Raw genomic sequence first — 72089 nt, 5'->3', positions numbered from 1 at the left:
AGCCATGGTGAGATACCTTTCCATTCCACACTCCCTTACATTCATAGAAGTTGATGACACCTCTATAAGTCAGCCACGTAATGCACCCTTACACATTGAAGCCTTCCTACACAAACATCGAATAAAATGAGTCCTGGTAGATGGAGGAGCTGGTCTAAACATTTGTACATTGAGCACTATTAAACAATTGGGATATTTGGATAAAGCTATGAATTCTACAAACAAAATTACCATCAAGGCATATGATGATGAAGAGCATTCATCCAAAGGCATAGTCACCTTCCCTCTCAGAGTTGGGCCAGTTGGATGTGTTCTGTCAAGTCCTTGACCTTGATCTCACATACAACATACTCTTGGGATGCCCATGGATTCATGAAATGAGCGCAGTCCCATCTACATATCATCGATGCATCAAGTTTCCATGCAATGGAGTTGAAGTGACTGTTAAAGTTGATCCTAATCCATTCATATATTGCAACAATATGCGACCTAGATCAAAAATAACAATACCAGTCAATCAAGAGGCTATTCCATCTTCAGCATATGTGGATCTAGAATCCTTGAAAGCTTTTACATCAAAACAAGCAGAGATCAAAGAAAAGTTCAACTTTAAAGACCTGGGATGTGGTGAGTATATCTTTCATGTTGATCAATTCCCACTATCTTCTAAGGTATTCAGTCAACAGGAACAGTCTATAAGTAGTATGCAAGACCAAGGAATTGGGTATGAACCACCTAGTGTTGTGGCTACTAAGTCTAAATGTAAATCTCCTCTAGTGGTGCAAGCAACTCTTGATATCAATAGTCCTAAGATTGGTTCCAACGAAGAATCTATTGAGTGTATCGCCAGACCTCTCAAGAAATCACAAAGCTTTACCATTTCATCCACTCATTCCATTTCCACTCCACTTCCAGACTTGGATCAACAAGAATTACAAAAGCCCTTACTCATTGGGGATCAAGAATCAAGCTTTGAAAAGAAAAATCTAAAAGTCAAAAATAAAGAAAAGTCCTTTAGTCCAAATCAAAATCAAAAGCTATTGGACTCTACAAAAATCAAAGTCAAGGATAAAAAACCTATGAAGCAAAAAGAGAAAGAGTCGATCTCCCCTAATATCAAAATAACTGGGGGCAAAAGTTCTAAAATTTTAAGTCAAAAAGCATACTTGTTGATCCTAAGTCTCCATCATGCTATCCTACTCTCACTTCTTTTTGCAATCACAAGCCTTCATCACTCATCCACTTCTTCCATACATCTATTCCCTTCTGGCAATACAACATGGACCTTTAATGGAGCTTCCTCGAAGGACTTTGTTATCAAGGATGCCCAAAATTCTTTAGGTGACACGCATATGGGCCTGTGTAGTCCACACACTAGTAATTCTATCTCAATTCCTTCATCAAGGAAGATAGTCACTCGAGATACACATCATTCAGTCAAAGAACATTGCAGTTACAATCATAAGGTAAAGCCTCATACATTTGAGGTGTGTGACTTAGTTCTCAAGGAGAATCCTAAAAATCAGCAAGATAGAGAGAAGAAGGGCAAATTTGAACCAAACCGGCTTGGTCCTTACATCATCACAGCAGCATATGGATCTGGTGCATATCAGCTCTCAACCATAGAGGGTGAACCTTTGGAGGATCCTATCAATAGCATGCACCTTCGCAAGTTTTACACATAGCTCTTCATAGTATCCCAATTCAAAAAAAGCAAAAAAATCAAAAAAAATTCAAAAATACAAAAAAATCATAAACATAAAAAATCATTACTTGGTGAAAACCTGGCAAACACGCGCCATGTGACATAAAAAAATTGAAAAAATTAAAAAAAGTAAAGAGAAAACATTTCGTCCAAAGGTGAAAACCACTTTGGTGGCGCCCTGGGAAAGTACCATGGTGAAAACTGGGTCACTGGCGCCATGTGTAGAGACATTGCTCCTCCCTTCTTCAGGATTCCATCTCATCCTTCACTTTGCAAACACTCACAGCCTATACATCATCCACAATAAACTTACCCATTCCCATCATGGCTTGTTATTGATCTACCCAAGATTGGTTAGCCATTCATGATATAACCTCCCTTTTCACCCCTTCCCATCCATAATAAATCAGCTCCTATCTATGGCTAAGGAAAATCCTACATCTAGTGATGGGTGTGGAACTCAGAGAATCACATGTTTCAAGGAGTACATTTTCTTCCAATTTTTTTCAGTCTATCCATGCACAATCCGCAATAAAACAACATCTGCATCACCAATCCGCAATAAAGTTTCATCTTCTCCGCAATAAAGTATCAGTTTCATGGATTTAGTTAGTTTTAGATGAGACACAATAGCAACAATGGACTTCAACAAATCAAATCTTTCAACAGACTCAGACAACATATGGTTTAGTGCTATCTATCCTTTTTGTGAAAGTAAACATTGTGACCACAATCAAATAAGACTTATACAAGTGAAAAGAGACACTAAACTTGAGGACTACAGTGGATGTTGGTGTCGAGTCTTGGTGTTATTTTGATTTTATCTTTTGGTGACATGTCTTTTAGCTTTTCCAGGATGTCTCTGACTAGAGATTCTATCTCCAGGATGTCTTTGACTAGAAAGGCGAGGATGGGGTATCATCACCTATTTTTCTTTGTTGTCTATGGATTGTCTCTTAGTAATGCTATGACTTGTCCAAGGATATGAGGATACTATGAGTCTAGTGTGAACTGGGGCATTCCTTGTTTGTGACTGTCTTATCTCCATGCAAACAGGTACAATGACTTTCTGGGTCAATCATATATCTAGATTGTCATAACCTATTTGCCATAATAAAACTCAATGATGATAACGCACAAGAAGCTCTTTCACTCCCATATCTTCTACCTTCCATCCCCCTTTCTTGATTGACCTCCATAGTCCTTCTTGAGTCTGTGTAGCTTGCTATCACATGACTCAGTATAATGACACACCAAAAATATTTGCATTTCATGTAGTTGCACCTGCATTACCACATATTAAGCATTTCATACATACATATAGATATCACAAATGCATCGCATCCTGCACACAACACATGTTAGCACATTTTACATTTTCATCATGTAAATAGTTATTTGCATTATCATATTCATCTACATTTCATACATTCACATTCACATTGGCATAACATATAAAAACATAAAAGAACAAAAATATTGCATTTCCTCATGTACATATTTGCATCCATATCATAAACATCACATAGAAACATACATCATGAAACATCTCATCACATAGGTACGCATGTATATAGATGTTGCAAAGATGAATCATCTCATATATCAAAAATCAAGTGTCATGATACAATGATGTCAAAATACATATGGCTACATAGCCAATCCTCGTGTCGCCCTATCCAGACATAGGAACCCACTGATAACTCCTGCTAGTACCGTTGGTAATGCTAATCCAATCCATGTCATGGTGTCCCATGCCACATGTCCAGCCCTCATCTCTAGTCCAGGATCCTGAAACACTCGTCTCAATGCATCTCTATCTCCATCTCGATCGTAGGGTATCAACTCCCCATCGATCGGTATCCTCAGTATCTTGTATACATCCTCTAAGGTGATTGTCATCTCACCCATCAGCAAATGAAAACTACAAGTCTCTGAGTGCCATCTCTCAGCAAGCCCAGTCAGCAACCCCATGTTCGCCTGAAACTTAGGCACATATAGAATATATCACAAGCCAATAACCTCAATGGCAGCCCGGTCCTCAAATTTCAACTCCGGTCGTAACCTCTGAGTCGAGGGGAATCTCTCTCGTGACTCCAGCATAGGTAGGTACTCCTGCAGTCAAGCAAATCAATCATGTCAGTCATAGTGACACTCACTGTTCATCACAAAGTGTTTCCATTTATCCTAGTGATACTCCCTGTTCATCACAAAGTACTACGTGTTTTTGCACTCCCTGTTCATCACAAAGTACTGCTCATTTTTGCACTCCCTATTCATCACAAAGTGTTGCTCATATTAGTACTCCCTATTCATCACAAAGTACTATGTCTTGGTACTCCCTGTTCATCACAAAGTGCCTCAATCTATCTTATCCTAGGGCTATACTTGAGTGTATCCTCTTAAGTAGTTTCCTAATTGGCAACGTATGTTCTATCACAGAATTGTCAATCCTAGCCCTTAATCTATTTTGGTCTTCCCTAGAGAACCTGCTTGAGTGTATCCTCTCAGCAGCTTATCCAATCGATAGCATATGTTCATCAAAGAACTGTTGATTTGGCCTTGAAGACATAAACATGCTTACATATTACACAGACGCGCTTGGCACCAGCACAGATGTGCCTTAGCATTTTTTAAACCCCGCTTGACATTCCTAAAAGCGCATTTATTGCACTACCTAAGAAGCATTAATGACAACATTTATTACAACAAAGTACAAGGAGGTTTTGCGATACTTACTAGCTCTCCTGCATCTACTGGCCTCTGAAATCAGCAAACGCGATCAAATCTATGCGCCAATGCCATCGTTGCTAACTGTTACTGCTCTATTCTCTCTCTGCACTCTGATCTCTTGGATGTGTGGATGACAATGAGGATGTATTCCCCTCGTAGTCTATCTTATCCAGTCATTCCATTCTAGCCTTTCTTCCTTATCGAGAGATTGTCTGCGATCTTTTCAGACATTTTCATCCAATCTCTCGAGGGGGCATATCATTCCCATCTTGGGGCAACTTTGTATCAGTTCATCTTATCTTCTTTGAAACAACGCAACAAGCTGCATTGTCTCAAAGAGGGGCAAAATGTAGACACCTAAAATTGTCATGTCTAATTAAATAAATACTTTATTTATTTAATTATCTTTAGCCTAATTCATCTATTAATTAAATAAATCTTTGTTGATTTAATTAATTCATTTATCCTCTTCTAGCCTTATTTCTCATTTAAATAAATACATTTATTTATTTAAATTATCCTTTTCTTAAATTAAAGAAATATCTTATTTATTTAATTGATCCCAATTCCTCTATTAATTAAATAAATCTTTATTTAATTAATTAATTCATTAGCCTTTTCTACCCATGACACATGTCATTCATCTCTTAATTCATACACTACCTACCCTCTCATTATTTTCTTATTTTCTCTACCTACCCTCTAATCATAGCCGACCATTTATCTTTTACACCTCTCAATCTTATCCCTCCATTTCTTATAGTGTCTTCTATATAAGGAGATGTTTCCTTCATTATCAAACCCTCACTATGCGTCCCTAAATAACTCAATTACGCACCCGACTACGCTTTCAAACTTGCATATGCAATCAAGCCTACTTGCAACCACATTTTCATTCTTTGTTGAGCTCTTGTGCATATATAAAATCTGAGAGCAAATATATCAAGCAAGATCAATGGAGATAGGAAGAATGGAGATCCAAACCCTATTGGACATGTGATGGTATAATCTTTGTGATTTCATTTGACTTGCATTGTCTTAGATAATCTTCATATGTTATGGTGGATCTTTGTTGTTGTTAGGCTAGGGTTTTGTGGTTGAATTCATTTAGTCTTTCAATACTCAAACAACTTCCAAATCACGACGGAAGTACACTCCATTGGGAGAACCACTAGAATCAGTTTTCAAGAAGCTAGTGGCAAACAAAGTAATCACAGTTCCATATTTTCCTCCATATGAACCAAAGGTCAAACGAAATTGGTGGAATGACGATGAATATTGTGAATTTCATAAGAGCAAGGGTCATAAGACAGGAAATTGCCATACAAGATTGTTGTTAGGCTAGGGTTTTGTGGTTGAATTCATTTAGTCTTTCAATATTATTGTTATCCATTTTCACCATATACATTTTGGCTAAAATGTTTATGGTGAAAATGGATAACAACAATGTTGAAAGGATAAATGAATTCAATCAACATCATACAAGATTGTTGTTAGGCTAGGGTTTTGTGGTTGAATTCATTTAGTCTTTCAATATTATTGTGGCAAACAACATCATACAAGATTGTTGTTAGGCTAGGGTTTTGTGGTTGAATTCATTTAGCCTTTCAACATTGTTGTTATCCGTTTTCACCATAAACATTTTGGTTTTGTGGTTGAATTCATTTAGCCTTTCAACATTGTTGTTATCCGTTTTCACCATAAACATTTTAGCCAAAATGTTTATGGTGAAAACGGATAACAACAATGTTGAAAGGCTAAATGAATTCAACCACAAAACCCTAGCCTAACAACAACAAAGATCCACCATAACATATGAAGATTACCTAAGACAATGCAAATCAAATGAAATCACAAAGATTATACCATCACATGTCCAATAGGGTTTAGATCTCCATTCTTCCTATCTCCATTGATCTTGCTTGATATATTTGCTCTTAGATTTTATATGCACAAGAGCTCAACAAAGAACGGAAATGTGGTTGCAAGTAGGATCACCTATGAAAGTGCAAAGTGTAGTTGGGGCTGAATGCATAGTGAGGTAGTTAGTTTATTAGGATGCATAGATTGATTAGGGTTTGATAATGAAGGAAGCATCTCCTTATATAGAAGACACCATATGAAATGGAGGGATAAGATTGAGAGGTGTAAAAGAGGCTGGCTATGATTAGAGGGTAGGTAAAGAAAATAATAAAATAATGAGAGGGTAGGTAGTGTAGGAATTAAGAGATGAATGACATGTGTCATAGATGGAAAAGGATAATGAATTAATTAAATAAATAAAGATTTATTTAATTAATAGAAGAAGTGGGATCAATTAAATAAATAAAATATTTATTTAATTTAGGAAAAGGATAATTTAAATAAATAAATGTATTTATTTAAATGAGAAATAAGGCTAGAAGAAGATTGATGAATTAATTAAATAAATAAAGATTTATTTAATTAATAGAAGAATTAGGCTTAAATAATTAAATAAATAAAGATATTTATTTAATTAGAAAGGACAATATTAGGTGTCTACATTTTGCCCCTCTTTGAGACAATGCATCTTGTCGCGTTGTTTCAAAGAAGATAAGATGAACTGATACAAAGTTGCCCCAAGGTGGGAATGATATGCCCCCTCGAGAGATTGGATGAAAATGTCTGAAAAGATCACAGACAATCTCTCGATAAGAAAGAAAGGCTAGAAAGGATTGACCGGACAGAGTGACAAAGTCACGAGATAAATACATGAACTCTGATGTATGGAAATGGAATTCCGGTGCCCATCATACTAGGGAACTCAGTTGAAGTATGTCCTAATACTCAAGCCGCAGAAGATGCAGAGAAGGAATTATCTCTATACTCATTCACATCTTTTGCCTCGAGAGAGAATTTTGACCCTCATGGTCATATAGAAAAAACAGTTGGGAAGAAGTACAGGCATGAATCTCAGGTGGAGGACTTTTGGATGAATGTCCAAGATGATGTCAAGGTCAAAAGAATGATGGATTCCAAGTTGCCTTTGGATCTCATCAGGAAATGCAAAATTTATAGAGTAGAAGATCAAGCTCAAGATAATGGTAGATACCTCCAGTCATCCTATGAGAAGGAAGACAAAGAAGTGAAGATAGATTGGAATGAGCTCGAGGTTTTAGACTTGAGAGCTTTGATGGCTCCCGTTTTATCCTACACTCGCAGATGGGTGGATGTACAACATCAAAAGTTAAAGGAGCATAATGTATCTATGACATTCACCTTGGAAGCAAGACCAGAAGAAGGAGAAGCAAGTGTGAGTGAGAATACTTCTCATTCCAAAGGCTCAAAGAGGAAAGAAGGACCTGAGAAGAGAGAACCTTCCAGGAAGAAGCAGAAAATGAATCCTGATCGCCCACCAAGCAAGGCATGAAAAGGAAGCAAGTCAAGGCGAAGATCAGAGGCAGATAGTATATGAAATTGATGAGTCTATGGAATCCATGGTATAGAATGATAAACAAGAGAAAGGACAGACACCTGAGCATTCATCAAGTCAATCTCCCCAAGTTGGTGCTAATGAGCAACATGAAGAAAAGAATGATGATGAAGCAACATCTCCTTTCCGGGAAGATAGACCTCTATCTAAGGAAATACAAGTGAGGGAAACAAGATCTGCCATTCCTGATTTGCTGAAGAGAGACTGACAAGGGTAGTTGTGGTTGAAGAAGAAGAAGATGTGTTTGACTTGAAAAGCCTTATAGGAAATTCTCATGAAGTAATAGAGAAGAAGAAGGCCACAAAGATGTCTAAGGTAATTAGAGATGAGACAGGATCCAGAAAAGTGCAGATAGCTACACCAGTGGTGGACAAATATGAGGATGAGATTCTAGCAGAAGAATATGACGTAGAAACATTTGAGCTTGGTCCACTTACCTCCGAGCAAGCAATGGAAGAAGCAACTGATTCATTTGAAGCACTTAAAGACAAACTTAAAGAAGAAATGGAAAAGAATAAGAAGCTTGAGAGAGAGGTCAGTTCTTGGAGGAACTATTTTAGTCATCTTAATCAGCCCTTGAGACTTTAGGATCTAGCAGTATCTCCTTTACATGCACTCCCTCTTGAATCAGTAGGTGAGGTAGAAAGGGTGAAGAGCTTGGTTCAACTTATGAGTTCTTGGATTGATGAATCTCACAAAGTAGTCGTTGAATTTGCAACAAGAATGATGAAGACAGTTCATCAAGCTATCCAGGTCCTCGAGATTATCCATAATCTAATGATAACTATAGCTGCATTCACTCACACTAGATATGTTATCATCCTAGTCTTACAAGTGATAAGAGAAACACCAAGATGAATTCTGATGCAAGAAAAGATAATGGATGGAGGAACCCATAGCCTCCTATAGTGGTCAGCTCTGCTCCAGATGAAGGAAGTCCTTTTTGAAGATGTCAACACCAGATGCAGCCGAGTTGAAGGCATCATTCATCCAATTCAAGATAAGGTGTTTGAGGTGTTGTGTACCATCCTTGACAGGCGGATCGAGATCAAGATAGATGTGGACATCCAAGAGTTGGAGGATAGAATCAAGGTCATCTTTTGCAAGAAGGAGAACATCATCACAGAAAAGTAACGAGATCAAATGTATACTACTATATTCCTGATTGAGAAGACCAAAGAACTGGAACCTGGATGGGAGACAACTCTTCTCACTGCTTTTGATCAAGTACTCCACTTGGAAGAATGAATGAAGAATCTTCCTGAGATTCCCATTACTGAGATTGAGGGAATTGTGTCCAAATTCATTGAATATGCTAAGAAAGAGCATAGGAAAGGGAACAAAATTCTAGATGAAAAGTTGTTATAGGATGATGTGGCAACTTAATTCCTATTGGTCTATGTCTCCTCGGTATTTGTACTAATTTTTTATTGGCTATGGATTAGTAATGTTTATCTAAATGGGGACTTTTTTTTGTAACAAACCCTAATTAGGGTTTAGGTGTCAAAATCTCAGTCGTTGATCTTCTTTTGATCCGGGCCATTCATTGTATTTGAGGACGCTATATATGCCCTCACTCATTTCATTTTAAAGGGTTAGAAAAAGAGTTTAGAAGTTTAGAAAGTTAGAAAGTGAGAGAGAAATTAGTCATTGTTTGTAGCAAGATTGAGTAGTGAAGAAAGGATTTTGAACAATTATTGTCCATTTGGCTATGAGATCAATAAAATATTGAAGTTATGGTGTTTTATTGCAATACTTGTGGCTATCTTCATGATTGTTTATCTTCTTGAATCACTCTCAGTTGAAATAGCATTTAAATTTTAAGTTTGAAGGACGAATTGTTGTGCTTGATCTTTGATAAGATTCACATTCCAAACCACTAGCTTCTTACTGATTGTAAGAACGCCTTGTGTGGTCAATTGGAAACATTGAGATTGATTAAGAATTCAATCATCATTAGAAGTATTGATATGTATCTCCTTGATAGTATCTATATCCTTGATGATTTGAAAGTTATTGAATCCCCTTAGAAGATCGCATCAATTCGAGTAGAGTTGTAATTTCTTGGCGATACTGAAATTGGTAGAATCTTATCAAGTCTAGCCTTCATTGAGTCATTCTTAGAATCAATTTAAGTCTCTATTCCCTGAAACCCTTATCTTTTGACATTTTTTGAAAATCTATTAGTGTTAGGAAAATCTTGTTCCCTCATTTGAAAGGAAGTAACACGGACAAGCTTTCTCTGAAAGTGTGTAAGGCCCCTTGAAGAAACAGCAAACACAATGACCACTGGTGCTTATCCACACGTAGAGATCCTACAAAAAAGAACCTTGAAGTCATCTCGATTGATCCTTTTCACGACATCTTCAGCATTCAGAGACTTTAATCAAGAGAGGATAAGGTACCTTTAGGTATTTTATTCTGTGTTTGGTTGTGTATAAAATACACATCAACAGAATTGGTGCTAGAAGGAGGGTCGGGTTTGCTTTCTAGGTGTTTAGGGTTTGTCTGTTAGCCTTTGCATTTTGAGTGTCGCCAGGGGATCAATAGGATGGTAGACTTTGCTTGAGCCAGAGGAGTTAGCAGGTGCCCCAGAATTAGGGTTTCTTTGAGAGTCTTCTTTAGGGCCTAGTTTTGCTCTTGTTGCTAATTGTGTCTTGCTTTGTGAGTGGGTATCATTTTTGAAGGTCTGAGTTAGGTTGATTTGGTGAGTGATGAAGTCTGGAATGTCATCCTGATCTTAAAATGCCCTGAAATTTGGCTAAGTCTGGAATGCCCTGATCCTGAAATTTGGCTAAGTCTGGAATGTCCTGATCCTAAAATTTGGCTAAGTCTGGAATGTCTTGATCCTGAAATTTGACTAAGTCTGGAAAACTAAAGAATCCTCCAAAAACTAAATTTTGCAATATAACTCTTGGAGGTCCGAAACCACTCTCAAACATCCTGAAAGTATATATGGAATATAACTTATACTTAAATGTTATATTCCATAAAATAATCCTGACGGAGAGTTCAAAAAGTCAAATTTTGCTCCTGACCCTTCCAAAGGGTCCAAAGCGAATTTCGCTCCTAACCCTTCCAAAGGGTCCAGAGTGAAATTTTCCATAAGACATTCTACTTTGACCAAAACCTAGAACTAACGCATTCCCAGGCTTGAATGAAGGAAAAAATGCTTGTTTTAATGAAGAAATGTGAAAATGAAGTCAAGATCTTGGCCAAGATTAGGAATTTCGCTCCTGACCCTTCCAAAGGGTCTAGAGTGAAAATCTTTATAACTCTTGTTTTCCTTCTTATTTTGGCTAGGCGTTGGCTTGATGGGAGATGAATGGGTATGTTTTTCCTTGAGAGGGAGTTTGATTGATTTTGAAGAACAAGATTTTGGCCAAATGGAGAATTTTGCTCCTGACCCTTCCAAAGGGTCCAGAGCGAAATTCATCATAAACTTCATTTGCTACCTTGTTTGACCTTGAAACCTTCTTCCTCGGGTGGAAAATGATCTAAGTTTTCTTCTTGAAGTGGTTTTAAGTTCGAAAAGTGAGTAATCTAGCCTAGAATGAGATTTTCGCTCCTGACCCTTCCAAAGGGTCCAGAGCGAAAATCTTCTTAAAGCTCATTTCCTCCTAAGTTTGACTAATTTTTTATTTGCAGGGTATCTTGGAAGGAAGGATGGACATTCTTGTTTCCTTTGAAGTGTTTGAAAGCGTTGAGAAATGAAGGATTTTGGACCAAAAGGGAAATTTCGCTCATGACCCTTCCAAAGGGTCCAGAGCGAAATTCCTAAAAGCTCTTATTTTTGCAATGAAGAAGATCAAGTTTTGATTTGTTATGACGTGGATGGAAGATAAATAACTTGTCTTTGCCTCTTGAGGTCGTTTTGAAAGGGAGAAATGAAGAATCTAGCCCAAGTCAAGATTTTCACTCTTGACCCTTCCAAAGGGTCTAGAGTGAAAATCTCTCTAAGAGGCATTTCTTTCCTTGTTTAGCCAAATCTTGATGACCAAGACATGATGAGAAGAAGAATGAGCATGATTTAGCCTTTGAAAATGTTTGGAAGTTATGAAAATGAAGGATTCTAGCCAGGAAAGGAAATTTCGCTCCTGACCCTTCCAAAGGGTCCAGAGTGAAATTCCTTATAAACCTACTTTTTGACCTTTCTTGGACATGAAACCTTGTTTCTAGGGCAATGAAAGATGAAATCCTACCTTGCAAAGAAGTTTCAAGTTGAAAAAATGATGATTTTTGATCAAGAATGAGATTTTCGCTCCTGACCCTTCCAAAGGGTCTAGAGCGAATTTTCTCAAAACCTCTTTTTGCTATCAAGTTTTGGTAGATCAAGTGTGGGATAAGGTAAAATCAAGAGGAAGTTGCCCATAAGAGTGAATTTTAGTTGCTATAAACCATGAAAGATGAAGGAATTGAGCCTAAAAGTGATTTTCGCTCCTGACCCTTCCAAAGGGTCTAGAGCGAAAATCCTTAAAATCATCTTTTCTTCCAAATTTTGAGAAAATCCAAGCTTGGACAAGCATGAGAGAGGTCATTTGGATTTCTTTGGAGTGGATTTTGGTCACCAAGAATGCAAATTTTGAAGCCAAATGAGATTTTCGCTCCTGACCCTTCCAAAGGGTCCAGAGCGAAATTCCTAAAATCTCTTATTTTCCTAGCAAAGTCAAGTCAAACTTGGGTTTTTGTAGCTTGATGGGTGAGGAGAAGTGTTTTCTTGCCTTTTAAGGTGGATTCAAGTTGAAATGATGGAGGAATAAGCCTAAAACAAGATTTTCACTCCTGACCCTTCCAAAGGGTCCAGAGCGAAAATCCTAAAACCCATCATTATCTCCAAAATTTGTACGAAGCCATGCCTAGACCAAGGTGAGGGATGCCCTTGAGATTGTCCTTGAATTGATTGTTGTCTCAAAAAATTATGATTTTGGGCTAGAAAGGGAAATTCGCTCCTGACCCTTCCAGAGGGTCCAGGGCGAAATTCTTATAGGGCCTGTCCCTAGAAAGAGTCTTGAACTAACTTCATTTTAGTATCTTTTGTTGATGATTTAAGGTGTGAAATATTATGTTGAAATGAATTTATTATGTGTACTTAATCATCTTTTGATTTGTTTTGCAGATGAAAGAAGATCAAGCCAAGACAAGGATGACCTTCTCTAGTCCAGCATCATCAAGGACGACCTTCTCCAGTCCAGCATCATCAAGGATGGCCTTCTCCGGTTCAGCATCATCAGGGACGACCTCTTCCAGTCAAGCATTTGAAGGAAATGTACACCATCCATCCTACACATTGAGGACAAAGGAAGTTAAAGCAAGGGTTCGTTGAAGAAGCAGACAGTTTCAGAAGAGATAATTAAAGCTAGCTTCTCAACAACATCAAATTGAATATCTACCAAGTTACAAGTGTCAGACAAGGTGGCATCTCAGTCATCACTTCTCTAGTCAGATTGGTCCACCTCGGCGTGTCCAGATTCAATGTACCTGACCCATGGGAGATGGCACAAACTTCAATGTACCTACCCTGGCTATCCATTGGTCGAATATTCCAGAGAAGACATCTGTCCAAATAATGCAATTATTTCATTGGTCAAAATTAAGTTTGTTGTAACAAACCCTAATTAGGGTTTTCATTGTAAAATCTTGGCCATTGATCTCAAATTGATCTAAGCCATTGAATGTATTGTGGGCACTATATAAGCTCTGGCTCCTCATTTGTAAAGGCCAATAGCTAGTCAATAATAGCTCATAGTTAATAGTTAGTAATAGAGGCCAGAATAGTAGAATAGCAATTAGAGTAGATTAAGAAGAGAAGGCAAGACATTGTTGCCTTAATTGTAAAGACTTCTTTTCATTGAAGATATGGTGGAACATGTTGTTTCTTTGCAATGTGCATGGTCTCTTGTTGAGTCTTCATTTTTGATGATAGATGATTAAATTGAGTGAAGAAAATTGTTGAATGCACCTATGTGGAATCTGTCTAGTCCATACCACTATCCTCTTACTGATGGTAAGTGCGCCCTGCGTGGTCAACTGGCATAAAATGAGCTTAATCTTAAGTCATTACATGTCTATTGTTCATACATTATCTTGAATGGTGATCATTGTTAGATGGTGTACAATTTGAACATATTGGAAGCATCCCTTAGAAGATCGCGCTAAGTTGGCGTTGAATTGTTCAACCTAATGGTGAGACCCAGCCCAGTAGGACTCCACCTAGTCATTTATCCATTTTCTCACATTCTAGGTAGTAGAGTAGACATCTTGAACCCTACATCTTTTGTCATTTGTTTGTCTTCCAGTTAGTAAATAGGACTTGTGATTCCAGCAAATCAAACGTTTAGTCATCAAGTGTAAGTCCCCTTGTGATTCCAGCAAAATCACATCATACCACAAAGAGCTTATCCACGAGTAGAGAACCTACATACAAGAACCTTGGAGTTGCCTCGACTGATCCTTCGGCGAGATCTTCAGCAGTCAGAAAACTTTGCTCAAGAGAGGATAAGGTACTTTTAGGTATTTTATTCTGTGTTCGCATGTGCATGAAAAACACATCAACACCTACAACTTTTAGAAATATGAAAACTATTAAGCTTCACCAAACACTCCATTATGATCTTGCTTCATGAATTCCTCGTACTTTTGAAGAGCAATCTTTGTATGTGCTTCAACGGGTCCCTTGGTATGGCTTGTTATGACTTTGACCCGAGTGATTGAATCTTTGAGGCTCACATAACACTTTTTCTGCTTCTCCAAAAGAGAAGCCAAGTCATCCAGATTGACTTGAATGTCTATTAACTTATCAATTAAAGATATTCAGAAGATTTCTTTGTCCTTCTCTTCTCCAATGAGCAAGCTGAATTCTTTGATAATAACATCTTCATGAAGAGGCTTTTGATTCTCATCAAGGAATATACAAGGAAGTGTTGATATCTTCTCAATGACCTCCTTTCCTTTTTCATTACATTCCCTTTTGGCCTTTCTCATATCCTTGATAAGCATTTCCAGGATGTTCATTTGATGTTAGAGTGCTTCCCTTTGCTCAATGTACATGTCTCTTGAAGGAAGTACTCCATTATAAACTAGAACATCTAATTGAAAATCTTCTAACTTCAACCATGAGTCAAAGTCCATCTCTTGTTTTTCTAACTCCTTTGAGACTAGATCCAATGTTTTATCTATCTCACACTTCACGCCCTCTAGATTATTGATTAAAACAATTAAAAACTTAAGAGATGTGTTCCTTGATTGAGTATCCTATCCTAATCTTCATCATGAATTGACTTGCTCAACCTGCTTGATGATCTGTTCATCAATTAATGAGGTGACTGACTCAATTATCTCTAATGACTTTGTTATCTTGATCAATACATTTGTGAGTTGTTTCACCTATTTCTTCAGTCTACCTTTCTTGATCTTTTCCTCATTATACCTCGCCACAAGAATTCAAAAGATGATTGATCATCTTTTATTGTTCCTTCATAAGTTTTCTTACCCAAATCAATCTTGTTAATAGCATAATTTGTGGGTTGAATCTTGTCTATATCTAAATTAGGAGGAATCGCCATTTCTACATACTTATTATTTTACTTATCCACCTTTACCCTAGATAATTTTTTGGCTTTTTTTGTACCCTTGGGTTTAACAAGAACCAACTGGCTCAAGTTAAATTCATCTAGGGAGATGGCTTGCTTCTTCCTTTTAGGGGTATTGTAAACTAGCCAAGGTGGTAGAGGTGTATCATCTTCTACTCATGTGGTCAATACCTGAGATGCAAGCTCTTGATTTTGTATTTTTGTGGTCACAATAGGAGGAGTGGCAGTTACTACTGCAAGTGGATTCTCTACAACTAAAACCTTGGGAGGAATATTTGTTTCTAACGTGAACTTATCAAATTCTTCTAATCTGGAGGAAGTCACTTCAGACAAATCAGTAAGAAACACATCCTTAATGCTATCTTGTGGGGTATCTAGAGCCAACTCACTGGTCATTGTGGAAGGGATGGTGTGAATCACTACACTAGGAGTTTCAGATGCATATGAAATGGTAGAACCAAAAGGAATAGGATTATAAAATGAAACTAGAGGGGGAATTGTACATAGAGTACCATGAGACGTAGGATGAATTCTTTATTTTATCCCTTCAAACTAGGAAGTATTGGGAATTTTCAGTAACCCCTCCTCAACATACTCCTCTTTTTGTTCTTTTTCTAACTCCTCTTCTCCTTCTTGTTGAATCTCTTCCTCGAGAAACTATTCTTCAGCTTCATCCTATGTTTGAGTATCCTAAGCCAAGGATTCTTCTTGAATTTTATCCTTACCTTTTCTAACTATGAATTTGAACTTAGGGGCCTTTGGAGTTGTTGGGTCTTGTTTGTTCCTAGTTCTTAATTCAGAAGTCTTTCTAATTGTTCCCACAGTGTCATTATTTGATCTAGTTTGGAAAGATTTTAACTAAGTCCCCTCTGTGTAAGCCAAACATTGGTATTGGCAAGGATATTCTAAAATTTGGACCTAATTAAAATATTTTCTTTCTGGGAGAATTGAATAAGAGGCAAGGGTGAATATGCAACCTTATTCTTTTCATACATAGGATCTATAATATCTCCATCATCTTCAAGATCCTTAGGAATATCAGCAAGATTTAGGTTCTCAATTTGATCCACAGTAAGATGATAGTAGTCAAGCTTTCTGATATCCTCTTATATTCTACAATCAATCCAAATATCCTCTACCAGTGAACATGAGTGTAACTTTTCTTAAGTTTGTTCTTCATACCTCTGTAGTCAAAATGTTTCCTAGCCTTGAAGAACCTCAATGTCACTCTTCTCATCTCTTCATCCATGGCTCAGGCTTTGTAGATGGAATTGATTTATTATCTACCATAATGAGACAGAACTTGAAACCACTCTTATGCAAACCAGATTGGGGTTCATGCACTACTACCATCTGATGAGCTAGTTCCATAAGTACAGTTTTGTATAATGGGTAGCTAGGAAGCGTGAAAGGTTCACCATCAAAGCATCCTATTCTATGATATGTAAAAGTAGGGAATTGTAAGAATATACACCTATATTGGTAAACCACATTCCAAGATTCATCTAACACACTCTTTTTTTGAATATCTTTATCTAACATGCACATATAAAGACAAAATAAAGCAACATTTACTCTCCTAAAATGATGTAAACTATTCTTAAGAGTCAACTGTGAGTAATAGTGATATACAAGAATTTGACTCATGTCTCATGTGGTAGACAACCCTGGAAAATGTCTCATTAAGGCTTCTACATATACTAGATATGAAGTTATATAGAACTTCAAAGTGGTAGGAACTTTGGTTAACTAATCACACAAAGCATCACTTATCTGTTTACCCCAATATATATTCTTCTTATTTTTCCAAATAATAAAATCATTTACTTCTTCAATGAAGTCACTTCAATGAATAGTAGCAGGCCATCTTGCAACAGTGGGCCTTGCAGTCTTCAACTAGTTATCATTGATGTTTCTCCTGCACTTATTTGAGTTGTTGTCGTAATATTCTTGTGTTGATTACATATCAATATTACCATATTGATCAATGTTTGGACACTTGAAGATAGTTTCAAATAAATCCTCATCAAACTTGATAAGAGTTTTATTTCCCTCTACATCCTTAATAGATCTTCTTACCGGATCATATATGTTAGCTAAGGCTAACACAAAGTCAGGATTTTGTGGTAACATTGGGAAATATGTAACCAAATGAATGCCACCATTGATGATTGTCTCCATTTTGTAATATTGTGGCGGCTCTTTGACTCTCTTTAGGAAGTATTTGAGATCTGTGTGCCCTATCTCTATGTCTCTAATATTTTCAATATTAGATGACACATATGAAGACAAAAAGATTGGATGAGGATATTGCTTCTTTAACTTCATTGCTTTCTCTCTTTGTGATGGTTTTGTAATTTGGCTATGATCACAACTGCAACATTTGGAAAAGATCATCAATGTGCTTTAGCTCATTAGAATCACCTTATAGGATTCCAAAAACCCCAATTTGTTAATAGACCAAAAATTCCTTTGAGTGCAAAATTGGATTTGTATCTCCAATCTACATGTGTGTGTATATGGTGTAAACCAGACTTATAAGTCTGATTTACACCAAAAATTGGTGAAATAGAAAACAAAGTGCATTTTGGACTTTCAAACCCGATTTACACCTTATACCTAAAAGATGGTGTTAGTCAATTAAGAGCTAAGTGAACAAGCATACCAATCAAACAATACATATGAAGGATAAAACAAGTTAAACCAATATCCTCTCAAAACCGTTCTATTGTTCTCTATCTCATGGGATTTCTTGAGTCATGATTTCTCTCATATCATTGAACAATTGACTCTTGGAATGACAAACCCAAGAACAAGTGATGTGTGTGTTGGCATTTGGCATTATAACAGACAAGGAGAGATTGTTGGCATTCCAATAAGGATATTGAGAAGGTTGTTGATGATTATGGATAAAACTAATTAAGGATGCTTACTGTCTTAATATTATTATTTTGTCATTGATGTCAAGAAATTGATTTTCTAATTCAGTATGATGTTGCCATATCTTGAGAAGTATGATTTGATGAGTATAAAGATGTCGGTAAAAGACATAGAAATAATATGATGAATAAGGGGAGGAATAAGTTATTCAATGGGCAACTATTACCGAGTTAGAAAATGATGAGATCATGATGTTTAGATTGTTTTGATATCATACATATGTTATTGATTGTAAGGTTAATACTATACTATGTTACCGAGTAAGGAACCTAGTCGATAAACCCTAAGGTTATCGCTATCGGTTAATGAAGGCAAAATGTCTACCAAGTAAAATTTAGTATTTACCGAGTTGTAACCGAGTAATAATAGAATGCATTGAATGAATAAAAGCATTATTTAATGAAGGAAGCTGATGAGATAGCTATGATTAAATGATTGGTATGTCGTGAATGAAGTTTTTTAAAGAATCTATGGTAAAGGAAAATCGGCAAGAAGATCTACAGCTCAGATTGAACCACAATACCCTAGCACATGTTCCAAGAAATGTATGCAAGTTCCAAGGCGGGGTATAATGTTTTCAGATCGAAGGATACATTGAACCTGGTCAAAGTTTGAAGATCTGATGGCTATGATTGATCATGGGAAATGTGATCAAGGAGATTAAGCAGTTGGCGAATTGTTTATAAATAAGGAACTGTTGATAAAAAATGCATGCGGGCAAGTGTATGCACAGGGATGCTACATAGTGATTACCAAGCACAGAAGCTCGAAGACTTGTTTGAATAACAGAGTATAGAGCCCAGCAGATGGAAAATATTAGTCCTATTGTATTGAGAAAATAAGAATCTACTTTAGCATTTTAGATGTGAAGTTGCAGATAGATTTGTATTACTGTTATTTTGTAAAGTGACAGAAAATCTCTTAACCGAGTGGACTTAATAGTCTTATTTGTAAAACCCTCTAGCAAGGTGACATTCTGATTGAGTGTTTGAAATCCTTTAACAAGGTCACTTCTAACAAGGTGAAGATCCTAACAGATCTGAGGGAAATCCCTTAACCGGGTCACATCTAGCAATGTGTTTGTAATCTTTAACAGGATTTGATTTTAACCGAGCATACTCTAGAAGAGTATATTTCTTAGTGGGTCCGAAATCCCACAGTGGTTTTTCCCTATTTGGGTTTCCACGTTAAATCTAGTGTTATGAGTTGTTATGATGTTTATATGCTTTTGAGTTTGCATGTTTAGCAGTTTTGGTTATATTACTGAAGTATATGTTACCGAGGTTGAATCTGTTGTTTTTATGGAAGATTAAGTTTGTATGATTCACCCCCCCCCCCTCTCATATTATTAGCTTGGCATTTGTACTTACATTAAGTATCAGAACTATCTATTGGTATCAGAGCTTTGGACTCCAAAAGAAAAAGTTTAAAGGTATTTGAGGAAAAGATCCAAAGATGTATAAGAGGGATGCACCGAAGCTGAACAAGTCAAGTTTCTCTACATGGCAGAAAAGGATGAAGCTACACCTATCAACAGTTGGAGAATATCTTGTATATTATCTGGAGAATGATTTCATTACACCGAGCACCTATCCATTGACAATGGAAGAGATAAAGGCAAAGCAAGAACATATTCAAGCAATGATTGAAATAACATCTGCATTGACTGACTCAGAGTTTAATGATCTAGAAGGCTGCAATGATGCAAAGGCAATGTGGGACAAGCTCATATCTGTGTATGGCGGTGATGAAAATGTTCAAAGAGAAAAAGTGGATAGTCTAAGAGGACAACTTGAATCTATGAGGATGAATAAGGGTGAGAACATAACCCAGTACAGTACAAGACTAAAGGAGATTGTCAATCAAATCAAAGGAGCAGGTGGAACCATTGAAGAAAAGGATATAACAAGTAAGTTGTTAAGAACCCTTCTACCAGCTTATGCAATCCGAGTCTTTGCAGTCAATGAATTGAGGTCTGTACCCAATATGCCAATTTCTTTAGATGCTACTATTGGTAAGCTACATGCATTTGAGTTAAGTAACTTTGATAACAGTGGGTCATCGGTAAATAAAGTTGAATCTGCATTTAGTTCTTTTCATATTGGTGAAACTGATGATTACAATGATAGAATGAGTAAGTACAGTAAAGCAGATCACAGTGGAACAAGTGAAAGATTTCACAAGAACATGGAGGAAGTACACAAACTGTATGAGGAAATCAGAAAGCAAGAAGAGTTTGAAGCACTTTTAGCCAGAAGGTTACCGAGAGGCAAAGGTAAGTATAAAGGAAAACTACCTTTGAAATGTTTCAATTGTGATAAGATAAGACATATGGCTTCTAATTGTCCTGACAAAGATTCTATTGAAAAGAGAGATTATCGAGATGATAGACAGAAAGATAATCACTACAGAGGACACCGAGACTTCAGAAGAAGAGATAGAAAGTCATGCGTAATAGCCGATGAGGAATCCAATGATGATAAATCAGATGAAACTGATACAGAGGAAGTAGTTTATGTGGCTATCAAAGATGGATCAGATGAAGAAAGGTATGAAGAAAAAGCCCTAATATCTCACATAAATACTAATGATTCTTGGATCATAGATAGTGGATGCTCACATCACATGACAAGTGATAAACACAAATTTGTTATGTTAGAAGACTATGATGGAGGCTATGTAAGATTTGGTAATGATGCACCATGTCTGGTAAAAGGCAAAGGATCCATAACACTTCTTGACAATGCAAGATGCAATGATATTTATTGCGTTGAAGGTTTGAAATACAATTTGTTGAGTGTACAGCTAAACAATACAGGATATCGAATAGAATTTCATAAAGGAATTGTCAAAGTTCATGACAAGCATGGAAAGTTAGCTGCTACCGGGACACAAACAAAAGGTAACACATTTCACCATGACTCAACTTGGAATAAATATATGTATGCAAAGATAGATGATACCTGGTTATGGCATAAAAGGTTTTGTCATGTAAATTTTGATAATCTGATCAAATAAGCAAGAAACACTGAGTAAGAGGTCTACCAAGTCTTGAAAAACCTAAGAATGCTATGTGTCAAGGATGCCAGATGGGTAAAATGACAAGATCAAGCTTTACAAGTAAGTCTTACACTTCTAAGGGAATTTTAGATCTTGTGCACACTGATCTTTGTGGTCCTATGAAAGTTCAAAGTTATTATGGTGATAAATATTTCATATTATTTGTGGATGATTATTCAAGGATGATGTCAGTTATGTTTTTAAAAGAAAAATCAAAAGCTTTTCAAATGTTTAAATGGTACAAGGCAAGAGTTGAAAATGAAATAGGAAGACAACTAATATGTCTTAGATCAAATAGAGAAGGAGAGTTCACATCTAATGAGTTCAACTTATTTTGCAATGATCATGGTATAAAAAGACAAGTCTCTGCACTGAGAACTCCACAACAAAATGGAATTGCTGAGAGAAGAAACAGACCTATTGTGGATTGTGCCAGAACCCTGATGATTGAAAAGAAAGTGCCACAAACATTTTGGAGAGAAGCAATAAGCACAGCAGTTTACACCCTGAACCGAGTACAACTGAAGAAAGGAACTTTGAAGACACCATATGAAATCTGGTATGACAAGAAACCTAATGTAAGTTATTTCAAAATCTTTGGAAGTAGATGCTATGTACACAAAGATGATAGAAATGGAAAGTTTGATCAGAAAAGTGAAGAAGGAACATTTCTTGGTTATTCTTCTAGAAGTAAAGCATTTAAATGTTTGATCAAATAATCTAACAAAATAGTAGAAAGTGCAAATGTGAAAATTGATGAATTTGTAGAAAGAAATGATGAAGTAAATTCCAAAGAACTAGGAGATTATGATGAATTTGTCTATGTTCAACCGACAAGTCCTACCGAGAAAATTGCAGAAGGAAATGAAGAAAATATTCAGTTACCGAGTGATGAAGAAGATCATACAGAGCCTACCGAGCCTGTATTAGCCAAGTATGTCAGAAGACATCATGCATCAAGTCAAATTATAGGAGATAAGGATTATCCAGTAATGACAAGGAACAAACTGAGACAGAACACAAGTCTGATATTTGAATTTGAACCGAGAATAGTGAAAGAGGCATTTAACAGTGAAGATTGGATAAATGCTATGATAGAAGAGATTGATCAAATCAAGAAGAATAACACATGGACACTGGTCCCAAGACCGAAGGACAAAAATGTAATCAGTACAAAGTGGATTTTCAGAAACAAGCTGAATGAAAAAGGTGAGGTCATTCGAAATAAAGCAAGACTAGTTTGCAAAGGTTATGCCCAAGAAGAAGGAATTGATTATGGTGAGACTTTTGCACCTGTGGCAAGACTTGAAGGAGTAAGAACATTGTTGGCATATGATGCTTACAAGAATATCAAGGTATATCAAATGGATGTCAAATCTGCATTTCTGAATGGCATATTAGAAGAAGAAGTTTTTATTGAACAACCTGAAAAATTTGTTGAAGACAAAAATAAAGATCAGGTATGTAAATTGAACAAAGCTTTATATGGTTTGAAACAAGCACCTAGAGTATGGTATAAAAGATTGCACTCTTATTTAATCAAGATTGGTTTTATAAGAACAAGTGAAAACAACAATATGTACATGAAGAATGATGAAAATGGAATACTGATCTCAGCCATATTTGTTGATGATATTATCTTTTGTGGAAATGACTCTCTATGTAAGAACTTTGGAAATGAAATGAGCAAAGAATTTGAGATGTCATTAATTGGCGAGATAAAGTATTTTATAGGTTTACAGATACTGCAAATGAAAGATGAGATTTTCATTATTCAATCCAAGTACATAAAGGAAATCTTGAAGAAATTTGGAATGGAGGATTCAAAACCAGTAAGTACTCCTATGACTACCAACTGTAAACTATCAAAGAATGATGAATCTGCATCTGTTGATGAGACACTTTACCAATCCATGATTGGAAAGTTGCAATATGTTGTTCACAGCAGGCCAGACATAGCACATGTAGTAGGTATAGTTGCAAGATTCTCTGCAGATCCTAAGGAAACACACATGACAGTAATCAAGAGAATTTTCAGATACTTGAAAGGCACTAAAGATTATGGCTTAGTATATTAGAAAAGAAATGATTTTGATTTAAAAGTTTATACTGATGCTGATTGGCCAGGCAACATTGATGACAGGAAAAGCACAAGTGGAGGAGCTTTCTTTTTAGGAGAAAGACTAGTGAGTCGGCTTAGCAAGAAACAAGGATGTGTTTCACAGTCAACAGCAGAAGCTGAATACATTGTTGCATCATTGAATTGTACCAACATAGCATGGATCAAACAACTGTTGGAAGGTATAAATGAGAAAGTTATCGAGCTAGTAACTATATTCTATGACAATACTAGTGCCATTAGCATTTCAAAGAATCCTGTTATGCACTCTAAGACAAAGCACATCTCTATCAAATATCATTATCTTAGAGAAGAAGCTCAAGAGAAGAAAGTGGTATTGGAGTATGTTAGCACAAAGGAACAAATAGAAGATATCTTCACCAAGCCACTGCCAAGGGACACTATTGAGTATCTCAGAAGTAAGTTAGGGATCCTACCCCTATCTTCTACTCATTGACCGAGTTCAGTGAAAGCATCAATTCGATGACTCTACAGAATATCTTTTAGGAGTTGATGTTGATTTACACACTTTAGGATGTTTTCTAAAGGTGTGCAAGAAACAATACAGGGAATAGGAATTGAAGACAAAATGCTCTAACCGAGACTAAGTTGACACATAACAACATGAAATCACTTCATACAGGAAGAAATTATGTTTTAGTTCTTTACTTTTTGGCATTGTTGTCAAAGGCAAAGAAGACTGGAGAAAAGAGGAGAAGACTGGAGAAAAGGAGTGGATTCTAATGTATGGGGGAGAATTCTGATGATAGGGGGAGAGCATTTCAACATTTCAGAATCTCACAGCAATCTGAATCAATTAGGTCAAATCAATTGGTTTTGCCATCAATGCCAAAGGGGGAGATTGTTGGCATTTGGCATTATAACAGACAAGGAGAGATTGTTGGCACTCCAATAAGGACATTGAGAAGGTTGTTGATGATTATGGATAAAACTGATTAAGGATGTTTACTGTCTTAATATTATTATTTTGTAATTGATGTCAAGAAATTGATTTTCTAATTCAGTATGATGTTGCCATATCTTGAGAAGTATGATTTGATGAGTATAAAGATGTCGGTAAAAGACACAGAAAGAATATGTTGAATAAGGGGAGGAATAAGTTATTCAATGGGCAACTATTACCGAGTTAGACAATGATGAGATCATGATGTTTAGATTATTTTGATATCATACATATGTTATTGATTGTAAGGTTAATACTATACTATGTTACTGAGTAAGGAACCTAGTCGGTAAACCCTAAGGAACCTAGTCGGTAAACCCTAAGGTTATCGCTATCAGTTAATGAAGGAAGAATATCTACCGAGTAAAGTTTAGTATTTGTTGAGTTGTAACCGAGTAATAATAGAATGCATTGAATGAATAAAAGCATTATTTAATGAAGGAAGTTGATGAGCTGGCTATGATTAAATGATTGGTATGTCGTGAATGAAGTTTGTTAAAGAATCTATGGCAAAGGAAAATCAGCAGGAAAATCTACAGCTCAGATTGAACCGCAATACCCTAGCACAAGTTCCAAGAAATGTATGCAAGTTCCAAGGCGGGGTAAAACATTTTCAGATCGAAGGATACATTGAACCTGGTCAAAGTTTGAAGATCTGATGGCTATGATTGATCATGGGAAATGTGATCAAGGAGATTAAGCGGTTGGCGAATTGTTTATAAATAAGGAAGTGTTGATAAACAATGTATGCGGGCAAGTGTATGCACAGGGATGCTACATAGTGATTACCGAGCACAGAAGCTTGAAGACCTATTTGGATAACAGAGTATAGAGCCTAGCAGATGGACAAGATTAGTCCTATTGTATTAAGCAAATAAGAATCTGCTTTAGCATTTTAGATGTGAAGTTGCAGATAGATTTTTATTACTGTTATTTTGTGAAGTGACAGAAAATCTCTTAACCGAGTGGACTTAACAGTCTTATTTGTAAAACCCTCTAGCAAGGTGACATTCTGATTGAGTGTTTGAAATCCTTTAACAAGGTCACTTCTAACAAGGTGAAGATCCTAACAGATCTGAGGGAAATCCCTTAACCGGGTCACACCTAGCAATGTGTTTGTAATCTTTAACAGGATTTGCTTTTAGCCGAGCATACTCTAGAAGAGTATATTTCTTAGTGGGTCCGAAATCCCACTGTGGTTTTTCCCTATTTGGGTTTCCATGTTAAATTTGGTGTTATGAGTTGTTATGATGTTTATATGCTTTTGAGTTTGCATGTTTAGCAGTTTTGGTTATATTACTGAAGTATATGTTATCGAGGTTGAATCTGTTGTTTTTATGGAAGATTAAGTTTGTATGATTCACCCCCCCCCCCCCCCCTCTCATCTTATTAGCTTGGCATCTATACTTACATTAAGTATCAAAACTATCAGTGTGATAAGATGATCTATATGCAAAGAAACTAAAATCTATATGATGATTAATAAAGCTTGTTAAGATGAGATATTAGGCTATGATAATGAAACTAACTATGCTATGATGTGGATATTTAATCTATACTAACATGAATATGCTATGCTAATGATATTAAATGCTTCTAAATGTGAAAGATTATGATTAAAACAAAGAGAGGTAAAGCTAAGATTTGATGATCTTGATAGACTATAATTTGGATGCATAAAAATTGGATGATCCCTCACAATGAAGAAGTGAGTCCTATTTATAGAAGAAATAGGGAATTGGATGGTTAAGATTGAATTATCTTAACAAGGGATAGAATTATATGATCATCAATCCATGTGATATTTTCAACCCGATCACACATTGACAACTGTCAACATGAGAAGGCTTGAGAGGAGAGAGAAGGGCCATTAAATGCTTGAGGGGACATGATGGTTACCCTAGGGGGTTTGGTTAGGGTTGAGTTAGTGGATAATCCTTTTATCCAAGGGATAAATGGATGTGCGAGGGTTAAAGGATAACCATGGTCAAAGCAATGAATGCTTGAAGAGACATGTAGGTTAAAAGGTGGTTAAATTGGAGAGAAAGTCTATAACCAAGGGTCACAAGTGGGTTAGTTAGTTTTAAGCCTTTAATGGTTTATGAAGACTTTGAGGGTTAACTTGTTGAAGAAATAAAGCCTTTAATTTTTTGAGAAGTGACTCCTTCCTAATTCCTTTGTTTAGAATTGTGCAAATGTTTAGGAGAGGATTAGGCTTAATTAGAAGGGATTAGAAGAATCTAGAAGAAGGGTGAATGTGCAAGTGGATTTTGTAAGAGAATGCAAGTGGGGGAGATTTTTAGGATTTTAGTTGAAAATAATTAATTTCTTTCAATTTATGAGTGCAACTTGCATGAGATAGATATTTAAATAAATAATAATTTATTTAAATGTGAATGTGAATTTTGGATTTTATTTAAATAAAGCTTAGTTTATTTAAATGAGAAAAAGGGGGATAAAGCATTAAATGCTTGAAGACTTGAAGAAAGTCATTAAAGGCTTAAGAAGACTCTAGAAGGAAACCATTAAAGTCTTGAAGACTTTGAGGGAAACTATTAAAGGCTTAAGAAGACTCTAGAAAGAAACTATTAAAGGTTTGAAGACTTTAAAGGAAGCCATTAAAGGTTTGAGTTGATGGGTTTTGGGTTAACCTTTGGTTTAGGAATATGCAAACCATTAAAGGGTGATTAGACTAATAATAGTGGTTTAGACATGATTACGAGAAAGGTTAACTTGCAACTTGCATTTTCTAGAAAGTGCAAGTGTGTGAGGGATTTAGGATTTTAAATAAATATTAATTCATTTAAATATGAGGGAGGGATTTATTTATTTTTTTGAATAAAGGGGTAAACATTTTATTGAAAATTAGAGTCAAGAATTACAAAAGAAAACCAGAGCCTCAAAGCCCCAGAAAGGAACCACAAGCCCAACCAAAGATCAACCAACTTCATAACTATCCATGTCCTCAGCAAAGATCTTCTGCAAGTCCTGACAGTAATTTGAGGAGAGATGCTCCCAACCTTCAACTTTCCAATCATTACCATGTTTTGAGGCCCACTTAGCCAAACATTCAACTGCTCTATTCCATTCACAAGGAATGTGGATGAAAGACACCTTCTCCATCATAGTACTAATTTGTAGAATCTGGTGAACAATCCCTGCCAGCTGCCAATAAATCCTACTCACCTTCTGCTCAATCAACAAGTTAACAATAATTTGTGAATCTGATTCATAGATAACCTCCAGCCACCCCAACTCCAAGGCACGCTCCAGGGCATAGAAAATTGCTAATCCCTCCATAAAGTTATTAGACTGTCACCCTTTATGCATCAAAAAGAAGAAAACCACCTCCCCCTACTACTCCTACCAACACCATCAATCCCAACAAGGCCCGGATTACCCCTAGAGGAGCCATCAGTGTTAATCTTGATAAACTCATCCTGAGGGGGCATCCACCTTCCCACCCTTTGAACCTTCTTCCTATCATGTTTACCTCTCCTAACACAAGTTAAGGTGGAAGACATCTCCTGCAAACCCAACCTACTCACAATATCAACCTCACCTCTATCTAGAGGAAAATTCACCTCACATTTAGCTTCCACCATCTCCCGAATCATAACAATGATTTTGTTCCACACTTACTGAACTAACAGTCTAACCTCCCTAAAGATCCTCTTATTCCTCTCTAGCCAGATCTGCCACAGTATGAAAATGGGCCCAATATGCCAGACAATCTAGAGAAAGGAGGACAAAATAGGAGGTCTGCCCAAACTACTCCAAAACTCCACCAAAGAATTTGCATGAACACAAGGATGCTTCCACACACCCCACCAGTAATGCTAAATAAGTAGCGAGAAAGGGGATCTGAAGAACAGGTGTGAGAAATCCTCCTCCCCATTACCACACAAAACATAGATGGAAGGCCCAAGGAATCCCCGCTTGTGAATATTGTCGCAAGCTAGGCATATTCAAAGCCAAAGTCCAAGCAAAATAGTTACATTTTGGCCAAGAAAAAATATTCCACACATGTTTCCACCAGTGCACCTCCCTCCCCTCCAATCTACGAGACAACAGCTCCTGGTACCCACTAGCCATAGTAAAGATGCCCTTAGGATTCAGAGACCAAGCAAGTCCATCCCTACCCTTCAGGGAACTACAGTGTCTACTTGCCAAAATGTCATGCAACTCAGCACACTCTTCATCCATCCCAACAATCAGCCACTCATTAGGAGTCATCCACCACTCCAACTACAATCGCCCACATCTATAAACAGCCTTGAAGTTTCTCACCCTAGACCACCTTGCCTCCAAGAACCTCTGGCAAATATTCCCAAGGTTAGAAAATTGATCAAGGATGGGGGGGTATCCATCCCAAGAGTCATACCAGAAAAGGACCTCATCCCCCCTCTTACATATCCAAAAAAGTCCTTCCTTTATAAGAGAATCCCCTTTCTTGAGAGTACTCCAAATCATTGAGCCTTTTCCCTCAAGCTGGTATCTTAGGATTTCCTCCTTCGGGATCCTCTACATATATTTGTAGGCCAAAATCCTAGCCCAACCTTGATCATGTTCAACACACAACCTCCAGTAAAATTTAGCCACCAAAGCCTCCCCAAATAAAATAGACTGCCTTAAGCCAAGCCCACCCGACTGTTTCAGGCTACACACCAAGTCCCAATTGACAAAACACCATTTATAGGAGGATAGATTGCCTGCCCATAAGAATTGTCTAACCAGAGAATCCAATCACTTTAAGAACCACTTAGGGGCCACTTGAAGCATACACTAATAAATTGGAAGAGCCTGAACCACTGACTTGATCAGTTGAACCCTCCCAGCAAAGGATAACCATCTATGTGTCCAATGTTCAACTTTCATGCAAAATTTGTCCAAGATACCCTGCCGCAAATCCCTAGGAGCATTACCAGGAGAGATAGGAATACCCAGGTAAGTCAAGGGAAAAGAACTGACCTGGAATCTCAAGATATGAGCGATCCTCCTCTAAATAGTTCTAGGTGTGTTGAAGAAGAGAATGGAAGATTTATCCTCATTGATCAACTGGCCCAAAGCTGGAAGATAAACATCCAAAACTTTACGCAGATTTGTAGCTTCTCTAATCCAAGCTACTCCCATCAGGGCCATGTCATCAACAAACTGCAAATGAGACTGTGGCTGCAAGTCATTACCCCAACTCCAACCTTGAATAATACCCAGACCCACATTATGCTTAATCAGCCTCCCCAGACCCTCAACCAAAAGAATGAATAAGTATGAGGAGAGGAGGTCCCCCTGGCAAAGACCCCTAGAAGCACCAAACAACTCAGTATGATCTTCATTAATTATCATAGAGAAGGAGGTAGATGTAACACAACTCATTACCCATTGGGTCCAATCATCAGCAAAGCCAAAAGCCCTAAGGATCTTCTGGAGGAAGGACCAATGGACCCTATCGTAAGCCTTAGCCATATCCAGCTTAATAAACATAGTTTTTTCCTTGGAGGTTTCCATAGAATGAATGGTCTTAGTAGCAATGACCACACCATGCAAGATTTGGCAACCTTCCACAAACCCACTCTACTCCTCAGGGATGACATCCCCAAGCTAATTCTTCAACCTTTCCGCTATCAACATAGAGATGATTTTATAAATCACATTACAGAGAGAGATAGGGTGGAACTGGCCTAACCAGTCAGCCCCATCACACTTGGGGATTAGTGCAATGAAAGTCGCATTCAAAGCCTGAAGCATCTGCTTATTCCTCTGGGACTCTTGGACCACTTCCAATAAGTCCAATTTGATAATATCCCAAAAATATTGAAAGAACTCAATCGGGAACCCATCCGGTCCAAGAGCTTTTCCCTTCCTCATGTGAAAAACAATCCTCAAAAGTTCTTCCAGCAAAATAGGACCCTTAAGCTGCTCATTCGTCTCCCTAGTAACTATAGAAGGAATGCAAGCAAGAACCTGATTCTCCTCTTCTAATTCCCCCTGAGTATCCTTGCTAAAGAGGGACCGAAAATACTGTAGAGACTCCCTAGAAATCTCGTGCAAGGATAAACACTGCTCACCTCTATCTTTGACCAGAATGGGAATGGAATTTCCTTGTCTTCTTGCTTTCACTGAATTGAAGAAGAATACAGTATTCTTGTCCCCCAGTTGAAGCCAATCAATACGAGCTCTTTGTTTCCAGTATATTTCTTCCCTAAGCTCCCATTCCTCTAAAGCCTTGACCGCCATGTCTTCCTCCCTAAGCAAGGATTCAGATAATCCATGCTCTCTAATTTCACTGGTAATGCCATTCAACACTATTTGAGTAGCTATCTTAGCATGAAAAATATTCCCGATCCACCATTTAAGCTGAAACTTAACAAATTGTAGCTGCTTGGCAAACATGTACATAGCAGTGCCAAAGGTTGGCCTCCCTTTCCTCCACCACTCTGCAACATGATCCTGCAAAGAAGGATCCTGTAACTACATAAGCTGGAATTTGAATGAAGGAGAGTGAGCGACCCAAGCAGAAGAAGACACCAACTTTATGGGCCAGTGGTCTGACCCTCTCCGGTCTAGAATCTCAAAACATGTGGACCACCCCCCACCAACCCAAAAACAAGAAACCAGAAAGCGATCCAGCCTCTCCGCAATCCAATACTCCCCTACCCTCATGTTGTTCCAAGTGAACAAACCATTACCAGGCTTAATGTCAACAAGATGCAAAGATGATATACTATCCCGAAGAAGGAAGGAAAGAAGGAAGAAGGTTCCAATCACATAACACCACCCTTCTTCTCACTCAACTCTAAGTCTAAGATGGCATTGAAATCACCCGCCATAATCCAAGGATGAAAAGGGAACAACCTTTGCATAAAAGAAATACAAGACCATAAATTTTGCTTACCCTGAAGATCAATGGGGGCATAAATGTTAGTAAACAAGATATATTCCCCAGTCTCAAGACTAGAGGCAACCCTGGATAAAGAAGATTTGGAGGCAACCCACCAAATAGGATAAATCCTCAAGGGGTTCCAAAGACAGGCCACCCCTCCAGAGGAGCTAACTGTCCCAATACACTAACACTGGCTTCTCCCCCATAGCTTCAGCACCAAACCCAACATACTTTCCACAGGAAATTTAATTTCCTGCAAGAAAAGGACATCAGAAGAATGACTCCTTATCAACTCCTGAACAACTTTTTGTCTAGGGCCACTATTCAATCCCCTCACATTCCATGATAGCACAATCATTTTGGGGGATTGGAAAAATGAGAATCTAGAGTCTTTACTGACCCTAACTCAACCAAATTCTCCCCCATCAATTTGATCTTATCCAAATCCTTTGTTCTGCCAACCTTCAAAATATTCTCTATTGCTCCTTTCTTAATGTCCTTCTGATGAAGACCCAAATGTAAGGAGATCTTGTTACTTTTGACCCCAGCAGGTTCCAATTTCTAAGTTGTAGGAGAACCATCCCCCCTAGCCAACTTCACTTCAACACTAGAAATGGGTCCCAACTAAGCCACTACTGGCTGATCCATCTCCATTTGTTGACTCCCAACTACTTGTAGATCCTGGGTAGAGTCCCAATTCACACTATCATGGACCAACTCTGATGCACCCTAATCCAAAGGAATTAACCCCAGGTTCACCTCCTATTGGCTAAGGTCGTCCAACGCTTCAAATCTATTAAAGGTATCCTCCTCCTATCTCTCCTGTAGGGACCTCTTTTGTCCCCGATTCATGTTCTTTGTCTTAACTAGGACAAAACCATCAGCACCCACTACTTCATCAAACATGGCAGCTTTTCCTTTATCAGCCCCATCTAGGTTATGGGTCAGTTGTTGAGGTTGGCACACCACCGGTTTATACCTAGGACACTTGCGCTACAAATGACCATACTCATGACATAAACGACACTGAAAATGGTAAAGTCTCATAATCCAACTGTTGAACCTAAGAATAAGAGCCCGCACACATATCTATAGCATCTGGCAAGGGCTTACTAAGATCAATTTCAACACAAATACGAGCAAAAGTCATTACCTTTCTCTCCAAGGTTTGCGTTGAGGATACAATTGGCTTCCTAAGTACTGAAGTGAGCATTCGCAATGCATCCTCCCAACAACATTCCATCAGAAAATGTGGTAAACGAACCCATACTAGGACCCTATTCGGGAGCTCCTCTGAAGGTTTAAACCCTGCATGCCAAGGTTTGATGTACAACCTTGCCTGGTTGTAAAGATACGAGCCTCCTTCAAAAACCCTATTGCAATCCTCCATGCAGTTGAATGTAACCATGAAGTAGTTGTTTGCCAGCAGCATAATCTCCATTTCCCCTTTCGGTGCCCAAGTCATCTGAGCCCAATTCTCCAAAAACTACAGAGAAACCCTCATCCCCAAAAACTTACAATATAACAAGTGTTTTGAAAAGTATTCAACATCTTCAACTATCATCTCCGAAGGAATAACCAACCTTGGCCTCTCACTGCACCTCTCCAAACAACCATTAATCTTCATAATCCAAGAGCCACCAGGACTACCAAACCCCAGATCTGAGACAAAAATATTATTATCAAAGGTCTTGACACTTTGGGATAGGGATTTTGAACACACCGCAGCACGGAAATCCATGTCGGGAGATGCCTTTGAGGCCTCTCCACCAATACTAGACATTGCACCTCACAAAAAACCCACACCCCAAAAAGAGATGAACAAGGGATCCACATACCCCTGCAAGGCACCAAATCGGAAGAAGAAAGCCAAAACCATAGACCAAAGAAGAATAAAATATTGACCCAAACCCCAGCCGACAACTACAAAGCACAACCCACACACTTTGATCACCCCTACCCCCCACTCAAACCGACTCAGCACGCTCAGAAACACCACCGCCAGACGCATGCACAGTCAATAAGCCTACATGCAAGCCACGGCCTACACCAAGCTTTCCCTCGCAATGCCAAAGCCCTTCATCGTGATCTCCACCGTGAGGGAGGGATTTTAAAGATTTAAATAAATATTAATTTATTTAAATGTGAGAGATGGGATTTTGGGGATTTAAATAAATATTAATTTATTAAAATGTGAGAGGTGGGATTTTGGGGATTTAAATAAATATTAATTTATTTAAATGTGAAGGAGGATTTAATTAAACAAATATGATTTATTTATTTAATTAATGGTCTGAATTTGGTTAAGTGAATTAAATCAAATAAATTGAATAATTAATTTAATTAATAGGAGAAGAGGGTTGGGATGAATAAATTAAATATTAATTTAATTAATAGTTGGAAAAAGGGAAAGGATTAATTAAATGTGAAATGAATTAATAGTTCGATAAATGATAATTAAACAAATATTAAATTCATTTAATCAAGTGGACAGAATAGGTGTCTACAACACCATGTAAAAAGCAAAGGGAAGAATACATTGCATTCAGTGTTTGTCGAGGTTATAACCCTGACGTGCACCATGGGAAGGAACCATGGTGTAGGTCAGGGGTATGATCCCAACATACACCATGTAACATGTCTAGGAAAACTATGTACATAAATTGATAGCAGTGTAGGGCGAGGGTATGGCCTTGGCATACACCAGAAGCTAAGGCTTCGGTGTCATCTCACCATACATCGAAAGGCAAGAGTTAACAAAAATACATTGGGTTTGTAACCACGGCATCCACCATGCAAAGCATGGTGTAAAATTGGGATTACAAGCTCGACATCCACCACGATGATACCAAAACAAACTTAGCAAAGGGCATAAAAATGGTGTGTGTTCGGGGGTATGAAAATCGCCACACACCAACAAAAATAAGAATACGGTGTATGACGAGTTTTAACCCCGACACACACATTTCCAAATGATATGAAAATGAAAATACCATAGAGGCAAACAAAAAAAGAAAAAGAAAAAGGAAAGAGGAAACATACCCAGCAAAAACAAGGTGACTTCAACTTGTTGTAAATCTAAAATTCGCAAAGCCCTTGATCATAAACAAATGAGGGAAAAAAGAAAGATAAAATGAATAAAAAGAGGGAGAAACCAAAACAATCTCAAACTCAAAAGTAATTAATATGCAAGATCATGCAATAATAAATGTTCCCTTTGTGCTCATGAGTCTGATTTACACAAAAAAAAACTCAAAAAATGGTGTAATTTAGACTCATAAGCTCGAACTGCATCATTTTAAGACTAGATAGTGCAATGCCAGAGTTAAAATCTGACTTTGCACAAAGGACCCAAAGGTGGTGTGACGTCAGACTTTAAATCAAACTTTGCACCAAAAAATAAAAGATTTGTTTAAGTTGATTTTTTAAATTTAAACAACAAAACTAAGGTCAAGAAATGGCCACAAAGTTTCCCAATGACTAATGAGATGGACAAAAATTCCTTGAAAAATGAACTCTTAGAGAAATAAAAACAAATTTGAAAAAGAACTTAGGGGTTATCCAGTTTTTTCTTCATAATCAAAAACAAGGATAACAAGACCCAAATATGGTCTGCAAACTCAAGAAGGCACTTTATAGACTCAAGAAAGCTCTCAAACCTTTCTATGCAAGATTCGACATATACTTTTTGTAGTAGAACTTTAAGAAAGGTACAACAAAAAGTAATCTCTATTTCAAAGTTGATAATGGTTGTACATGTTGATGATATCATTTTTAGTGGAAATGAGGATGTTTGCAATGGGTTTGCATAAGAAATGTTGAAAGAATTTGAGATGTCAATGATTTACGAGTTGTATTTTTTTATTGGTATTTAAGTAACATAGTTAGATGATGGTATTTTTATTTCTCAAAGCAAGTATATCAAGGAGATGTTGGAAAAAATTGGTATGGAAAATTGTAAGGTAGATGGAACCCCTATGATCATTAGTTGTCACTTAAGCAAGGATGATAGATCTTTGAAAGTTGATCAAAAATAGTATAGATCTGTGATTGGTAAATTGTTGTATGTGATTGTCTTAAGATTGGATATTATGCACGCAATTTGTTTGGTTGTTAGATATCAATCTAATCCAAAGCAATATCATGACCAAGAAATAAAGAGGATATTCAGATACTTGAAAGGGACTACATATTTTGGTTTATGGTATAATAAGAATGATGACTTCTCTTTAAAATCTTATATTGATGTTGATTAGGTTGGATGTGCTAATGGTGGAAGAAGTACAAGTGGTGGTGCATTTTTCTTGGGAGACATATTGGTCTCCTGGTTGAATAAGAAGCATGATTGAATGTCGTTATCTATAGTAGAAGTAGAATGTATTGCAACAACATCTTGTTGCACTCAAGTCACGTGGATGAAGCAAGCTCTTAAAGATATCAAGGTGATGTATGATGAGGCAATCTTTATTATATGTAATAATAAAAGTACTATCAACATTTCAAAGAATCAAGTGATGCATTCAAGTAATAAACACATTTCTATTTGGTATCATTTATTAAGAGAGAATGTTGCAAAGAAGGAATTCGGATTGGAATATGTGGCCGCAAAGGATCAAATTGCAAATAATTTCACCAAGACACTGTCAAAAGATACGTTTGAGTATCTTTGGCAAAATTTATGGGTTATTACCCCTCCTTCAAACTAGATACATAGAAGTGGCACATCATTCCAAGGGGAGAATCAAGGATTATCCTTTGTCTCCTAGATTGATGTGGGGGCTTCTCTCAAGGGAACAATGAAAGTTGTGATTTCCTGATTGTAGGAAACTGGTTGTAAAAGAGAGATATCCTTATCAGAGAGAGTGTTGTTGATATTACAGTTATACCTAGAAGAGGAAGAAAGTGTTGAATGCCCAGACAACTAAGAGGGGGGGTAAATCAATTAAACTTTTTAATTCTTTCACATATCCATAATAACTAACTTATTAATTATTTAACCTGAACAGATGCAAACATGAAAGGACACATATACTCAATGAAATCATACACATTGAACACCAGATATAACGTGGAAAACCCAAGAAGGAAAAAAACATGAAGAATGTTAGTTCTTAATATATAACACCTATTAGGGTGACACCAATGAAGGTGATTTTTTACAAAGGTGGCTCACTACCAAAATGCTCACTGTAGGAGGGCTCACTACCCATAAAGGCTCACTACCTAAAGAGAAAGAAAGAAAAGAAAATCCACCACTATGATACAACTACCACAAATAGTAATGTCGAAATAGCCTCTAATACCTAACAGCACAATACACACCTCCATACTCACATCAATCATCAGTCGGATTTAGCTTTTCAATCTTGCATGTCTTCCATACATCATTCATTCTGATCATCCTTTACTTATATTGTTCTCCTAATTATATAACCTTCCAATTTGGCCAAACATAATTTGAAATAGGTATGCACTAAGCATTCTCGTGGTGGAAAGGAATGAGAAGTGGACCACACCATAACACAGTTAATTGGTCAGATCAACACATTGCACATCTATCACAAGTACAAGATTCATACGCTACACAAATATCATTAAACAATCTCCAATTTCAGCTCCAACCAGACCCAAAATAAATCTTCTCAACTTAGAAAAACAAGAATGGAACCAAGATAAACATGAATTCAAGTAATCAACACCATATCTAGAAAAAAGAGAAATCTAGATCATAACCAACACTATCAATTACCAGTCAACACTGAACATCATCTGACACACAACTTTTGAAGCACCAATTAGGTCCTGAAACATATTCGAGATCACCAACTCAGAAAACCACATGTTGACATCAATGACAATCATGAAAAAACATATAAACACCATCAACATCACATTTGCAACAATCTCCCCCTTTGTAATTGATGACAACATCCATCTACAAAAAACAAAAAGTATTGCTTACTGAATCTCTGCAACATACTGCAACTCTCTCTGCATCGTCATTTCCTCGGCATCTCTCCCCCTTTGACATCAAGGAAAAAGGTAGGTACATCTCGCCCTATGGAAACTTACTCTTCTCCCCCTAAGAGGAAGCTCCCAAGCATTAGTCTAGAAAAGAATGATCATGCAATTTACTATACCAATGCACATTCAAATGCACATCAATTCAAACTAGGAAGGGGTAATACCCCTAACTTTCATCAAAGATACTCAAAAGGTATCTTTACAAAATGCCTTTGTGAAGATATCTGCAATCTTCTCTTTTGTAGTTACATGCTCAAGCCTTACTTCATTAGCCAACACCTTTTCCCTCAAAAAGTGATACCGAAATAGATATATGATTTGTTATGGAATATTGTACCAAATTCTTACAAATATTTATTGCATTGGTGTTATTACACATAATTGAGATGGGTTCATCAAATAACATACCAATATCCTTCAAATTCTATTTCATCCAAAGTACCTGCATGCAATACAGAGATGTTGCAATATATTCAACTTTAGTAGTGGATAGAGACATAGAATCCTGCTTCTTACTTAACTAGGAAACTAATCAAGAGCCAAGGAAAAAAGCTCCACCACTTGTAGTTTTTTATCATCAACACTTCCTACCCAATCTGCATTTGTATAAGCTATCAAAGTGAAATCTAAATTTTTGGGATACCATAATCCAAAGTCTAATGTTCCCTTCAAATATCTAAAAAATATTTTTACTACAGTAACATGTGATTCTTTTGGTCCTTGTTGTAATCTAGCTACTAAATAAACAACATGCATGATATCTAGTCTAGTTGCAGTCAATAGCAATCCTCCAATCATTGATCTGTACTTACTTACATCAGCCAAGGTTAGGAAATTTATCATCTTTTGTTAACTTGCATCTGGTTGTCATAGGTGTACACATCGGTTTAGAATTCTTCAATAATTCTTTGACATATTTAGACTAAGAAATGAAGATTCCTTTTTTATTTTGATTGACTTGTAATTCAAGAAAGAAATTCAACTCACCGATCATGGACATCTCAAATTCCTTTTTCATCTCACTAGTAAACCTTTTGCACATACCATCATTTCCTCTAAATATTATGTCATCAACATACACTACAACAATTAATATTTTACCTGAGTCAACTTTGAAATAGAGATTACTCTCAACGGATCCCTTTTGAAAACCTTGAGCAATCAAATATTTGTCTAGCCTTCCATACCAAGCTATAGAAGCTTGTTTTAATCCATACAATACCTTCTTCAACCTACAAACAATATCTAGTCTCTCAACTTAAATCCTTTTGGTTGTTCAATATAAACTTCTTATTTTAGTTCTCCATTCAAAAATGTTGATTTTTCATTCATCTAATAAACTTTGAAATCCTTAAAAGTTGCAAAAGCTAAGAACATCCTAATAGCGTCCATCCAAGAAAATAGAGAATATGTTTCCTCAAATATGATGCCTTCATCCTAAGTGTTGCCCTTGCAAACAAACCTTGCTTTGTTTCTTACAACCTTTCCATCTTCATCTGGCTTGTTTTGCAATACCCACTTTGTTTTAATTTTTATTTGTCGCTCTATGTACAAGTTCCCATGTCTGATTTTTCTCAATCTGGTCTAGTTATTCTCTCATTGCCTTCATCCAATTTTGATCATTGCGAGCTTCTTCTACTAACTTCAATTCGGTCTCAAAAATTAAACATAACAAAACTTGTTTTTGAGTTGTCTTACTTATTGTGATGATTCCTCTGTTCTTGTTTCCAATAATCTGATCCTCAGAGTGATTACTCTGTACATATCTCAGAATTGTTGATATAGTTGTCGGAGCATCCCAAGTTTCATTTTTCTTTTCTTCTTCTTTATTTTCATCTTCACTTCTTCTGTCAAAGGACACATCTGATTCATATCCTGCTAATTTATTAGAGCCTTTATAAATGTCTTCATCAACCTTCACATTTACACTTTCAATAATTATATTTAGTCTTTTGTTGGAACACTGGTATGCCTTGCTCCTTGTAGAGTATCCTAGGAATATGCCTTCATCTGATCTACTGTCAAATTTTCCAAGATTGTCTGCATCTCTTCGAATATAACATTTTCTTCCAAATACCTTGAAATACTTCAATGTCAAAATCCTTCCTTGTCATAGTTCATATGATATCTTCCCATATCTCTTCTAAAATAAAATTATGTTAAGGGTGTATATTGTTGTATGTATATATTCTCTCCACTAAAATTTTGGTAGTCATGCTCCTTTGATCATCGTTCTAGCTGCCTCTTGTATAATTCTATTCATCCTTTCCACTACACCATTTTGTTGTGGTGTCCTAGGGGCAAATGAATATCTTCTAATTCCATGTGTTCTCACAGAAATTGTTAAACTCGTCATAAATAAACTCTCCTCCTATGTCAGATCTCAAACACTTAATTATTCTATCAACTTCATTCTTAACTCTTGCGCGCCTTGAATATTTTGAATTTTTCTATTGCTTTGGATTTCTTTTTTTTAAATTAAACCCATGTCATTCTAGAATAATCATCAATTAAAAGCATAAAATACCTCTCACCTTGTATACTCCTTGTTCTAGTAGGACCACATAAGTTTGTGTGCACCAAGTCCAACTGTCCAATAGAAGATTGTTCTTTTTGTCTGCTTTCTCTCTTGACATTATTTACAAATATTGTTATCCGGTTTGGTCAACCTTGGTAAATATCTTACTACACTAGTTGAACTAATCTTTACCAAATTGTCAAAGTTGGTGTGACACATCCTTTTGTGCCAAAGCCAACTATCATTGAACTGAGATAACAAATATTGTCTTGTAGCAACTTCTAGCAAATACATGTTTCCACTAATCCTTTTTCTTGCTACAATATCAATTTGGGATCTCTTTTGGATCTCACAACCACCATCTTGACAAACAACAATGTATCCATTTTTGCACATTTGTCCAATAGTCAGCAGATTATGATGCAAACCCTTCACATAGTAAACATTGTTAGTATTATGCTTTCCATCAAAGGTAATAGAGCCAATTCCTACAATTTATGTTGTCTGATTATCTCTGAACCTAACAAAACCTCCATCACATTTCTCAAGTTTTACAAACTTACTCTTATCACCATTCATATGATTTAAACATCCACTATCAATCAGCCATTCATTTCTATCTCTCCTAGCATGTAGAGCAGTAGCAATAGTTTTAACAGTCTCAGAAACATCAATCTTAGGTACATCCTTTTCTACCAAAAATAAATTGTCATCCTCATAGTCTGATTCATCATCTAAGATACCAACATCATCTTTAACATAATAGGCTTTCTTATTAAACTTTCATTTTCCTTCTCTAAACTTTTGTCTTGTTCCTTTCTCTAGACATCTAGTAGCTATGTGACCAATCTTCCCACATCTAAAACATTTAAGAGGTAACATACCTTTATATTTGTCGGTACCTTTCTTCAACTTCCTAACAAAGTTTTCTTCCATCTCATCCAAGCTTTCATCATCTGGTCTTCCTCAACAGCTTTAACGACTATCTCATATTTAGCTTTGCCTTTTCCAAACTTCCTCATCTTAAACATGGTCAGAGTGCCTGTAGTACCCCTGCCCTAATCAGATTCTAATCTTGGTTTGACCTTGGTTATTTATCATGTAATCATGTTATAGTCAGATGTTTTAATTAATGCGCATACCTGTTAATGTGGTTGTCACATCAATTCATATGTAAGTTATTATTTCTCCTAAATTGTGCTATTAATCTCAGGCTAACACTTTTATTGTGTGTGTGTGTGTGTGTGTGTGTGTGTGTGTGTGTGTGTGTGTGTGTGTGTGTGTGTGTGTGTGTGTGTGTGTGTGTGTGTGTGTGTGTGAGTGTGATTCAGGGTTGCAAGAGATTGCAGGTACAATACTGCATGGGTACGAGGTTCATCTTCACCTGGATTCACAGGTTTGAGTGCTTCTCATTAACCCTTAGAAAATTGGATTAGGTGGTCGGGAGACCCTCATGTAACCCTAGTCGTGCTCAAGTGAGCTTCGTTAGTTGTCTATCAATATTCCTTTGGTTGGGTATGCAGGTCGTTTGTTTGTTTGGCTTTCTTGGATTGCGTGTTTTGTATGTGTGGTTAAATTGAGTAATTATCCTTTTTATTTAATTTGATTTAATGTGTGTTTACGCATTAGAAATTAATGGACTAAATTAAATAAGTTCCCCTTATGCGATTAATCAAAAATTAGAATTGCTCAATTCAATTTGGTAGCAAGTTTAATTAAATGGTTAATTCTAATTGATTAATTTATTTAGTTATGCTTTTGGAAAGGAGATTTAAATTAATTTGAAATAAAAATAATTTAATCTCTTTGCTTTTTAAAAATAGAAAGGTTGATTTTAATTAATTAAGAAAATCAATTTAATTAGAAAAATGGGATTAAAATATGTTGATATAGTTTTAAAAAATAAATAAAATTTGGATTTAATTTTAATTAAAAAATAATAATATATTTTACCCTCATATAATTTTGAAATAAAAATGCTAAGTTGTGTCCATTAGGAAAAATTAGAAATTATATGAGGGAGAGAAAAGCATTTTTTTATTTTTCTAATTTGAAAAATAAATGCTCTTATTATTAAATATTTTATTATTGAAAAATATTTTTTTTTGGGGGGGGGAACCTAAAAAAGTTTAGGTTGCATATATTTTTCTAATTTTTAATACCGGGGATTTCATGGGAAAGCAAGGGAGATTTTGTTTTGGGGAAAAATTTTGGAGGCCGGCTTTGAAGGAACATCAGAGCCGGAGCTTGGAGGCTGGGCTCTTCAACAAACTCTTCCAGGATTGCGTATGGAGGTAGGATTTTTTATTATCTCCTTGGTTGCCAAGAATTTTACTGTTTGGCTTAGAAAAACTGTGCTTGTTGTTGGAAAATCTTCAGATTTGAGTTCTAAAATTAATTTGGTTTTGGGGATTTAGAACTACGCATTTTGCTTGAATTTTTTTTACTATTTTAGGTCTGGTTACTCTAGAAATTTGCTTGAAGTCTCTGGTTGAGACTGTGAAAAATAAATAAACTGGGATTCTCTGTCTTTGAAAAGTACTTATTAAATTTTAAAAAAATAAAATTGTTTTAAAAAAAAAGGAATGAACAAAATAAAATTTATCATGGAGTTGTTATTGTTTTATTCGGGGGGGGGCAGATTCAGGGTTTGGAGGGCGGAGGAGTCGAGGCTCAACCCGCACCCTCCTCCCTTTCCTTCCCTTCCCTTCCATGGACGCTGCTAGAGAAGATGGCCGCAATGAACTGCGACCACCATGTGGCCGTAGAGTCCTGCGACCCCGTGGTGGCCGCAAGGACCCTCGCGCCCACTGCGTGGACGCCGCAGGCCTGCGTCCACCACGGTGGCCGCAGCATCGGCAGCTAAGGCATGTCGTCCCCACTCCAGTGGATGGGAGGTGGGCCCACGACTGCCCTCCTTAGGGTTTAAAAAAAAATTATGTTATTTTTTTTGTATATTTTTTTTAAAAGAAAAAAAAATATAATATATAATAAATTTAAATTTAGTTTGCTTTTTTATTTTAAAATGTTTTAATAATGATAATTTATAATCAATATAGTTTATTAATAATATATTAATTTATAATTGACATGTTAGTAAGAAAGGGGATTAATTAATTATATTTTAAAATACTACGAAATATCGTCGCATGCGAAAGACAGAATTAGCTTCTCTCTCTTCGACCAACCCTTTCCTTTGCGAAATGTTTATCACGGCTATGGAAACCGTTTTGTGGTTCTAGCGAAGGATGTTAGGGCAAATGAATTAAGTCGAGCTAAATCTCAGATCAACAAGCAAGAAGCCTTTTTTGCTAAAACAAAATATCCACTGGTTGTATCGGCTAGGGCTTCCCTTCCTTCGCTCCAAGACAGGGATCAAAAATGACAGCCGGTAAGGTGCCAAAATAAGAAGGTAGAAAAGCAAGCGAATTGCTTAAAGCGACATCCCAACCTAGGGTGGAAGGAAGGTTCTATAAAACCTAATCGAACAAAAAGTCCCATGGCTTCAGCTATCAAAATGTTTGGTGGCAAATCCTCCAAAGATAGCCCCAATGGGATAACCATTGACATTGATTCCCACACATTGGATAGGTATCAAATGCATTGCAACAAAAGAATGTTTTATGCATGATGGAAAGGCTGGGGGATCCCGTCTGAACAAATTGCCTACTGGGTAGCGTCTTCCCTCAATAACCAGGTAAAAATTGACATCCTCCCTGATCAATTCTTAGCTATTGAATGTGGTAATCAAAATTTTAAAAACTCAGTATTAAATAAGGGTTTGTCCGAGTTTAAGGGCTTAGGGTTTGATTGTTGGGAGTGGCAAACCCTCTTTCATCCTTTGCTATTAAATTCATGTATGGTTAATAGAGCTATATCTCTCGAAAGAATTCCAATCGAATTAAGAAATAATGACTTCTTGAGAATTTTAGGGAATAAAATAGGCAAATTTGTAGAAGTTAAAAAATCTGCTTTAAGCTTCTTTAACAATGTTATGATTGTCAACATGAATGTAAACATTAAAAACATTGATTCAGTAACACTAAGGTATGAAAACCAGAGTTTACCTCTTGAATTACCCTTCTACAACGGTCCTTTTGAAATGGATAGACCAAGGAAAAATGCTTCCCCTGAATTAATTACTGAACCAAGAGTAGTTCCAATTAAATTTGTGGACGGAGGAGGATTCACCATCACAGCTTTTAATAAACTCAGCACTAATCCTCCCTCTCTGGATCTTTGTTGTCAAAAAGCCCTAATTAAGTTCCCATGTTCTCAGCCTCAACCTCCTCTACCGCCTGTCCCTCCCATGGGGGACCCTTATAGAGGGCCTGGTAATTTAGAAGAAGGGGAAATTTGTGAAGAGCTTCCTCAGAATGAACAATCCGACATGGTTATGTCACCAGTAGGCTCTCTTATCTTACAAGATAGAAAGTACTCCTCAAAAAATTCCCCCCCACGGAATCTTACTACCCTATCACTTCCAAAAGATGAGGGCATCTCAACCGAAGATCTAGACAGGATTTCACAACAATCCCATCAAATCTCCCCAGTCTCAAATATGATAACCCCTCTAGGGGAAAAGGCTAGTCCCTCTTCCCCGGAGACTGACCCTGTCACAACTAAAGCTTCTAAGGTTGATCAAGTAGCAAAGGAAGTTGATATCATTGCCAACTTTATAGGGGAAGAAGTAGTAAATGACCTCATGGATCAATTGATTGAAGAAATATGTGATAACGAAGAACTGGAAAGACAGAGAGATCTCCTCGTTAACAACCTGGTTAATATTACTAGAGTTAACTTAGATAAAGAGGAACTCTTCATAGCATCAGAGAATGAGGAAAATCAGCATCCTAACACCTTAGGCATTCTCTGCTCGGGCAAAAGCAAAGACTCCCCAGATTGTGCTAAATTCAGTAAAAGAAGGGGTACGAGATCCCTAGCCGAATTAAGACTGAAGGATGGAGAAGCTAAGTGTCAATCCAAAATATCAACTCTTTTTAATGTAGGGGAGGGGAAGTACCTCCCCACTGAGCCATGAAAATCATAACTTGGAATGTTAGGGGATTGAATGCCCCTAACAAACAACGCATCTTAAAGTGTTGTATCTGTGTCTCTAAACCTGACTTAATATTAATTCAAGAAACAAAAATGAATGCATCCGAGATTTCTATCTTTGGGAAAACACTGGGGGTTAGACAACTTAATCATTCCCTAGCCTCTGGTGCTTCAGGGGGCCTAGCTATCATTTTGGATCCTAGATCCCTTTCGTTCATACCACTAGAGATCCAGCAAAACTAGATAGGAGGAGAAGTCGTAACCCACAAAAATAACCTCAGATTTAAATTGATTAATGTCTATGGCCCCATCCAAAACAATGATAAGGTGAAAGTATGGAAGGATATTGAGATCTTTCTTAAAAACTTCTCGAACAACCTCAGCATCATTGGAGGAGATTTTAATGCCATCACTAAAACCTCAGATAAAAGAGGGGGAAGCAGCAGGCTCCCCCCTTCAGCTATAGATTTCAATCTCTGGATCAATAGGAATTCCCTGCTAGAAATTAAGACAGCAGATAATGCCTTCACCTGGAACAATAGAAGATCTGGATTTTGTAACATAGCAGAAAAGCTTGATAGGTTTTTTATCCATGGTGGGCTCTCAGGACTGGATCACTCCTTGAAGGCAGAGCCTCTTCCTTTATCAGGATCAGACCACTTTCCTCTTCAATTAAACTTATTATCAAATTATACCCAAAAAAATGTCCCTTCAAATTCGAAAATATGTGGTTTTGAGATGATAATTTTCTAAGCTTACTTGAAGAATGGTGGAGTAGCTCCACCTTCTCAGGATCAAAGATGTTTATTGTTGCAAGTAAGCTAAAACTTATTAAACGGAAGCTCTTAGAGTGGAATAGGACCAAATTTGGTAACATCTTTGACAAAAAATCATCAATAGAGAATGACCTTAACAAGGTTAATATTGAGGTCATAGAAAGAGGGATGGATGAGCACCTTTTCCTTAAGGAGAAGGCCCTTCTCTCGGATTATGGAAAGATATTAGCCTGTGAGGAAATCTTCTGGAAACAAAAATCCAGAGAGACCTGGCTAAGGGAAGGGGATCGTAATTCCAAGTTCTTCCACAATAGCACTAAGCAAAGGAGAGGAGTCAACCGAATTTCTCAAATTATGAACTCCCAGGGTTCCATCCTGACTGAACCAGATATGGTTGCGTCTGAAGTAGCTAACTTCTATGAGAATATCCTAAATAATCTTGAAGGCTCTGACCTTAAGGGCCAACTCGACTTCATCAAGAATATCCCGAAACTCATAACCAGTGACCATAACCAAACCCTTCTAAAGAAATTTTCTGTGGAGGAGGTCAAATCTGCCCTTTTCAAAATGAATCCTGAGAAAGCTCCGAGTCTAGATGGCTTCCCCACTAGATTTTTTCAAAAATGCTGGGATTTTATGGGAACAGAAATCACAGAGGCCTTGGAAGAGGTTAGAAACTTAGGAAAGATTCTTAAAGAAGTCAATAACACCTTTCTCGCCCTCATTCCAAAAAAGGAAAACTCGGAGAGTTTCAATGACTTCAAACCAATTGCTCTATGCAACACTTTATACAAACTGTTAACTAAAACCTTGGCAGCTAGACTCCAAAATCTCCTTCCAGTTATTATTAGTGAGGAACAAACCAGTTTTGTCATGGAAAGATCAATCTATGATGGAGTGATCATTGCCCAGGAAGCTTTGCATTCAGTTCAGCTTAACAAATCACCAAGCATGTTAATCAAATTGGACATCAGTAAAGCTTACGACAAAGTTGATTGGCGTTTCCTCTGCAAATGCCTAGAAGCCTTTGGTTTCTCAAAAACTTGGATCAACCTTATCTTTGAATGCATATCCTCCCCAAGATTCTTTGTTCTAGATAATGGCTCCCCAGTAGGCTTCTTTAGCAGTTCGAGAGGGCTTAGGCAGGGGGACCCTATATCCCCCTTCCTCTTTATCATTATGGTTGAGGCCCTAGGAATAACTATTACAATGGCTAAGAAGATTGGGAAGATTCAAGGCATTCCCATCACTAAAAACCTTCCCCCCTTTACCCACCAACAATTTGTGGATGACACGGTGCTCTTCGAACAAGGTGACTTAAGGGAGGCCCACGCTTTTAAAAATATCTTCAATTCTTACATGAGAGCCTCAGGTCAAGAGGTTAACTTGGCTAAATCTGCTATCTTTATGTTCAACATTGAACCCCCTCTTGAAAAAGATATTAGTAAAGATTTGAAAATTAGTATAGGATCCCTTCCTTGCAAATATTTAGTCATCCCCCTTGACAGAGGCAGGAGACCCTCTAATTTATGGAATAACTTAGTGGATAAGATCAAATCTAGAATCAGCTCATGGAAAGGGAAATGGCTTTCCTCAGCGGGCAGAGCTACTTTGGTTAAATCAGTTTTATTAGCTATGCCCATTTTCTAGCTTTCCCTTCAATGACTCTCTTCCTCCAAACTTACTGAAATTAACAGGCATCTAAGAACTTTCTTCTGCCAGGGAACTGATAACAACCACAAAATCTCACTTATTTCCTGGGACAAGATATGCTCACCCAAGGAGGATGGGGGTTTAGGCATCAAAAACCCTCGAGTCCAAGGTAGAGCATTGGGGGCAAAGTTGGTATGGAGGTTATTCAGATTCCCACATCTTAAATGGGCTAGATTACTTAACCTCAAGTACCTTAATGGAGATGACCCATCCCAAATTTTTCAGGGAATCCAATCCCCCCAGAGGCTCCCACCTTTGGAATTTTATGTTGGAGTGTAGGAAGATCATTGCGGACAAGCTTACTTGGAACCTAGGTTCAGGGGACAAGGCTCTCTTTTGGTCAGATTCATGGGGAGGATATAAAGCCATTGAAAACATCGATGACTTCGGGACTACTCGAGCCCTCCTCGAAGCTAATAGAGGACCTGTTAAATAGTTACCTTTCCCCTCTAAAGGAGGGGGTTGGGTGGCAGTGGATTGAAAGGGATGATGAAGTCATTCCGATAGGGGACAAGCTCAAACTCTTGTCCATTCTCAACTCTAGAAACTTTGTCCTAAGTCATGTTAAGGACAAGTTGGTATGTGTAGGCTCCTTAAGTGGAGAATACAATGCCATGGATGGGTACTCCCACATATCCAATTCAGTTCTAAGACCCAAGGTAGAACTTCCTCTAAATATGTATTGGGATAGGAATTGTTTACCTAAGGTAGGCATCTTCTCCTGGCTTGCAATCCAAAGCAAACTCCTCACTGCGGACAAATTCAGGCGTATGGGCTATGAGGGTCCTAGTAGATGTCCTCTTTGCGAAGCCAAGGGAGAGGACACCAATCATATTCTCCTTAACTGTTCCTATGCTCATCAATGTTGGACTTGGTTTATCAGTAAACTTGAGTGGTCTGCAGCCTTCCCCAATACCATCTTAGGAATGTTGAAGGCTTGGCCTCTTCTTAAGAAGGGTTGTCTCTTTGAAGGACTATGGAAAGCTCTCCCATCATCCATAATCTGGGAACTTTGGAAAGAAAGAAATAGGCGCATATTTAAGAATGAAAAACTAGATGCCCTCAGAGTCATTAATAAAATAGAGTCAGCTGTCACAGAGCTTGTAAATAATAGACTTGCCTTGGGGTCACTTAAAAATGCCTCCATGTCTCACTGGGATGAAAAGATCATAAAACGCTGGAAAGGCTTGTCTTTCCCTCCCTTTGTAGGTGAAGGCCCTTCAGCCTGCCTTCAATCTAGAGCTTCATGTAGTTAGCATCCCCCTGGTAAAGGGTGGTTGAAGTTAAACTTTGATGGGGCTTCCCGGGGCAACCCAGGGCGAGCAGGGATAGGATGTGTTGTGCACAATTGGGAAGGTAGGGAAGTAGCATCCCTCGCCTCCCCAACTGGCATTATCACAAACAACTGGGCAGAACTGTTGGCCCTGGTGGAAGGTTTGCTTTTATGCAGGAAACTTGATGCAAGGTGTTTAGAAATTGAGGGTGATTCGGCTATAATTATCAATTCTCTTAGGAAAGGCAGTACTCCAACTGGAAACTTAATACCTTGTTATCCAAGGATTTGGATATATGTAAGGGGTTTGGTAGGGTCACATTTAATCACATTTATAGGGAGGGCAACAAAAGAGAAGATGAGCTCGCTAACTTAGGAGCTGATGGCATCAAACTCCTGTCCCTGCCCTCCTAAGATAATTTTAGCCCTTTCTATCTTCCCTTCCCCCTATCTTTAAGTATAGAGGACGGAATATCCTTATTCTATAATCCATTTTCAAACCTAATCCTAGGTCCGAGAGGTTCATATTATCATCTTTATTATAGATATCTTAGTATCCTCAGGTAGGTCTTACCCCTGCAGTTAGACATAGGATAAGATTAGGGTTGTTCCGAGCTTCCTCCTAAATAAAACTGTGGGACTATGAATAAACTAAGTATATATCCAGTGGTCTGATTATATATGCAGGTGGATATTTATCAATTACAATCATACATTCATTCATCAATACAAATAGATAGATCGTTGTCTGGATACATACAGGCATATATGTATGTATATATAAACATCCACTCATATATTTTCCAAATATGATATATATACTCACTTACATCCTCATACCCACGGGGTAGTTATATCTATAATCACAAATCCTCATATATATATAAATACATTTCATGTAGAAGTTTTATATATATAATCATATCTATTAAGATCTATAGATATTCAGCCATATATTTCATACTTTTTCAGGCCTTAGATAGATGTCGGACCCATGCAAGCCCACCTTCAGAGTCTCCTGAGCCATCTTTTAAATACATATTTATCAAATTCTTTTCTTTTAGAATCCCTTCTTTAATTATTTTTCATTAGGATCTAAACTCATTTTACTTAGATATCTTATATTTATTCATACCGTAGTAAGGCTTTGAGCTCGGGTTAGTCCTCCTTTAGAACCTTCAGAGTCACTGTTTAAATATTTACTTTCTAAATAATCTTCGAAGATTCCCCCTTTATATCTGTCAGTTAGGCTCGAAATTTAGAGATTTTGGTGATATAGGTGTTATCTTTCTTCCTTCTTCTCGGGTAACACATTTAGTTAAATGCGATGTAATAGGCTTTAGAATTAGAGGGAGACTTACCCATACATTAAATAAGTTTAGAATTATAAACATGAGCTCATATCCTAGCAAAACTATATGAAACATGGATATAGAGCTAACCCTATTAATGTATAGATAGCCTCCCGCTAAATCCTAAGCCTTTCTAGATATCCATAGCTTTATTATGTGATCTCTATAGTAGGCCGACTCTAATAGCTGAATGAATCATTAATGACAACCTATACGTCAGCCACTCTCTCGATCAAAGCCTGTTTTGATGGCTAACAGCGAAGGATGAGTAAGGCTACCGCAGTGATGGGACATTTGAGTTAACCTAGGCTCGGTGGCAGTAAGGTAAAATTAATTACCTCTCATCTTGAAATTCTCATTCCCTGCTTGATATTTTACTATTCAGTAACTGCTCATTATTAAGTTGGTAGAGTGCGAGTCCTTCTTTGATAGCTGAGAATCCTTCCGCAGAGCAACAATGGATACAACACTCAGACTTATGGGATCGAGGCGCCAGATGGCCTTTGTGGGTGAAATTAAAGATGAAAGATTGAGAGGTATCTTGGTTCAACATAGCCCTTTGATTTCTAGAGTAGTTATGAAATTCCTAGGGAAGGATTTCATAATGAATGAGGACCGAACCTGAGCTAACTCAGATATTGCTGCTATGTTCCTAGCCTTAGTAATGTATTTTGAAAGTGACAGAGAGGTTTCGAAAGTGACAGAGAGGTGGTGGTGAAATTATGCAAGAAGGTCTTCATACATTCTTGGTGAATTGGAACGTGTTTTGGTGAACATAGACGATGATCTCACAGCTCCAAAGCCTTGGGACTATGATGTCCTTGTCAGGAACAACAAACCGATTCCTCGTTTTCTTATTGTAGTTATTGAAGACCACAGGACCTTCGAAGCTCTACGCACTGTAAGGAACAGGAACTTCCAATTCCTCTCCTGGATCCTCATGGTAAAGAAACCCTCGCGGGAGAAGCGGCTGCAAAATTATCTGGATGTAGAAAATATTACGGTCATCCCTGATCACATGCCCATCCCTCGCTCCCCTGAAGCCCCCGCTGCAGAGACTCCAGGGAGCTCGGAGCCTCGCTCCTCTCAAAAGCCAAGAAGGAAAAGTTAATGGCCATAGAAGGGTGCTTCATTATAGGCTAAGGTCTAGGTATTAGATAAACTTCGGTTTTTGAGTAATTAAGGAATATTGGAACATTAAGCTTAATGTCCTTTTTGATAATGATCGTAGTATAGCATATCTCCTTAATTTGATAAGTTTTGAGCTGGTTTTTCGAAGTTATTTTGACTACGAAGACAATATCTTATTTTGCTAGAAGTATACAGGGAAAGCATTCACACTAAGGTAAAATACGGATTATGTATCTTGAAGATGTCTACTTGCCTAAGTTTTTTCTCTTAAGCTTCTAGTCTAAAAAATGGAAGTAATTCAGTAATATACATACATTCAGTAATTTATATTCATAGATACACACACACACACACACACACACACACACACACATATATATACCTGAAAATAACAATTTTGGTTAGCTTTCTATAACACTGGTTTTTTGAGATATATGGTTGCCACTTTTTAGCGTTATTCTTACCTCTGAAATGTATGGTTTTAGTGGTTTTCTAAAGATGCTAACCATTTAAAAGGTATCTTTGTGCTATGCATATGTAGCAAATGTTTATTTAATCCAATCTTTAGCTTCAGATCTATAAGAAATTTAGAGTCAAGGGTTTATCAGTACTTAAAGGTTACGGTGTCTTTCAATTCTGATTCCTGCAGATTTCCTGAGTCTCTTAAGCTTTAGGGATAAATTTAATGTTGCAGCTATAATGGTTTTTGTATGGATATTCCTTTATTGATAGACCCATCATCTCTTACCTAGGGTCCAGAATTACTTTTAGATACCTTCAGACTCTCTCATTCAAAATTTATACAGTCACTCCAGCATTTGCATCAATATATATATATATATATATATATATATATATATATATATATATATATATATATATATATATATATATTATTTTTTATTTTTTTATTTTTTTTTCTTTCTCGGTGTTTTTCAAGCACTCTTGGGGCGGCCCTGTTTATAGTCCCTTCGGACTGTTCATGCCCAAAGCCAAATTTCAACCCTTGAAGTATACCTCAGCCCAACTTCTCTCTTCAATCCCTTAGACCCTCAGCATCATTAAGGTATATTCCCGATAGCAGACTAGGGATAAATTTACAAAAGATCTTCTGGACTGTTTTGGGTCAAAACAAAGGTTATTTAGACTCAACCACAATCTTTAGTGTTGAGCCAAATCTATAAGCGGTTTGAACCCTCAATACTTAGTCAAGGCTGCCACATTCCTCCCCTTGGTTCTAATGAACAAGCAATTCTTAATGTTTTCTTATTACAATATGTATACATCGGCATTTTATCCAGGAGAAGTCTGTAACTGCCACCTGCTGAATCTCTATTTTTAGCTATCTTGCATGATAGAATCCTATCTCACCACCCTCTCTGTCATAATCTCAAAGGATAGGAGGAGGGAATGACTGAACCCCACTTACCAACCCTTGTTAGTGTAACCTGGATCCCTTCTCTCTCAGGGACCGCATCCAGGAGCATTAACAAGAGCTGGCAAGTATGGGATTCCTCATGTTTGGACATTAACGAATCTAACTCCTATTGCAATTCTAAGGACTATTTTCATATGAATATTCTTTAAAAGACAGGTTTCATAAGATGAGTTTCCATCCATTGTGTTGGCTGACTGGTACTAACAATCTGCCTAGTGTTTGAGCAACTAACTGTGCAGGCCAAACAGGCAGAATTCGAGCAAACATGGAACTATTCAATCAAAGATCATCTACAGAGCTAAAAACTGGAAGCTAAAGAATAATGACATCTTTTATTTGAAAGTGGCAAATAAGGGCTTGTAAAGGAGGGGTAACATAAAAACACCCCTTCTAATTTCCCCGGCCCGGGGTCTCTTCGGTTTATATGGTGGTTGTACCAAAAATTGGAATTATTGTTTATTATGTAATATTATGCTGGACTATGGTCTCGGGCAAGGCCGGAGGTTTTCTCGCCTCCACTCTTTCCTATCGGCGCCCGCACGAGTGGAGAGTTGTACTGTAACTTTAAAATAATTAATAAAATTCTTGGCCTTGGCCTCTTACCGATCAAAATATATATATATATATATATATAAATTTATAATTACGAATTAATGTATAATATATAGTTATATATTAAATTTAGTGATTAGTAAATTAATGTAGATTAATGATCATATATTAATTGCTCTTTTTAAATTAATGGATATTTATTTTAATATATTTTATTTTTAGTTGAATTGGGGACTTATTAATGTGGGGTATATATAAAGATAGATATATAGATACTAATTAATATGTCTAGCTGGTGTATTTGTTTTAATATATGTATGGAAACTTAATTTAATTGGGAAAAATGATTATCTAGTTTAAGTGTCCTTAAATGCATATTTCGGGTTTCAGGGAAATATATCTTAACTTCAAACAAAACAAAAAAAAGTATAGATAAACTGCGTCAGGATAAAATGAAAATAATGTTTTATTTTGAAAATGAATATCATATTTTCATATGTTTAATGAATAATTGATTTTATATCACTGAGTGATCTGCTTATATTATTTTAATGTAATTATGGTTTGAAAGCTCATGATGTCATATTCATTGTATGATGCAATCAAACTTTAGTTAGTTAGAGAACCATGACCAACTTATACCTAGATGAGGCAGATTATTGCAGTCAACTTAGACCCATTAGAAAACTGGAACAATTGTTGTGTGCAACCAATGTGGAAAAATATTGTCTTCTCTGGTTTATACCTGGGCACGTTTAAATTTATGTTTTCCCATTTGCTTAGGAAATGGTAAAATTGTGATTAACAGTCATCGTCGCTTATCATTTTGGGTACTAGTTTATGTCCTTGATTTTGAAAACTTGACTATTTTCATGTGATAGTTGGTGTTCAATCATGTCCTGGTGCGTGTGTTAAATATTGGTTTGTGGTAGGCCATAGCTGGTCACATCTCTAGTTAGAGTACCGTCAGTCAATGCACCCCGTATGAAGTTAAGTTTGACCAAGTTGGTAGTCCTACCATATTGAACTCTGTTAGTTTTACTTTGTGTAATCCAGGGTTTTAGGAGTTCGTTTGAATATGTTTGCTAGTGTGTTGTTGTGTTGCCTTTGATCGAAACACGGTTGTGGAGTCGTCCTGACATTTATTGCCCTCGTGAGAACCTGATAATCATGTCAGACCATGGGATGCTTATGATGGGTTGCGAAGACTTAGTTTTGTGGATGTTCCAGTTGATCTTTTATAATTGCTTCTTATTGTGTTCAGTTGGATCCTTTCCTATTCAGGGATCTTTTATGTATTTATTGGACCAATGTGGTCGTATGTATTATTGGGTATGTTTGCCTTGATGGCAGGATTGTAAATGATGTGAACCTTATGTATTCTTCACTATTGATTAAGTATCAGAGGAGTCTTGCAGTTGAGAAAACCCGGAGATGTAGCCCACTAAGGGTGAACTCCGAGATCATTTAGGTGTTATGTGGTGTTTTTGCATTCTTATGTTTCCTCTTAATTTAGTAATTATGGATGCATTATGTTAAAATGTATAATGGAGATTAGATGAAGTTAATTTTGAATGCATGTATATAGTCATCTTATTAAATGCAGTAAATAGGATCATAAAAGAATGTAGACATGATTAATGGAAGATATTCATTTATTGTTAATGCAATTTAAGTATGCATGGAAAGTATTCATTAGTTTAGGATGTAGTTAAAGTACGTTATGAAACTAGATGCATGGCAAGTGTTTAATGTAAGATTGAATGTAATGAATGATTAAAATTTATTGGATGAACTTAATCATGTTATCCATAGTTTTAACTCTAATGAATGAATCTCATTGTGTCATCTATATTTTAAACATTAATGGATGAACTCATCATGTTATCTAATTTAACTCTAATGGATGAACTTCATTAAGTTATCTATTTTTTTTAACTCTAATGGATGATGCTTTATCCCTTCGGGGTTTCCTGGTGGGGCATTACAGTGCCAAACAGTTATTCCCTGGTGAACTTCTTCAGATCATAGACTTCTTCAATAGCATAGATCTTATCACTATAGCTTTATGATAGGGTCATCAAGATCTTCTCCATTATGTCTTCATCATTTGAGGTGCCTCCAACTTCTTTGATTTCATTTACTACACTATCAACCCTCTGAAAATAAATTAATATATCTTCTCCTTCTTCCATTCTCAAGTTCTCATATCTACGCTTAACAGTCAACTTCTTTGATAATTTAACTTTGTCATTTCCTTCATAAATTTCTCTCAAATTTTTCCAAACTTCATAAGCAGTATCTAATAAAATAACCTTTGTTAATTAAGTTTTTGATAAAGCACTAAAGATTGCATACCTTGCTTTTTCATTCTCTTCATAAGCTTGAATCTCATCGGGAATAGCAAGACTGTTTACCAACAATACATACTTAGTCTCCACCACTTTCCAAGTGTTGTAACCCAAGGAGATCAAGTAACCTTTCATCTTTACTTTCCAGAAGCCATAGTTGAATCCCTCAAAGATAGGAATATTTAGTTTATGTGCCATCGGATCTACCTCAAGTGGTTAAGCTCTTTTCCAAGGAACCAAAGCTCTAATACCAATTTTTGAATGCTCGAACAACTTGTCAATTAAAATTTTTAATACCAAAGGGTGAATCAATTGTCAATTAAACTTTTTAATTCTTTCACACATCCAGAATAACCAACTTATTAATTATTTAACTTGAACATATGCAAACATTAAAGCACGCATATACTCAACAAAATCATACACAATGAACACCAGATATGATGTGGAAAATCCAAGAAGGGAAAAAACCACATAGAATGTTAATTCTCAATATAAACACCTGTTAGGGTGACACTGATTAAGGTGGCTCACTACCCAAAAAGGCTCACTATTGAAAGACAAAGAAAGAAAATAAAATCCACCACTAGGATACAATGCCACAAACAACAATGTCAGAAGAGCCTTTGGTACCTAGCAACACACTACACACATTCACACAACTTCTTGCATCAATAATCAGTCAGATTTATCTTTTCAATCTCGCATGTCTTCCATACATCATTAATTATGATCATCCTTTACTTACACTGTTCTCTTGATTACATAACTTTCCAAGTAGGCCAAACTTAATTTGAAATAGATCTGCACTAAGCAATCTCATGGTCGAAAGGAATGAGAAGTGAACCACACCATAGCTCACTTCATTGATCATATCAACATGTTACACATCCATCACAAATACAAGATTCATACGCTACACAAATACCATTACACAGTCTCCAATTCTAGATCAAACCGAACCCAAAATAACACATTTCAACTTAACAAAATAAGAATGGAACCAAGATAAACATGAATTCAAGTAATCAACACCATATCCAGAAAATGGAGAAATCTAGATCACAACCAACACTGTCAATTACCAGGAAACACTAAACATCATTTGAAGCACAACTTCCAGAGCACCAATCAGGCCGAGAAACATATTCCAGATCACCAACTTAGAAAACCACATGTTGACATTAATGACAACCATGACAAAACATATCAGCACCATCAACATCATATTTGCAATAGAAAGAATTATAGAGATCAAGTTTGTAGTGTTGTGCCCTTTTTTCTTGATGTCAAAGGGGGATGAAGTTTCATTTTATTGGCACAAGTGTTGCCATCAATGATAAATGAGGAGATTGTTGTAAATATGGTTGTGTTGCCATTGATGTCAAAATTGTTTGGTGTTGTCATTACTGTCGTGAGTTCGTGGTTGTGTAGTGGTGACAAATGTGAAGAAGTTGCAATGGTTTAGTTGTGTGGTTGTGGTATGTGGTCTGGAAATGAGTGTTTGGATGTTGTTATGTTGTCTAGAAGTGATATTGATCCAGTATGAGATGTTTTCGGAATATGACTAGTAGTGGAAGTTACAATATGCAAGAAAGAGTATTTAATGCCCTATGGAGGATGCTTTGTTTTCCTCTGCTCTTTGATGATGATGGCTTGTAGTTCTGGATATAATGTCTATATTTTATGGATGTTGCACTTCATATTTTTAGGTCCTTTTTTGCTAAGTTGGTAAAGTTGGTAGTTGCAATTTGTTGACAGTAAGACTATCTATCAAGATTGGTTTGGAGAATGCTCTATATTTCTCTACTATGATGTACTTGTTGCAGCTTGGAGGACATGTTCATATGGTTTATATACTATCCTAGCTCAAATTTCATGTGTTGGTTTTCCCATCAAGTGAATTTACGTCATTTAGTTGTTTGATGTGGTCAATTGTGTTCGTCCTTGGCTGACTCAGTTGATTTATCTTATTTGGATCATACTCTTTTGGTCTAGATATGTATTGGAGGTTTAATTAAAATGTTTTTATGAGTCTTATAGTGGCATGTGAAGATTTTCATTGGGTGATGTTTTGGGGCTGACTGGTTAACATGCTTTAACATTTATCTACATATTACATTTGATGTCGACTTTGGAGGATGTGTTATTGTGTGTGGTTCATTGGAATCAACTTTGGAAGATTTGTTGTGATGTATTTGGGTCCCCTTTATCTCCTGGAGTGGACCGCATTTATTGAAGTTGATCATGGTGGCCGACTTTGTGTAATTCATGTATATTTTGTTAGTGGTTGACCTAGTTGAGGATTTCAATGAATAACTGTGTGTGTGTGTGTGTGTGTGTGTGTGTGTGTGTGTGTGTGTGTGTGTGTGTGTGTGTGTGTGTGTGTGTGTGTGTGTGTGTGTGTGTGTGTGTGTGTGTGTGTGTGTGTGTGTGTGTGTGTGTTTTATGATGGATTGGTGTGGATTGATTGTGCATGGTATACAAGCATATGTAGACAAGCAGAAGTGCAAATTTCAATTTGTGTTAAGCTTTGATGATCATATATTTCAATACGGCATAGTTTTGAGATAGTAAATGTATGAGTTATATTTTCCATGATATTATTTTCTTGATACAATGGTTCAAATATAGTTTAATGACCAGGAGATTTTTTTCATTTCAATTCATCATTTTCCTATGCCTATTGGAAGACAATGTGTCCTTTTGGCAATTTGTGCAAATCTGTATCTTTCTCTAGAGCAATGAGCTTCAATAATGAAAGTCTATTGTATCTTGCCTTAAGATTGTGTCTTAGTAATGCAAGTACATTGTATCTTTCCCTAAGGTTGTTCACCTTAATTTTGCAAGTCCAAATCAGGAGCAGTGAGCTACCTTGGCCTTGAGCCTCAAACATTGTAATCAATTATTCATATTGTGAGTGTAATTCTCGATGTGGTTTTTCCCTACTTAGGGTTTTCCATGTAATCTAGTGTTCTCTTGTGTATTGTGTTTTCTGATTTCATGTCTCGCTATTTCAGAGATGAGAAAATTGTGGTTTGAGGTTTAAGAATCTTAAAGATAAACTAGTTTAAGGTCTGGACTAATTCAACCCCCCTTTTAGTCCTGTGGTGTGTTCAACATAGTTATTCTAGGATGTTATTGGGATTTAAATTAATATACCAAGTAATGCGTTTAAATACAACTACATGACAATAGTCAAGTAAAAAGTGTATCAAATAGACTTATCACAAGGGTGAAATGGGTGGAAAGTGACCAAAATCTTTTATTTTTATTTTTATTTGAGAGGTTCACACACACACACACACACACACACACACACACACACACACACACATACATGTATGTATATATATGTATATGTGTGTGTGAGTGTGCGCATATATATACATACATATGTATGTATATATGTATATATATGTGTGTGTGTGTGTATGTATATATATACATATACATACATATATATACACATACATATATATGTATGTGTATATATATGTATGTGTACGTTAGGAAATAGGAAATCATCACAAACAATATAAAAACTAACCATTAGCTCAATCACGAAAACTAAATTGCAATGATCTATCCTAAACACATTCAATAGAGACATAAAGATAAAACACTCAAAAAGATTATGCAAACCAGATGTAAATCCAAATGTTTCCTTCATGCGGCTCCATTGTTCTTCTTTCTTCTCCAAATAGTTTTGTTGTAGATCTCACCTTCAAGTGCATAAACCTAATTGAGAAAGCAAGATTGACATTGACACAAGAATACTCGAAGCGTGATATGACAAAGTGATTAGAAATTCAATAGTCTGATTAGCAATTATTATTAGTTAAGGGGTTTGATTGAAGAAATTTATCCAATTTATAGAAGAATTGGAGAGATGACAAGATTAGCATGATTCAATTCAAATGGAAATTGCAAATCAATTATGCCAATTATGACAAATTATGACAAATTATGCACTTTCTATGCAAAATTTGTTGATTGATGATTTATGACAAATTATGACAACTTCTATGTCAAAATTGATTGATTGTCAATTATGACAAATTTATGACAAATTGACATGTCATTTCCATGAATTTAGGAGAGAAATAGGAGGAAATTGAAATTAGGAATTAGAAAATTAAGAAATTAGGAAATTGATGGAAATTAGGAATTAGGAAATTAGGTAAATTAATTAATAATTTGTCATTTATTAATTAATTCACAAAGAGGAATAATTAGCCAATTAAATGAACATTTAATTGCAATGAGAAGACTTAGGATAAATAAACAATTTATTAATCCTAAAGGAAGAAAATGACACACAAGGTTAAATGATTAAATCACAAAACCCTAGAAGATGAATTAGGTCTTGATGAAAGATAATTGACTCGATCATGATTTGATTTTGGATTGATAAATGACCAATGTGGATAAATGATTTGATTGAGAAAATGCGCCAATTGATGAGGAACAATGACAAATTGATCCAAATTGACATATTTGAGACAGACAACGATCGATGACAAATCGATCGCCAAAATGACAAGATCGAACAAGATGACAAGAGTTGATGATAAATTGATCCAAAATGACAAGATCGAACATGACAACGACCGATGACAAATCGATCGTTAAACGACAAGATTGAAGGATTGATGATAAATCGACAAGATTGATAAGAGGACAATGATTGATGACAAATCGATCGCAAGATTGATAGGACAAAAACCCTAATTAGGATTGACGATGTCTAAAATGATGACAAATAAGCACGCACATTGATGCAATAGGATAAGATCGATTAAAATCATGACTGGATAGTGTTGTCGACAAGACCAAATTCGAGAGCGAGATAAATGAAGAATGTAGAAGAATGACTCGATGTTCGCAAATGATAAAGACCAAGTACGAATCATAGGAGAAATGTTAATGCGACGCAAAAACCTAAAATGAGGCAATGCGCAAATGTTAAAGTATGACTCCGCAAGCGTTGACCATTTTTAGGTGTCTACATTTTGCCCCTCTTTGAGACAATGCGATTTTAAGCGTTGTTTCAAAGAACAGTAATGAAAATGCCCCAGACAATAATAATGACATATGCATGCCCCCTCGAGGAATTGGCCGGAAACATCCAGAAAAGAGGCCAATTGATCGATAAGAATGAAAGGAGATGATAGGATCAAACAGACGGACCATCGGATACCAGATGCATGAAGGACAAGCAATTGAAGATGCAAAAGACCACGACCAACATAAGATGGAGAGGATGCACGTCCATCTATGCACTGAAAAAGAGCTATAAATGAGGCCAAGAGAGGGAAAATTGCTCATTTGCACTAGCCAAGGAGGAGAATTTGTTGCTCTGGACAAGAACACTTGCAAAGAGATGGCGAACATTCCAATGGTGGATCACCTCGGGGAACGCGTACGCACATTCAGACGATCGGACGATGCAGGAGCAGCGGTATGGATCTTAAATACCCATGTTTTCAATTTCATGAATTTTGATTGCTTGTGGGACATTGCGGGGCCCACAGGGGATGCAGAAACTGACTTCTGCGCTTGTGTAGGGCGAATCCTGTGCTTGTGTAGGGTCTTCTGTGCTTGTGTAGGGAGACACAAGCGCAGGTTACCTGACACAGGTGCAGGTTCCTGGACACAGGCGCAAGTATGCATTGGAAACCCTAATTTTGATCAAAACGGCATGCAAATGCTCCGGAAAGGGGGGAAAAGGATAGGATAGGTCAAATGAGATGAAAAACACCCTGATTAGACATGAAAATGAGGAAATGCAACCCGTAGGAGTAAACCCTAAAACTGACAAAATTTGCCCCAATTGTGATGCAAAGTCGACAGTATCCGTTGATCACACGGGAGAACCGATCGGATTGCTTCATGCTACGACATAGACTCAGGAGCACAGAGAGAGATACCTTAGTAGGACTTGGGATATACTATGTCACATTCATGCCCGAGATTAGGGCAAACACAGGACTGCTTACCGCATTGGCAGAGCGATGGCATTCAGAGACTTCCTCCTTCCAGCTGGCAACTGGAGAGGCGACGGTGACACTGGAGGATGTATGGCGTATCCTCCGCATTCTGATTCACGGAGAGATGATAGAGTATGACCCAGTGACAAGGAGAGATGCATTGTGCAGATTGTTTGAGTGCGACGCAGATGAGTTGGATATCATCGAGAGGGAGATTGGCTGGGAGACTATGGCATCAGAGTATGATCGACGATATGTGGTGATAGCCGTGGTGATAGCATGTCTACTAGCAGGAGACAGACGAGGACATGGATTCCCTATTGGATGGGAAAGAGTGCTAGAGCGGATGGCGACAGAGGGGATAGTGTACGCATGGGGACCATGTGTACTGGCGATGCTCTATTTTCAGCTGCATCAGATAGCATATCAAGGAGTGCAGACATTGAGTTGTGGAGTCACATTGCTACACGTATGGGCATTTGAGCACATAGCCATATGTCGACCGATCATAGATAGACAGGTAGTACCACACCGACCATATGTGTATTGCTATGGGGGAGCATTGAGACAGGGTCCTTTTGGATATATATTGTATTGGCGACATGAGTTAGATCGACTGAGAGAAATCACATGGAGGCCATATCGTGATTGTCCGGGATGGTCAAATGACAGTGATGAGCTACCATATTGTAGACAGGAGAGGTACCTGATTGGGCGACTAGTGAATCGCCAGAGAGTAATTGATTTGTACCTGCCAGAGAGAGTCAGACGACAGTTTGGAGAGAGGCGGGAGGTACCTAGGAGGACTGCACACTTTGCCCGATCTCACAGAGAGACGAGTCAGTGGGGGAGTATGATTCAGCCACACACAGCATATGCAGACTTCTCACAGCTACAACAAAGACAGTGGCAGATGCCGGGACGACAGATGAGTATGATAGATGGTTTGCACGACGATGGCCAGTGCCATTGACAGATCCAGATATTCCAGTACCGAGGCGACAAGAGGACTTCCCACTCACAGGAGAGAAGGAGGGAGATGATGAGGACGAGGAGGATGAGGACGGGGATGAGGATGAGGATGATGATGGGGATGACGATAGAGATGAGGATGGTGGGGATGAGGATGATGAGAAGCAGGAGGATGAGCCAGATTCAGGCGAGCATGAGGCATTACAAGACATACCCATAGAGCCAGAGACAGCTAGGACAGAGGAGATGGAGATATTCAGGGCTACCATAGCGAGTCAGCACGATCACATTGAGACTTTAGAGAGAGAGCATGATCAGTTCAAAGCGGAGATAGCTAGACTCACAGCGGCTCGAGATGTAGCGATGGCTCAGGCACAGCGAGAGGAACAGAGAGTCACTGAGTATATTGGGTCGATTCGGGATGCCAGTGTACGGGAGTTAGGATAGATGTTGGTAGAGACTGGAGAGGAGATACGCCATTGGAGGACACTATATGAGAGTGCAGTTCCACCAAAGCAGAGAGCACCTTCATATCGGGCATGATCGAGGACAGAGAGCAGGGCACGCTCTCGGAGGTCATTGAGCAGCATGGGGGTGAGTGGACCGATGAGACCACCACAGCCAGGACCAGGAGGGACATCAGCCGCGAGACCTTGCAAGGATGAGGAGGACCAAGGGAGCACCCAGTGACAGAGGCACGTGCTCCTTAGACAGACAGATAGACATTATGTATTTTGACATTTTGGTAGTTAGCCTACGGGCCCTACTTAGGACAGACAGTCCGATTTTGTACTCCGATATTATTGTGACATATGATATGATATGCATCGATATGATGGGATGCAACATGTTATGACTTATGTTATTTTCCATGTATGGATGACTTATACACTATTTATGGACCTTTGTGGAATATGTATGGATGTATATATTTTTGCTTATGCGTTTTTGATGCATTTATAATATGAAATGGATAAGATGCTTGATGTGATGCAAATGTACTAACCAAATAGATGCAGGATGCAGCATATGTGTGCGGGGAAATCGAAGCACTAAATCGAACTGACTATCCGAACTGATGGAAGAAATGTTAGTAAGAAGAAAATGAGATAGAAGATAGTTAAAGATGAAGAAAACTTGCTTTCAGTAATGCACTTTGTAGATGAGAACCTTTATTTTTATGTAGCAAAATGGATGCGTAGCATCATGGCATTGAAGGCCAGAGCTGAAATGCAACCCTATTTGCGAAAGACAGACACATCATAGACAAGCAACACTCACAATCAAAAAAGAAAAGGATCATGAACCATCCCGGTCACTCTAAATCACTCAGTGACATCATCGAGCAACATAGGAACATGACCGAAGCCAAAGATAAATCAATAAAAAGATAAGATGCACAAATTCAAATCAAACAAACATCTTGATCTGCATTGTCAAAAGTTGAAAGTGCGGATAGGACGATCATGCTGTCTGGTTTCAGGACATGTGGTACCCCGTCTAAGACAGGACACAGTCTGGTTTCGAGTATACCACACCCTGTATAAGACCCATGATAGTAGAGACAAGGACAAATAATTTTGATGGTAACGTTCAATTGATATGACAATTTGTATCAGTTTGAATGTTTGGTTTGAGTAAAAAGTTCATCTGTTTAAGCGTGATTTCAATAAAGCACAATGTTCGATTGCGAGTTGTTGGATGTATACTCAGGGATCTGTCTATGCACAAAAAGAGATCCTTTATTGCAAAATGCATGTTTTTGGATTTTAATGTTTTTTGAAATGTTTTTGTGTTCATTTTGTCAGGACTTTTTATGATTTTTAGGGATTTTCATTTTTCAATTTTTAGATATTTTTTCAGGACATTATTCAATTTTTTTTTGAAGATTTTTTCAGGACTTTATATGATTTTTTTATGATTTATTTCAGGACATTTTTCAATTTTTATGAGATGTTTTCAGGACTTTTTAAATGCAAAAGTTCCAGTGATCGATCATGACAAGGGAACGCACCCAATGTGCATCGGAAAGACATACATAGACCGGGACCAAAACATATGGACAAAGAACCGGGGTATGTAAGACAATGATGTTGACCAATAACGAGCCTGAAATAGGACATCGGGTCAAGACAAAGATAAACATGAGGAACCGGCCGAGAAAAAGATTAGCTTAAAGGTCATGATAGATGACGGAGCAACGATCTCATTTTACACATGGTGCCTGTTTGCCAAGTTTTCACCAAGGTACTTGCCCCAAGCGCCTGTTTGCTAGGTTTTCACTAGAGGACGAATCATTTTTCTTTGCTCTTTTTGCTCTTTTCCTTTTTTCTCTTTTTTCATTTTTTTTGTATTTTTTCTCTTTTTTCATTTTTTTTGTATTTTTTCTCTTTTTTCATTTTTTTGTATTTTTCTCTTTTTTCATTTTTTTGTATTTTTTCAGGATCATATTTGAAGAAGTACTGATAGAAAATTATGCCTAGTACTTGCGAAGATGCATGCTATTTATAGGATCGGACAGAGGTTCACCTTCCGGGGTAGCAAGCTGATATGCCCCCGAGCCATATGTTGCAATTACTATGAAAGGACCAACCCATTTAGGTTCAAATTTACCTTTGATGATGTCAGTAGACTGTGCATTCTTAGGGTTTGCCTTTAAAACCAGGTCTCCCACTTCGAAGTGTCGCCCTTTGACCTTCTTATTATAAGAGCGACGGAGACGGTTTTGATATGCTTGCAAATGTGTTAGAGCTGTCTGACGTCTCTCATCTAACATCTCAAGCTGATGCAGCCGAGAGACTCTATGTGTCTCGTCATCAATCAAATGTTGCAAGGAGACACGCAAGGAAGGAATCTCCACCTCCAAAGGTAAAATAGCTTCCGCACCATACACCAAGGAATAAGGTGTTGCACCAGTAGGTGTGCGGATAGAAGTGCGATAAGCCCATAGTGCCGGATTCAGCTGTACATGCCAATCTCGACCAGCATCATTGACGACCTTTTTCAGGATCTTGATAATGGTTTTATTTGATGCTTCAGCTTGACCATTCCCCTATGGATAGTATGGACTGGAGAAACGTTGTTGGATATGAAACTTTGCACAAAGCTCTTTAACATCTTTATTCTTGAAAGGACGACCATTATCAGTGACTATGGCAAGGGGAACCTCATACCGGCATATGATATAATTCAGCAAGAATTTTGAAATTTGGACACCCGTGATATAGGTCATGGGGATAGCCTCGATCCACTTTGTAAAATATTCTGTGGCTGTAATGATGAACTTGTGTCCATTTGCAGAGGTCGAGTGAATCTTGCCAATAAGATCCAATCCCCATTGAGAAAAAGGCCATGGAGATATGACAGAATGAAGCTCTTGGGCTGGTGCATGAATGTAGTTTCCATGAATCTGGCATTTGTAGCACTTCTTAACAAAATCATGAACATCTTTTTCTAGAGTGGGCCAATAATACCCAGCCCGAATCAACTTTTTAGCTAAGCTTAGACCATTGAAATGGCCTCCACATATACCATCATGAACTTTGTGTAAAGTCGTTTGTGCTTCGTCAGAATCCAAACACCTGAGGAGGGTATGGTCAAAGGAACGGCGGTAAAGGGTGTCGGCGATGATGACATATTTGGCTGTCTGTCGGATAAAGGCTCGGCGTTGGTTAGCGGAAAGGTTGGGTGGTAAGGTTTGGGATTTCAAATATTGATAGACGTCATTGTACCATGGGGAGTTGGGACCAACAAGAATGCACATCACATCCGCTGTCGGAATGTCAAAAGAAGGAACCAGCAATTGTTCAACTAAAAATTCACATTTGTCCATATTGCTTGACATATTCAACATGGAAGAAATCGTAGCCATCGCATCTGCCGACTTATTTTGCATTCTTGGAACTTGATTGAAATGGATAGCCGTGAACTTGGTCTTGAAGAAATCTACCATATGCTTATAGGGAATAAGCTTTTCATCTTTTGTTTCGTAGTCATCATTCACTTGTCGGATGACTAATTGAGAATATCCATAGACTTGCAAATGCTTGACATTCCAGTGGACTGCTACTCGGAGTCCTGTAACCAGTGCTTCATACTCTGCAATGTTATTGGTGCAGGGAAAAGTTATTCTGTAAGACTTTGGAATAGCATCACCTTGAGGGGTGACAAACAAGATGCCTGCTCCGGACCCGAACTTGGTATGGGACCCATCAAAGTATAACTTCCATTCAGTAGATGATGTGAAAGAAAAGACTGATTCATCTGGAAAATCAGTCAACATGGGATGATCATCAGAAATAGGAGCCTCTGCAAGTTGATCTGCTATGACTTGTCCTTTTATGGCCTTTCGCTCCATATACTCAATGTCAAATTCACTAAGAATCATGACCCATTTTGCTAGGCGACCCGTCAAAGCTGCTCGGCTAAGCAAATATTTTAAGGGGTCAATTTTTGCAACCAACAATGTTCGGTGGCTCAGCATATAATGTCAAAGTTTCTGCGTTGCAAACACCACTGCTAAACATGCCCTTTCAATAGTTGAATAATTTAGCTCATAGCCTACCAGTGTCCGACTGATATAGTAAATAGCTCTCTCTTTTCCATTCTCATCTTGTTGGGCCAAGAGAACTCCTAATGCCATTTCAGTTGCAGAAATATACAATAAAAATGGCTTTCCATCTATTGGAGGCATTAGAATTGGTGGCGACAGCAAATATTCTTTAAGAGCTTGAAAGGCTGATTGACATTGCTCAGTCCATTTGAAAGCAACACCTTTATGCAATAGATGCTGGAATGGATGACATTTGTCGGCCAACTGAGCTATGAAGCGACGGATTGACTGGAGCTTTCCTTGCAGACTTCTTAATTGCCGAAGATTTGAAGGTGGAGGCATATCCATTATTGCTTTGACTTTGGCAGGGTCGACCTCAATGCCGCGGTGAGAAACAATGTATCCTAGTAACTTGCCAGCTGTGACACCAAATACACACTTCTTTGGATTGAGCCTGAGTTTGTAGGTCTCCATTTGGTCAAAGATTGGGCCCAGGATGGCCAGATGACTATCTCTAGTGACAGATTTGCATAACAAGTCATCAACATAGTCCTCCATCAGAGTGTGCATAAAATCATGAAAAATTGTCGTCATTGCTCTTTGATATGTTGCACCTGCATTTTTAAGACCGAAGGGCATCACATTCCAACAATAGGTACCCCAAGCACAGGTGAATGCTGTCTTATGCTGATCTTCAGGAGCAATGCGAATTTGGTTATAGCCGGAGAAACCATCCATTAATAAAAGCATCTCATATCCAGCCGTCATGTCCACTATGATGTCTATGTTTGGAAATGGAAAATCATCTTTAGGGCATGCTTTATTGAGATCCCTAAAATCTATGCAGATTCTGATGCCCCCAGTTACTTTGCTAACTGGCACTAAATTTGAAATCCAGTCTGCATAATCAATGGGTCTGATGAAGCCCACATCTAGCAATTTTTTTAATTCCACTTTGACCAGAACAGCCACTTGAGGATGCATCTTTCTAAGTTTCTGTTTGACAGGCTTGGCATCCGCTTTTAATGGCAAATGATGAAGAACCAATTCTGGATCAAGGCCAGACATATCTGCATAGGACCATGCAAAGCTGATCTTCTTCTCAAGAAAGAAATTGACAAAATCTATTTTTTCCTGTTGTGAGAGGGAAGCAGCAAAATGAATGACCTTAGGGTTGTCAAGTGTACCCAAATTGATTTCCTCGGTCATTTCCACAAGTAATGTTGATTTGTCCTGACTTGATAGGGGTATGTCCACTCTTCCACCTTTGGGCGCCTCAGAGAGGTTTTCACCCGCAGGTATGTCTTTTCTTTTTACTTTTGTATGATCAGAGAGTGCCTTACGGTTTTCACCCAAAGATCTATTCTTTTGATTTTTTATTATTTCTTTTTTTTTTTCATTTTGATGACTAGAAGAGGGAGTTGACTCCCCAAAATATGCCGTGGAATCCAGGTCAATAGCAAATCCTGCCTTATGATCACCTTGTGGTATGCCTTCCCGTAGTCCAAGGAATTCTGCAATCGCTTCGTCATTTTGAAAACAGTCCAATGTGAGCGGTTCTTGTTGGCCATGTTGGATAAGCTGGGGATAGATGAGGGGCATGTCATCATCAGTTGTAAGGAGAGAGAGAGGGCTGATATGGTAAAGATATGAACATCTGTAGTGTCACTATCCGAACTGCTTGTATCGGATTCGGAGCTTGGATCCCAAAATGTCTCTATCCAAGCGTGAGGATAGGTTTTAGGAAGAGGAGTTATTTCATGTTTGTCTTCCATAGGCAAGTTATCGGGGTCAATGAAAATATTATCAAGGGCATAGGAACTAGAAGAAAAAGAACTCCACTCCCATTCATTAGAATCAGTTTCAGGTCGGGGATCCTCAGGTGTTATTTCATCGTCAGAATCACGCCCTTTTCTACACGTGGGCATTTTGGTAGATGTGGATCCAATTCACAACGGTACAAAACCTAACCCTAAAGTTGGAGGTCGTCTCTTGGGTATAACAGGTTCTAGCCTTCCATTGTTGTTCAGGCCTAAGCCACTGCAACCATCATATCCTTTCTTTTGCAGCATGGTAAATCCTTTGCCATATCGTTCCACTGGCAATCTGACAGGTGGAGACTCAATTGGATCTTTATAAATCCAATCTATGACATCATCATCTACAGTTTCCTTGTCAAGTTCTCCCCATTTGGTAAATGTAGTAGGAGGCTGATATTGAATAATGACCTTCGGTTCTTTTTGCAATAAATGCAGTTTGCCATATGATTTTGGAGATATTGGCAAATTCCCGATGAGGAATGTCTGATCCATTGAATATTCTCCACATCCTTGGTCTTGTATCTTCAATTTTCCTTTGACAGCCTCTAGCAATTGATTGGGATCCACATAGCTATGTGATTTGGCCTCTCTGTTGACTAGGACCTGCCACTGAGGGGTATCCTTTAGAGTAGCACAAAATTGAAATGGATTAGGATCTCCAGGAATTGTTATCTCAGTTCCATTGTAAGGATATTTCAAACATTGATGATAGGTGGATGGAACTGCTTTCATTGCATGAATCCATGGATGGCCAAGGATCATATTATAAGGGAGATCAAGGTCGAGGACTTGCAGGAAAGTGTTTTCTGTCACTGGACCAACTTTGATAGGCAATGTAATTATCCCTTTGGATGGGCGCTCAGCATCATCATATGCTTTGATTGTTATTCTTTTAGAAGCATCAATGTCATTTTCTGTGTACCCAAGGCCAATAACCACTCTCAAAGTACAAATATTAAGACCTGCTCCGCCATCTATCAAGACTCGTCAGATTTTGTAGTTATGAACAAAGACTTCAAGGTGTAAAGGATCATTGTGAGGGAGCTTGTCGGGTGAGATGTCATTGTCAGAAAATGCGACATTTTGGGAAACGGCTAAATGTCCAATCCGGGCTTGAAACTGGTCAACATCAATATCTATTGGAACAATGGACTCAACTAAAGCTTTATCCAGGACTACATGATGCATGGGAGACATTTTCAATAACTCAAGGATTGATATTTGTGCAGGTGTCTTTCTAGGTGATCCAAAAGATTATACTGACTTGCAGGAGTTGGCTTGGGAGGAGCTGCAGGAGCTCCTTTCAGGACTATCTTGGATCGACGAGTGGTGACTGCACAAGGAGGATCTTGTCCCTTTATTCTCAAGGTAGAAACATACTCATTTGATGCATGAAAACAATTAATGACATTATTATAACCAGAACTTGCATAATTGGCCGTTTGGGCAGAGTTGGAAGAAGACGCTTTTCCCTTGTCATGATCAAGCAAAGGAGTTTTGAAGATAGTATGATCAGTGTTAGAGGTCGGATGGGGTGGGTCTACCTCAATTACTCCTTGCTCTAATAAATCTTGAATCATGTGTTTCAATTGGAAACAGGATGCAGTTTTGTATCCTTTAGACCGATGATATTCACAGTACGCATTATCATTCCACCAATGCGGTTTTACCGTTGGTTCTGCCTTGATATCTGGTAGCTTAATAAATTTTGCTTGTATCAATTGTCTCATTACTGATTCAATAGGCTCTCCCAATGGCATAAATTGTCGAGGAGGCCCATCCCACGATCGGAAGGGTTTGCGCTGCTGGTTTTGTTGTTGGCCTTGTTGTTGAGTATGTTGTTGTTGAGCCTGTTGTTGATATTGCAACTGTTGAGTAACATTGCTTATTGGTGCTTGATTTTGTTCCATAGTTGACATATTAGGAACACTCAATTTCTTGATCGTGAATGGGGGTTGATTTGCATTCACCGCTCTTGCATCAACAACTCCATCATTAGTGACATTCTTGTTCTTATACCAAAATCTGTTTCTATCCCCCGAATAATTGGTGTTGTCATTGTCTTTATTGAGCTTGATAATTCCTTTAGCTACCAGAGTCGTTTCAATGCTCATTCCCTTCTTAATAAGTTTCTCTATAGTACTGGGACTTTTCAACTTTAGCTCATACATCATTTCTGGGACCAAATTCTGGATAAACAGATTCACTTGTTGTTCTTTGGGTATATCAAGAGAAGAACGACTATACAAGCTTCGCCATCATTGCAAGAAAGTCACTAATGATTCACCTTGCTTTTGCTTGGTGTTGCATAAATCTGACATGGTCACATCACTGTCGATGTTGAACGCAAAATGAGATAAAAACTTTTGAGCCAATTCAGACCAAGTCTTTATATTTCCTGGCAAATGTGAATACCAATCCATAGCTTGTCCCGTGAGACTTCGGGCAAATAATCGCATTAGATATGTCTCCTCATAGCTTACTTCAGTACATGCTGCGAAAAATGCTCGAATGTGATCTTTTGGATTGCCATTCCCTTTATATTTCTCAAAATTTGGTGCCTCAAAATGCTTAGGGAATGGAGGCATGTATACACTCTTGTCAAATGGATTAGGACATAAATCTTGATCTGTATACAACTTCTTTGTTCCTTTAGTTTCTAATGCGTCAACTTTTCGTTGCAACTTCTCAAGTTGTTGTGCAATTGTATCAGAATTTAGAGGTCCATCATTAATCCCAGTTGGTATCCTTTGTCGATACATCGCATTTCCGATCGGTTGTTGATACTCTAGAATTGTCCTTTGTGGTGTTTCCAGCATATAAAGTTCTTGATACATTGCTTGTTGCTGCGGTTGTGCTATGCCTTGATATTGACCTTGTTGTTGTGCTTCTTGGAGCCTAGGTTGATATTGCAATTGAGTAGGTTGTTGATATTGCACAGGCGCCAATTGTGGTTGTAAAGTAGGATAACTTGCTTGTCTTGGCACATATTGTGGCACATGTTGGTGTTGAGGCTGACGGATCGGAACTTGTTGACTTTGTGCCAATTGTTGTCGTGGTGTATATCCCATCATTTGTAAAAAACTTTGTTTAGGCGCTTTTCGTTGCTTCTCCTTAGG

Source organism: Cryptomeria japonica, chromosome 8, assembly GCF_030272615.1.
Source record: "Cryptomeria japonica chromosome 8, Sugi_1.0, whole genome shotgun sequence".
Taxonomy (NCBI): Eukaryota; Viridiplantae; Streptophyta; class Pinopsida; order Cupressales; family Cupressaceae; genus Cryptomeria; species Cryptomeria japonica.
The sequence above is the reverse complement of the archived record's forward strand: the minus strand, read 5'-3'. Positions refer to the sequence as shown.